Source organism: Solanum dulcamara, chromosome 5, assembly GCF_947179165.1.
Source record: "Solanum dulcamara chromosome 5, daSolDulc1.2, whole genome shotgun sequence".
In the NCBI taxonomy this organism is placed as follows: domain Eukaryota; kingdom Viridiplantae; phylum Streptophyta; class Magnoliopsida; order Solanales; family Solanaceae; genus Solanum; species Solanum dulcamara.
The window spans coordinates 64,286,162-64,358,250 of record NC_077241.1 but is presented as its reverse complement, the minus strand read 5'-3'; the positions used below and the strand labels follow the sequence as shown (position 1 = coordinate 64,358,250).

At 35.7% G+C, this 72,089-nt stretch overlaps 2 protein-coding genes across 4 annotated transcripts; one reads left to right on the top strand and one right to left on the bottom strand.

Moving 5' to 3' along the window:
- The first annotated feature begins 31,845 nt into the window (after positions 1 to 31,845).
- On the top strand, positions 31,846 to 43,888 carry LOC129889338 (protein arginine N-methyltransferase PRMT10). The gene is made up of 8 exons (XM_055964597.1): positions 31,846 to 32,125; positions 35,865 to 36,057; positions 36,182 to 36,287; positions 38,122 to 38,311; positions 39,040 to 39,225; positions 39,307 to 39,390; positions 42,983 to 43,183; positions 43,397 to 43,888. The coding sequence occupies exons 1-7, from the start codon at positions 31,955 to 31,957 to the stop codon at positions 43,157 to 43,159; spliced, it is 1,107 nt and encodes a 368-aa protein (XP_055820572.1). The 5' UTR covers positions 31,846 to 31,954; the 3' UTR covers positions 43,160 to 43,183; positions 43,397 to 43,888.
- A 2,479-nt stretch (positions 43,889 to 46,367) lies between these two features.
- LOC129889335 (flowering time control protein FY) lies at positions 46,368 to 66,811 on the bottom strand. 3 transcript variants are annotated; one of them, XM_055964595.1, is made up of 20 exons: positions 66,627 to 66,811; positions 66,432 to 66,512; positions 65,461 to 65,808; positions 64,506 to 64,597; positions 62,290 to 62,358; positions 61,400 to 61,504; positions 60,310 to 60,405; positions 60,145 to 60,227; positions 59,975 to 60,046; positions 59,681 to 59,778; positions 59,266 to 59,325; positions 59,088 to 59,148; positions 58,876 to 58,963; positions 57,814 to 57,877; positions 57,273 to 57,351; positions 56,049 to 56,138; positions 53,073 to 53,158; positions 52,342 to 52,850; positions 49,718 to 49,954; positions 46,368 to 46,670 (listed from the first exon to the last, which is right to left on the bottom strand). In XM_055964595.1, the coding sequence occupies exons 3-20, from the start codon at positions 65,759 to 65,761 to the stop codon at positions 46,554 to 46,556; spliced, it is 2,307 nt and encodes a 768-aa protein (XP_055820570.1). In that variant the 5' UTR covers positions 65,762 to 65,808; positions 66,432 to 66,512; positions 66,627 to 66,811; the 3' UTR covers positions 46,368 to 46,553. The 3 variants fall into 3 exon arrangements, with proteins under 3 accessions (XP_055820570.1, XP_055820569.1, XP_055820571.1); XM_055964594.1 differs by having other exon boundaries at positions 66,432 to 66,811; XM_055964596.1 differs by having other exon boundaries at positions 46,368 to 46,667; positions 66,432 to 66,808.
- Positions 66,812 to 72,089: the final 5,278 nt, after the last annotated feature.

The following is a 72,089-nucleotide window of genomic DNA, read 5'->3' as shown; positions in this document are numbered from 1 at the left end:
AATTTGTGTGAGCAAGAATTTTCAAAAAAAAAGCTTAACGATCTTTCCACCGGGATGACTCCCTTATTTATCCCCAGTTTCAACAAGAGGGGGAAAGGCTTACGAGACGAGAACGTTTATCAATATTTAGGAGAAATTAAGAGGCAATTAAAACCCATTCAAAACCCCACTCATGTCAAAACGTTTTTATTCCTTTTGATTATAAAAAATGTTTTTAAATTAAAATTTTAATTATTAAAATCAATGATTTTGTTTCTTCTAGAAGATCAGTAAAAAAACATTTCTTCCGCGTCATCTTTTTTTTCTTTTCCAAACTGGTTAATTAGTCAGACATAATAAGGACTTTAGACTTATTAACTGAGACTTTCAATTACATGTATTAATTTGCAAATGAATAAATTAACCATATCGTAATAAACTAAAAACTATTCCACTAAAAATTTGTAATTGCATTCCTTGAGTTAAAGTCAAAATCCGCCATTGCATCTTATTTAAATTTCATGTAAGAATTACCGACACAAATTAATAAAATTAATTTTTCTGAAAATTTAATTTATTGACTAACTTAATCATTTATTATTATACTTAACTTATTTCACACGTTGAATATAAATCCACCTGCAAGGTTTTTAAGTGAAAACTTATAAGTAAATCATAAAGGGATGTCTTCTATCTCAAGTCTGAGACATGGTTCTATCAAATAATTATTATTTTACTAATGTGATTTGTTATTACCCAATCTATTATGAATATATTGACTCATAATAGACTCTCACCTTCTAATAGATTAAAATAATAAATAAAACTACATAGATCATAATAATTATATGAAAATTAAAAGTATAAGTACATGTAATGGACTAGAGAAGTTGTTAATTCAAAACATAAACAAACATCTCTATTTGGTCCGTTCTATACATACACAATGTACTAGCATAAGAAGTTGGAATATTACCACTTTCATAATTAAGATCAAATTATTTAATTTTTGTACTACAATCATTAAGATGTTTGTCTAACTTCATTTTTGGTTATGAACATTTAACCTATAACTTATAAGAAGCGACAATTTTAATTTTTTATGTATAAGTTAAATAACTCCATCCACAAAAATAATTTTCTAAGTATATAAGTAGTAGACATGCATATTGACACAATGATCTATTCAAATAAATATTTATTATATTAAATAAATGAAATTAATAGTCTTTAAAAGAAATTAAGATGTAATACTACTAACCACATAGTTAATAGTATATTACAATAGTGGACACCAAGGGAATGTGTGGTAGAATGGAAAAATCCAATGAAAGGTGAAGACAAAAAAAGTTGGCGGGCTATGCAAAGTTAGGTGAAAATAAAAGCGAAAAGTGTACATATAGAAAAAAATATGGAGGTAGTTTGGATTGGCTTATAAGCTGTTTTCAGTTTTTTTTTGAGTGTTTGGCTGACCAACTTAAAGTCATTTTGTGCTTAAAATAAGCGCCAATAAATAGTTGAATTTATTTGGATGAACTTATTTTAAACAGTTTATAAGTTGAAAACAGTTTATAAGTCAAAAAAAAAGTTGGCTTACACCTACTTTTTTTTAAAACTTATAAGCAGTTTTCAACTTATAAGCTGATTAAAAATAAATTAATCCAAACAGGCTAATAATATGGCAGGGAAAGCGGGAAACTTAGCAGTCATAACAATCCCTGAGAAAATGATTTTTGTTAAACAACAAATGGATTAGTGGATGTCCATTTCATGGATCCACTAAAGCAAATTGGCAAGTTGATTAGCAAATTGACAAGTTGATTAACTTGTATTCCTTCCTTATATAAATGGCCATTCTTGGGATATATGAAAAGAACGGATAGACAGAAAATACACACTACAATTTTTCTTCTTTTCTCTTGGCTCACTATCTCTTCCTAATTTTGCCTCACTTTCTCTTTCCAATTAATTTTGTAAACCAAGTATATTATATTTTATAACACGTTATCAGCACGAAGTCCTAATTTTCTCCAGAAAATTAATCTCTATATCAGGTATATCTACTAAAGAAATTTTATTTTAGTTGTCTTTTCTATTTCTAAAATTAATTTCTATCCTAGTTTTATCATGTCAAATTTATCAAAACTTGAATTTATGGCACTTGACATTTCTGGAAAAAATTATTTATCATGGATTCTTGATGCTGAAATTCACCTTGACGCTAAGGGTCTAGGTGATACCATTAAACAAGATAATAATGCATCAAGCCAAGATAAAGCAAAAGCCATGATTTTTCTCCGTCATCATATTCATGAAGGATTAAAACTGAATATTTAACTATAAAAGACCCTCTTGAATTATGGACTAATTTGAAAGATCGGTATCACCACCTGAAACTTACGGTTTTACCAAAAGCCCGATATGACTGGATTCACCTTCGATTTCAAGACTTTAAAACCGTGACAGAGTATAATTCTGCGATCCACAAGGTAAGTTCCATGTTAAAATTATGTGGAGACTCTATCACTGATAATGATTTACTTGAGAAAACTTTTTCCACTTTTCACGCTTCAAATGTGTTGTTACAACAACAATATCGTGAAAAAGGATTTAAGAAGTATTCTGAATTAATTACATGCTTACTTGTGGCTGAGCAAAATAATACTTTGTTGATGAAAAATCATGAAGCCCGTCCCACTGGATCTGCTCCATTCCCTGAAGCGAATGTTGTAGCAACGCATAATCAGTCTGAATCAAGACAAAATAATTATCGCGGCCACGGCCGTAGCCGTGGTCGTGGACGTGGGAGAGGACGTGGTAGAGGACGAATCAATTATCGTCATCATGTTGGAAATAAACATGAGAACAATAAAGGTCCTCAAAATAATTCTTCCAGAGGTAAATCCAATTTTTGTCACCGGTGTGGTATGAAGGGTCATTGGGCACGTGAATGTCGTACGCCCGAACATTTTGTGAAACTTTATCAAGCCTCTCTCAAAAAGAGAGATAATAATGTGGAGGCAAACTTGAGTTTTCGAAATAATGATGATGAAGCAACCCACTCAAATAAACATAAAAATATTGAGGCAAATATGGCTTATAAAGATGATGATTTCGCAGATCTTCCAAATATTACTCATTTGGATGCTGAAGACTTTATGAGTATTGATTAAGGAATTTATCATCTGGCGAGGAATATATCTTATAATTAGTAACTTTTACAAAGAGACATATAGTTTGTACTAATGTGTAAAAGCTGAAAGCTCTATATTATGTAGTATGATCTGTTATTTATTTTTGTTACTTATTTGTCATTTTTATGTAGTATTATCACACAATATTATTTGATGTTTTTTTAGCTGTATATTTATACCATTCAAAAACCTAGATTAACACTTCTCACTATGACACTTGTTACCAAAATAAATTGTCAATTAAGTTTATTTATTAAAAGTTTTAGTGTATTGAGTTATATAAAGAAATATGAACCGAATTTCAAGCGTGTTAACATAGTAATTTATTTACGATCTGCAGCCAGTATCTGATGAGCTTTATTAACACATATAATAATACATGATCGAAGATGCTAAAATATGTCAAATTAGCCATTAAGTTATAAAATTAGTGTATACTGTGTATATATGATTTTCACATCATTTGATACTGGCACATAGCCATCTGCATAGATATGTGTTATCGCATGTGTTATAATTAAGGTCATATTAGTACTAATTTTTTTTAGCTAATACTTTATATATACAATATTGTCAAAAATACATGTGAGTAAAGAATATTTTTCACACACATTCATGATATTATAGTTACTGTGTTTCTTAAAGCAGTTCAATATCTTAAAGTTTTTATGTTGTTAGTTTTTCACACTCTTATAATGTATCTCTTTTCATTTATGAAGAATATGGAAATTTCTCAGTCATCAGTTGGATCCAAAATCAATTATGATGATATGTGTCTTATTGATAGTGCCACACCACACACTATTTTAAGAGATAAGAAATATTTCTCTAATTTGATTATGAAAGAAGCTAATATTAATACAATATCTGATAGCACAAAATTAATTGAAGGATCCGGAAAAGCTAAAGTTGTACTTGTTGGGGGAACAAATTTAACAATTAATGAAGCATTATATTGTAGTAAGTTTCAAAGAAATTTATTAAGTTTCAAAGATATTCGTCAAAATGGTTATCATATTGAGACTACAAATGATGAAAAGAATGAATATCTTTATATTACTACAATGATGTCGGGCAAAAGGTTTATTCTTGAAAAGTTACCCGCTCTTTCATCCGGCTTATACTTCACAAGTATTAGCATGGTTGAAACACATGCCATAGTAAACCAGAAGTTTACTAACTCAAATGATTTTATTATATGGCATGACCGGTTGGGCCATCCCGGTTCTAATATGATGCGCAAAATAATTGAGAGTTCACATGGACACTCTTTGAAGAACCAAAAGATTCTTCAGTTTAAAGAATTCACTTGTGCTGCATGTTCTCAAGGCAAATTGATTACTAGACCATCAGTAATCAAAGTGGGCATTGAATCCCCAACATTTCTGGAACGAATACAGGGTGATATATGTGGACCCATTCACCCATCATGTGGACCATTCAAATATTATATGGTTTTAATAGATGCATCTACAAGATGGTCACATGTGTGCTTATTATCAACTCGTAATATGGCATTTGCGAGATTACTTGCTCAAATAATTAAGTTAAGAGCACAATTTCCAGATTATGCAATAAAGGCAATTCGTCTTGATAATGCTGGTGAGTTCACATCTCAGGCATTTAATGATTATTGTTTGTCCACTGGGATAACAGTTGAGCATCCGGTTGCTCATGTTCATACTCAAAATGGTCTAGCGCAATCATTAATTAAACGTCTCCAATTAATTGCTAGACCAATGCTTATGAGAACAAAACTTCCCATTTCATTATGGGGTCATGCTATTTTGCATGCAGCAAGTCTTGTGCGGATCAGACCCACAAGTTATCACAAAGTCTCCCCATTACAATTGGCTTTTGGTCAGGAGCCAAACATTTCCAATCTTAGAATATTTGGATGTGCGGTATATGTTCCAATTTCTCCACCACAACGCACAAAGATGGGACCCCAAAGAAGATTGGGGATATATGTTGGGTATGAATCTTCTTCTATCATAAAATATTTGGAACCTATGACTGGAGATTTATTTACTGCAAGATTTGCTGATTGTCATTTTGATGAATCAGTATACCCAACATTAGGGGGAGAAAATAAGCAGCTCAAAAGGGAAATAGATTGGAATGCATTACCATTATCTCATTTAGATCCTCGTACAAATAAATGTGAACTGGAAGTTCAAAAGATAATTCATTTGCAAAATATTGCAAATCAACTGCCAGATGCATTCACTGACCTATCAAGAGTTACTAAATCTCATATCCCAGCTGCTAATGCTCCAATTCGAGTTGATGTCCCAATAGGATAATTAAATAATGCAAATGAGTCTAAACCACATTTAAAACGTGGTAGACCAATCGGTTCCAAAGATAAAAATCCTCGAAAAAGAAAAGGAGCAAATAATCAAGATGGTCATGATATGAAAGAACCTGCTCAAGATGAGCGAGGAGACATAACAATTGATGAAACCTTGGAAGAGGTTAAGGCGCCTGAAAATGATAAAGAAATTTCAATAAATTATGTCTTATCAGGAAATATATGGAACCGAAATAATGTAATTATCGACAATAGTTTTGCTTATAATGTTGCTATGGAAATAATGCAACAAAATGAGGATCTTGAACCAAAATCTGTCGATGAATGTAGACAAAGGAATGATTGGCCAAAATGGAAAGATGCAATTCAAGTTGAATTAGCTTCGCTTGAAAAACGCGAAGTTTTCGGACCGATAGTCCGAACACCTGAAGGTATAAAACCAGTGGGGTATAAATGGGTCTTTGTGCGAAAAAGAAATGAGAAAAATAAAGTTGTAAGATATAAAGCACGACTTGTGGCACAAGGATTTTCGCAAAGACCCGACATTGATTATATGGAAACATATTCTCCTGTGGTGGATGCAATCACTTTCAGGTATCTTATAAATTTGGCAGTGTATGAAAAACTTGGCATGCATCTGATGGATGTCGTTACAGCCTATTTATATGGTTCTCTAGATAACGATATCTTTATGAAAATTCCTGAAGGATTTAAAATGCCTGAAATATATAAAGATTCCCGGGAAACTTGTTCAATAAAACTTCAAAAATCTTTATATGGACTGAAACAATCAGGGCGAATGTGGTACAATCGTCTTAGCGAATACTTGCTAAAAGAGGGATATAAAAATGATCCAATTTGCCCTTGTGTCTTTATGAAAAGGTCTGGATCTGAATTTGTTATAATAGCAGTGTATGTTGATGATTTGAATATTATCGGAACTCCTGAAGAACTTTCAAAGGCAGTAAAATGTCTTAAAAAGGAGTTCGAAATGAAAGACCTCGGAAAGACAAAATTTTGTCTTGGTCTACAAAGTGAATATTTTGCAAATGGGATATTTGTCCATCAATCAACATATACAGAAAATATTTTAAGGAGATTTTACATGGATAAAGCACACCCACTGAGTACCCCAATGGTTGTGAGATCTCTAGATATTAATAAAGATCCATTTCGACCTCATGAAAATGATGAAGAGCTTGTTGGTGCTGAAATACCATACCTTAGTGCAATTGGTGCATTAATGTATCTTGCCAACAATTCTAGACCAGATATAGCCTTCGCAGTAAACTTGTTAGCAAGATTTAGTTCTTCCCCAACGCGAAGACACTGGAATGGAATTAAGCATATATTCAGATACCTTCGAGGGACCATTGATATGGGATTGTTTTACTCGAATGAATCCCCATCACAATTGATTGGTTACGCAGATGCGGGATATTTGTCTGATCCCCATAAGGGTCGATCACAGACAGGCTATTTATTTACATGTGGTGGTACAGCTATATCATGGCGTTCAACAAAGCAAACTATGGTTGCCACTTCTTCAAATCATGCAGAGATAATAGCCATTCATGAAGCAAGTCGAGAATGTGTTTGGTTAAGATCAATAACTCAACACATTCAAGAAACATGTGGCCTTTCTTTGACAAAAGACGCTCCAACAATATTGTATGAAGACAATGCTGCATGTATAACTCAATTGAAGGGAGGATACATCAAAGGAGACAGAACAAAACATATTTCACCAAAATTCTTTTTCACTCATGATCTTCAAAAGAAGGGTGAAATAGATGTCCAACAAATTCGTTCAAGTGACAATTTAGCAGATATGTTTACCAAGGCATTGCCAACTTCAACCTTTGAGAAAATGAGATACAAAATTGGAATGCGTCGTCTTCGAGATGTTAAGTGATATTTTCATCAGGGGGAGCAAAATACGCGCTGTACTCTTTTTCCTTAGCCAAGGTTTTATTCCACCAGATTTTCCTGGTAAGATTTTTAATGAGGCAGCACTCAAGGTATATTATCAGATGTGTGTACTCTTTTTCCTTCACTAGGCTTTTTCCCACTGGGTTTTTCTTAGTAAGGTTTTAACGAGGCACAACATCTATGTATATTAATTCTTAATGAGGTACATTTCACATGGACATCCAAGGGGGAGTGTTAAACAACAAATGGATTAGTGGATGTCCATTTCATGGATCCACTAAAGCAAATTGGCAAGTTGATTAGCAAATTGACAAGTTGATTAACTTGTATTCTTTCCTTATATAAATGGCCATTCTTGGCCATTCTTTGGATATATGAAAAGAACGGATAGACAGAAAATACACACTACAATTTTTCTTCTTTTCTCTTGGCTCACTATCTCTTCCTAATTTTGCCTCACTTCTCTTTCCAATTAATTTTGTAAACCAAGTATATTATATTTTATAACAATTTTTAAATTATTATTATCTTTTAGCAATTTCCTTCCTATATAATGGATCAATACTCTAGTATTTGGACCATTAGCACACTATCACAAAGACGGCAATAATTTAAGTTCAATGAAGTGCATTCATTTTTTGGGGTATTACTAATAGGTGAAAACAATATGAAGCTGAACACAATTTTTATGAATTGTATCTCATAAATATCATCGACTCATCCAAAAATAATTGAGCAAGAAATTTAAAATCTCATCATACATGATAATACATAATATCATAAATATTTTATCAGTATGCATTTGTGTAAAATTGTAGATATTTGAAAGAAATTTCATGTGAAAATAATAAAATTAGATCAAAAGTAACTGAGCAAAACATTTATTAAGTAGAGAGTTCATATTAACACTAACATCATCATAATTGTGCCATGAGAATTATCACGACGAATGATCAACACTCAATTGTTAAGACAGTCTTCACCACGAGAATCAACAGTATGAGAGACTAGCACCTTAGTCGTTTGGTGTGAGGTATAAGGTATAATAATTAAAGATATAAAATGCAAGACTGTTTTATTCTGCGTTTGGTTGGAGGTTTAGGCAGTCCTGAGATTATTTATTTCACCATTTATACTTTAGTGATGGAATGAGTTATCTCATATACATGGTGGAATAACTTATCCCAAAATAATTTATTCTCAACCAAACAAGTGTATTTCCTTCTTTGAGGTTGATACTAGCAGTAATCATTTTTTGATTTAGTTACTATTCTATAAGTAGAAAATGAGAGTTATTAAGTTTCAATTGCAATAATTTATACTCATGTCGGCTTATAGAAGAAATAAATTTTTAAAAAAAGGGAAAAGAAAATTGAAGAACATTGATTTCGAGAAAATTGAATTGAAGAACCTTGGTTAGAAAAAGTAATAATAGAGGTTCATTATATAAGAGAAAAGACACAAATAACACTTGAAGTTATCCCAAATTTTAAAAAGATATTTTAATTATGTGGACGTTTTATTACTCCTTAAATAATTTTGAAATGATATTATTACATCATTTTTTGACCAGTTACAAATTTTAAAAAGCAAATGTCATCACACATTAATCATTATGTGACACGTGTTAATTTAATTTTAAATATAATTTTTTTATTGTAAGTTTTTCTTCTTTTTTTTTCTCTCTTACTTTTTGTTATTTCTTTTTGTTTTTACTTTAATTTTGAATTTACCTTAAGTTACTCTTCACCTTCCACCCCAATCCTCCACCCAACCCCAGGTTCAAGTTGACCCAAGAAAGCAAATTCAAAAATTTGAAGGTATCATCAATTAATTTATCTCCTTTTCATATAACTTCAAAATTAAAAACGATAATTTTGAATGAATCTCCAAAAATTAAAAGAAGCTTGATCGAAATTCAAATAAAAAAAAGCTAAATGATACCTCCTAAACATCTTGAAATCTAATGTGTTTATCAAATTGTTTAAAATGTAAAAAAATATTTAGATAATGTTTTAAAAGAGAGTTAAACTAATAGTAGTAAAAGAAGGAGGGCGGAGTTGTGGTAAAAATGGTGACATTGAAAGTGAGGAGTTTCAATGAAGAAGACACTGATTTTTTGAAGAAGAAAGAACAAAGATAAAAAATAATAATAAAAAAAGAAAGTTAAAATAAAAAAAATAATATAACAAAATACTTGTAGAAGTAAAATTATATTCATTATTTTAGGTTACTCGCGCTTTTTAAGAGAGTGCATACACTCTTTATGTCAGGTGGACAAAAAAGATGTAATAATATCAGTTCAAAATTATTTAAGGGGTAATAGAACACTCACATAGTTAAAAACTTAAGATATGTTTTTGAAAATTTGAGACAACTTTAGACATCACTTTATATCTTTTCTCACTATATAATTTCGAGTTTGAATATATGAGTGATCAAAACAAAATATATAAGTTTTTTTTTTTTAATTTGTTAATGAGTTGGATTCAGAATCATTAACACACTATCACATAAACAATGTTTTAAGCTTAATAAGGTGCACTAATTTTAGGATCATTGTTTATAGGTGGACGGAAGAGATTCTTGAAACAAATACGATAGATTTAGGGTTAAAAAAAATAAGAATAACAAATTCAGAAATTGAACCGTCATATTCAATGTTTTTTTAATTTCATTAGTGGTAGGAAAAAAGAAAACTGAAAAGCGAATTACAAAATAGTTAATTAGATATATTTCAAAACCCTAGAAACACAATATCAAATTCTATAAACTTTGTGTTCTCTGGAGCAATTACAATCCAGATTACTCAGTACTACACTTTGCTCAGCTATTTCATCCATTCTTCAAGAAAGGTGCGTTTTTTTTAAAGCTTTTTATCATGAAATTTTTGGGCTTTTGCAACCCCAATTCTTCGATTTTTGGGAAATTATAGAATGATCTATATTATATAGGGTTTTGAATTAACGATAATTGAATAGATTATTTCTACGTTAACTGAATTTTTAAAAAATATTTTGGGCATTTGTTGGATATTTTTTCACTATTTGCTAAAAAGGTTTTTCCAGGGTGATTTCCCCAAGCTTCTACATATATATATTTTTTTTAATTATGGAAATATATATTTGAACTGTTGGGAGTTCCGTTGAATTTTTTTATTGCTTGCTAATCATAGTCCTAATCCAATTAAATATTCTTTTTTATTTTTATTTTTTAAGGTTTGAATTTTCATGACTCCAGTTCACTATTTTTATGAGTTTTTGTCTGAATCTTATCAATTTTATTGTTCTATGGAATTTCATTGTATTTTTTTAATTTTCTAATCACAACTTTAAATCAATTAAGAATTTACACCCCCACCCCCTTTAATTTATAATATTTACTGAATTTATTGGGATTATTATCCGTATATGCTAATTAACCCCCATTAACTCGAAAAACAACAATAAGAATCTCTAAATCTCGTAAATCCAAAATGAATTGCTTTTTAAGCTAATGATTTTACAGCTGCGCGATTTTGTTCAGTACTGCAATTAATTTGTACGAGCCTTGGCCTTTTGTATAATGAAGGAGGGTTGTATATAATTTTTTTAAGGATTAGGTTTTGAGACAATTGGGGTTGAGCTTGATTCCTAAGTTTTTCGTATATTGCATGAACAGTTAAATCGGAAGTTCTCCACTGGACTCAAATATGTTCCTGTAGTCTATTTCAACTTACTTTTCAGTTTTTATGTTGTATTTTGTAGAATCTATTACAAAATCTTGCTTAGCATTTTATTTTTGGGCTTGTCACAGGTTGTGACTGTTGAAAAGAAATTTTGCTCAAATGAGGTTCAAAAAGGGGATAAGGTGGAAGTAATGAACTCATCTGAGGTGCCAATTTCATGGCGTAGTGCAGGGATAGTATCTGATAATGGCCACCCTTGCACCGTCAGATATGGTTCTGGTTTAGGAATGAGAAGTGAAAATTTCGAAGAAGGGATATCAAGGAAGATGATAAGGCCTTGCCATGCTGTAGTGCACTGCATGGAGACTTGGGCACCTGGGGACATTGTGGAGGTATATAATGACTACTCTTGAAAAATTGCCATTGTGCTCAGTGTTTTACAGCTTGATCGTTATTTTGTGAGACTTCTTGGTTGCTCTCTGGAACTTGGCATTCATAAATCAGGCATGAGAGATTGACAAAATTGGAAAGATGGAAAATGATTTTTTATCAGAAAGGTTCCAATTCTCTTTCATTTATTATCATGGTTTGTCTTTAGAGAGACCATGTCATAAAAATTTGTAATAACTTGGAGTTGCTCCCATCATTTATCTAGTCCTTTCCATGCATTTGATTTTAATTAGAAAAAGCTCATTTATGGCTTATTTTGTGTAATGACCCATTAGGTCGCTTTGAGTATTAGAGCTTTTTATTTCATAAAAGATTTATTTCGTAAATTTTTAAAAAGTATTTTGGACTATTTGATAACTACAGTTATTTAGTTGAGGGGTAAATTTAGATAACTAATCTAACTAATGGGCTAAAGTGATAATTTATTTAATACCCTATACCACTTGTTCAATATATATAGAAATAAATTAGTAGGATTTAGATTTTATTTATTTCTTTATTAATTCATAATTAGTTGCCCTAATTATTTAAAAGAAAACAAATAAGGGTAGAAACTTACCTGGCGTCGATGAAGAGCAGCGAATGCTTCAAATAAACTACTGTGCAATTGTAAGTATGAATAGATGTATTGTGATTATTATCATCATCATCATCAAGGCTGACGGTAGTCCGCGCGTCATCCAGATCTAGTTTAAAATAATATCCTTAAACTTAAGGAAAGGCGATAATCCGCGCAACTAACAAGGATAAAATCGAAATATGAAAGATTTTTATTTAGCTTTATGACTGTATGAAGCCTTTCACCTGAGCAAATGGCCTGTCAAATATTCCAATACATACTATTATTAACCCAACAACTAGCAGTTCTAACAGTGAAAAACACTGCCTCTTGTTCTTCTCTTTCTTATCGGGGACTTACACCACCACTGTTTGCTAGGCTAAGTTAATAGAGTAGTGCTAAAATCGACTGTACCGCCATCTCAGAACCAAGTCAAGAAACTATGATAAAAACCTCATATATTTCAATTGAGTCTGGTCTTTCATGACGAATATGCAATAGAACTTAGATACCCAGCATAGATATGAGATTTCTAGTCGGACATAATCACAGCTATGGAGAAAATATAAATTTTTAAAAAGTAAAGACTGAAAATAAAAAGTATCGTAAGAAAATGAAGGTGTGCCAAACTTGAACTTTTATTCAATCCCCAACAGGCCAGAGAGTAGTGGTCCTAATAGCTGGAGGGAGCAATGGTAGAGGACGTCCACAGGTTAGGCAAGGAGGCAATTTGAGAGGCCGTAGGGATGATAGTGCAGGTAGAGAAGCAGCCCAGCCAGGCAGAGAGGTAGCTCGTCAGGATGATTGGGCTCAGTTTTATGCATTTTCAGGTAAGACTGAGGCAGAGGCGTCTGACGCAGTTATCACAGGTACTATTCTTGTCTGTGATCGGATGACTATTGTTTTGTTTGATCCGGGTTCTACCCCTGTTGGAGAGTCAGTAATAGTCACCCATGTGTATCTGCTTGTTCTGTTGTGTTTATGAGATACTAGACTTGGGTTGACCTAGTGATTTTAGACATGACAGATTTTGATATGATCTTAGGTATGACTTGGTTTTTTCCTTACTTTATTGTACTTAATTGCAATGTAAAAACTGTGGCTCTGGAGATCCGGGGAGGAAAAAGTTAGAGTGGGAAGGGGTGTATAAGCCTAAGCCAACTAAGTTCATATTATTTTTCCAGGCTAGAAAAATGGTGGGGCAAGATTGTTTGGCTTACTTGGCCCATATCCGGAATGTGGAGGTAGAGTCTCCTACTATTGAGTCTATTCCAGTAGTGTGTGAATCTATAAAAGTTTTCCCTTCAAACTTGCTTGGTATGCCTCTTGACTAAGATATAGATTTCTACATTGACGTAGAGCCGGTTATCCGTCCAATTTTTATTCCTCCCTACTGTATGGCTCCGACAGAGTTGAGAGAGCTTAAGGCTCAGATTCAGAAGTTTTTTGATAAAGGGTTCATTTATTCTTGTGCTTCCCCTCGGGGTGCTTCGGTGTTGTTTGTCAAGAAAAAAGATGGTAGTATGAGAATGTGCATTGACTATCGACAACTGAATAAGGTCACCATCAGAAATAAATACCCTTTGCCTCATATTGATGACCTATTTGACCAGTTACAATGTGGTACAATCTTCTCAAAGATTGATCTTTGGTTTGAGTATCATCAGTTGAAAATTAAGCCTAAAAATATACCCAAAATAGTTTTTAGGACTAGGTATAGACACTATGAATTTCTAGTAATGTCCTTTGGATTGACTATTGACCAATGCACCTGTAGCCTTCATGAGTTTGATGAATGGGGTGTTCAAACTGTTCATGAATTCGTTCGTGATAGTGTTTATAGATGATATATTGGTGTATTCAAAGAGTGAACAGGAACATGCAGATCACCTTCGAATTGTGTTAGGTGTTTTGGGTAGGGGAGGGCATTCGGTATTCGGTTCGGTATTTTTAAAGTTCGGGTTCGGTAATTCGGTAATCGGTAATTCAAAGTATATACTAAATACCGAATTTTCAAACTTCGGTTCGGTAATTCGGTAATCGGTAAATCAAACTTCGGTTCGGTACGGTATTCGGTAATACCATATTTTTTTAATAGTTAATATACAATAAAAATTTATCCGCATTTAATATTTACATTAACCTAAAGAATACATATCTTAACTTACATTTTTATTACTACACCATAATTAAGTAATATATGCATTTTAACTTGCCGAATATCAAAATCGAAATTGCTCGTAAGCCACATTCTACGGAGGAGAAATGATACATCGTAAACAAAGAGAAAATAATTTATGAATCGATACAGAATAAAAAAAATATTACCATGTAATAAAAATAATGAAAAAGAGTGAAAACAAAAATCTCTAATATATCATACATAATTTTTATACATATGTTTTTCTTTGAATTATCCAAAAACTCTACATCACTGCACTAATTATTAATTAGTTCCTGCAAAGATATGAAAGAGTTGGAATCTTTCGTTTTCAATGTAACTACCAAACAATTTATGTAGATAACTAACGTGGGAATCATGCAAAGTAAAATTAGAATTCTTAATCAATTGCATAAATTTGAAATTAGAATTTATAATTTTTACATGTACATGAATTAAATTTTAGCAGTTATCCATAATGTACGTATAAGTGTGCATATAATATATGGTAAACGTGGAAAAGTTGAAATGAAAATGGTAAGAGAAATAAAAAAAATGAGATAGTTTCCTCTTACTATACTCTTATTTTTTTGGTAGATTTTTTTTCCAGTTTTTTTGTAAAAAAATAAAAATAAAAATAAAATAAAAAGTTCGGTATTCGGGATTTCCCGAATACCAAAACCAAAATACCAAATACCGAAATCGAAATACCGAAATATCAATTTCGGTATCGAATACTGAACCGAAATACCGAATTACCAAATACCGAAATACCGAAATAGCCGGTTCGATTCGGTAATTCGGTTTTCGGTATTTTATGCCCAACCCTAGTTTTGGGAAGACAAAACATTATTTATACGGTGTCAAGTGTAGGTGTTTACTGATCACCGCAACTTACAGCACATGTTCACCTAGAAGGACTTGAATTTGAGACAGCAAAGATGGATAGCGTTGCTTAAAGTCTATGTTGTCATTATCCAACACCATCTAGTAAGGCTAATGTGGTAGCAGACGTATTGAGACGAAAATCGGTGAGCATGGACAGTTTAGCTTATTTGGGTGCTTTTAAACGGCACCTGGCACGAGAGATTCAGGCCTTGGAGGCCAGGTTCATGAGAGTAGGCATCTCAGAGAAAGGTGGGTTAATGGCCAGTGTTGATGTAAGACCCAATTTTATAGAAGAGATTAAGACCAAGCAGTTTGAGGATGTGAACTTAAATGAAATTAGAGGAAAAGTGTTGATGGAAACGCCTCAAGACTCAACACTTGATGCAGGTGGGGTACTTCACTTCAGGGGAAGGATTTGTGTTTCCCGGGTAGATGGAATAATTCAGAAGATTCTGTCTGAATCTCATGGTTCATGATGCTCTATTCACCCAGGAATGACTAATATATATCAAGACTTGAAACGATTGTATTGGTGACCTGGTATAAAGAAAGACATAACCGACTATGTAGTCAAGTGTCAAAACTGCCAACAGGTGAAATATGAAAGACCTGCAGGTTTGCTTCAAAGAATGCCCATTCCTGAATGGAAGTGGGAGAGAATAGCCATGAATTTCGTAGTGGGACTTCCCAAGACCTTGGGAAAGTATGAATCCATTTGGATGGTGGTTGATAGGTTAACAAAGTCAGCACACTTTATTCCGATTACAGTGGACTACAATGCACAACAGCTAGCCAGGATTTATGTGAAGGAGATAGTAAGGCTGCACGGGGTGCCCCTTTCTATCATTTCAAACCATGGTACATAATTTACTTCGAAATTTTGGGGTAAGTTGCATGAAGAGTTGGGTACTCAGCTCACTTTCAGCACAATTTTCCATTCACAAACAGACGGGTAGTTAGAAAGGACGATCCAAGTGCTGGAAGAAATTGTAACACCCCTCAAAATTTTTCCCTAAGATTCGGACCTTTCTTGAATACGTGTAAGGTCGAACTCGGGTATTGTGAAGCAATTTCATGAGTAAGATGAGTCTTTGAGAAATTGAGCAGCGTTAGAGGTGATGTGGGGTCATGAAGGACCCCTAGGACCAAGCTAAGTCCAAAAGATCCATCGTGGCTAAGCTTTAGGACGAGTTCGTAAAAGGGATCGACTTCTAACGACCTTATCTTTTGAAAGACGACGATCTGGGTGGCCCACGACCTATCAAATTAAATGTCGTCGAGTCTTCTTTTCAACACCACTAAGAAGGTAATTTTCGGAGTTCGAAGTCGAAAGATATGACGATTCTAAGATAAACTAGTACAATAGAGTTTCAGGCCTGGGTTGCAATTGCTGGAAAACTGGGCTTGGCGCCGATGCCTCAGTAGTATGGTCTCTGGCGCGGCGCGCCACAAAAAGGTGTGCAGGGTTTTTCAAGCCAAATTTCCAGGACCCAGGAACAATGGCCTTGGCATTGTAAGGGCGCGATGTGCCACTATCGCGCCAGAAACATGCCTCAGTAGTTTGGTCTCTGGCGTGGCGCGCCACTACGAGGTGTGCAGGTTTTTAGGCAAAATCATCCTAGCGCTACAATGGCGCGATGCGCCACTATCGCGCCAGGAGCATTTTTGGCCTATTTTCAGAACTTTTGAGGAGGGGCAATTTGGGAACTTACCCAAATTATATATGTATTACCCTTGGTCTTTTGGGAACACATTTTACAGCCTCACTCTCTCTCTCTAAAAGCCCTAAGAGCTTCTCTCTCTCTCTCTCTTCTTCTTCTTCTTCTTATTCTCCATTTCCAACAAGAAGAGTTCCAAGAGCTTCAAGATTCGAGTTCTCCATTGAAGACCCAACACCAAGGTCTTCTTCAAGTCTGTACTAAGGTATGTAAGGCTATCCAAAACATGGGTTGAGTCCACCCATGTGCTCTACTCTTGTGTTGAGGTTAGATGTCCATAAAAATGGAGTTTCTTGGTATGGTTTATGTTTGAATGAGTTTTGTCCCCTATTTATTGGATGCTATATATGTTGATGTTGTTGAGCTAAGAAGTTCCTAAAACCTTCATGTTAGTATGAGTTGATGGAGATGACTTGTTATTATGTTTTGTTGATCTCTTTAGCCATGTAATTATGTTGCTTAAGTCAATTTCCTTAAATGTGTTATTCTACTTGTGTTGTTGAGCTAAAGTCATAGAGTTGTGATGAGTCTTGAGGAGATATCATAAATGCTTACCTAAATAAGGCTTGATTGAGTAAATTGGAGGATAGAATTGACGAGTGGATGAGGTCCTAAATGGAACTTGCCATTATCACTTAATTGAGTTGAAATGAGAATAGAGTTGATGAGTTGGCAATGTCCCACATGAAACTAGCCGTGAGGGCTTGTTTGAGATGATTGGAGGGAGTCTTATGAGCATAGAGTCATGGGAGGAGTATCGAGCACCGAGGCGGGCGAGAGTATAGTCCGTACTCGAACCCCAGGAACTACACCGCCAACGTAGGTAGGGATGGAACCGTTAAAGTCGGATGCTTCCCATGGGATGGAACCGTTAAAGTCGGATATTTCTCTTTTATTTGTCTTGAAATGATATGACTTGACTAATCGATGGTATTCATGATTAGGGAGGCGTTCATGCCCTGGCAAGGTATGGACGGACGTGGCAATAATGTCTGATTGTTGTACTATCACTGGCTCATAGGTGATGGTTGTCGGATAAGAGAAACTCCCATTTAGGTCTTGATAGTGCTCCGAGTCAGTTGAGTTGAGTGGCTTATGAGTTAGTCCCGTCTAAACTATTCTTGTTAGACTTAGGACACTTGAGTGAGTTGTCATGCATGTATGAGTTGAGACCCTGAGTTGATGTTGGTGTTTCCTTGATGTTTGTTTCATCCGGCCATTTTACATACTCGTGCATTTCATGTACTGACGCCATTTGGCCTGTATCGTTTCATGATGTAGAGACAGGTACTAGAGATCATCAACCGACGCTCCATTGAAGATCCACATACACTCCAAGATAGTTGGTGAGTCTTCCTAGTTTTCAGAGAATGTTGAGCTTTCTTGTATACTGTGTTGTTGTTCCCTTTATTTTGATTATTGGTAGCCATGGACTTGTCATTGGCACCTCTTAGACTTTGATAGAGGCTTCATAGACTGGTGTGGGGAGGTTGAACTGTTATTTTGAGGAGTCCTATTATATTTATTTTGTTGAGTTAAACATGTTTGGCCTTCGGCCCCCATATTGTAAATAGCATGTTATAATTGAGCCTTCCTTTGAGCGTATAGGACCGAATGACGGAATGATTGAGTTAGGTGGTTCGCTTGGAGGTCAGAAATGGCTTTCAAGTGTCGGTCACGTATAGGGTACCCTCCTGGGGCGTGACAGATATGGTATCAGAGCCCAGAGTTCAAGTGTCCTAGGGAGTCTATGAAGCCATGTCTAATAGAGTCTTATTTATGGGTGTGTTGTGCACCACACTTATAAGCAGGAGGCTATAGGACATTAGGAATTGTTTCCCCTCTTTCATACTCTGAATTCGTGCGATGGAGTTAAACTCTATGAAACTTCCCTTCTAATTCGTGCGTTTATACGTTACAGATAATGCCTCCAAAACGTACTGCTAGCCAGAGGAATGCCGATAATGCAGAGATGCCCCAGTCTGAAGTACGCCCGGCAAGGGCTAGAGGCCGACCTGTGAGGTATGCGAAGGCGCCCCAAGTGCCTACTACTCTGCCTGCACCCACGTCAGAAGCAGAATTTAGAGGGGCGATTGCAATGCTCACTCAACTAATGGCTGCCCGAAATGGTAACCAAAGTTCGCTGACTCTTAGCTCTAGTTCCCAAGAGCCGTCTGCTACCTCCAGAATTCGAGACTTTCTGAGAATGAATCCGTCGGCATTTACGGGTTCGAAGGTTGATGAGGACCCCCAAAATTTTATTGATGAGATGTAGAAAATTTTGAAAGCTATGCATGCTACGGAAATTGAGGGGGTTGAGTTGGTGTCTTATCAACTCAAGGATGTGGCAAACATTTGGTATAACCAATGGGAGCAAGGTAGAGGTAAGGATACTGAACCTGCTATGTGGGATGAATTTGAGGGAGCCTTTCTTGACCACTTTTTTCCCCTAGAGTTGAGGGAAGCGAAAGTGGAGGAATTTTTGAATCTTAGACAGAAGGGTATGACTGTTAAGGAGTATGGCCTGAAGTTCATCCAATTGTCCAGGTATGCTCCAGAAATGATTCCAGATATGAGGTCAAAGATGAGGAAATTTGTCTCCGGATTAGGGAGGCATCTGAAGAAGGAGTGCAAAGCAGCATTGTTGATCTCGGACATAGATATTTTGAGACTAATGGTGTATGCTCAATACGTGGAGGATGAGAAGAAAAAAGACCGAGAGGAGCATCTGAGCAAGAAGGCAAAAATCAGCGGGCTATGAGAATGAACAGAGGCAAAACAAGGGCAACAGGTCCTTCTTCCAGAAGAGGCCTCCCAATTATGCCTCATCTACCGCAAGTGCACCTATGCCGCAGAACAGGTATGACCGGCAAGGACAGAGTCACCAGAATTTCAGACCCCAGGGTTTTCAATCCCAGGCTAGTATAAGTTAAGGTTCGAGGGGAAAGCCACCATGCGGCAAGTGTGGTAGGCTCCACTTGGGAGAATGCAGAGTGGGAAGAGTTGGTTGTTATAAATGCGGCCAAATGGACCATTTTCAGAGGGAGTGCCCAACAGGGGAAAATAGAGTCCAGCATTCTGCCACCGCACCACCAGCTAGGGGTAATCATAGGGGCACTACTTCAGGTACGAGTAGAGGTATAAACCGCCTGTATGCCATGGGTAGTCGCCAAGATCAAGAGAACTCTCCAAACGTCGTAACGGGTATGATTCGAGTCTCTTCTCTTGATTGTTATGTGTTGATGGATCCGGGCGCCACCCTATCTTTTGTGACTCCTTATGTATCTAGCAAATTCAATAAAATTCCTGAGTGTCTTCTTGAGCCTTTTAGTGTAACCACTCTTGTGGGTGATTCTGTCTTAGCTGAGAGAGTCTATAGAGATTGCACTGTGTCAATTCATCACAGAAATACCTTGGCTGACTTGGTTGAGTTGGACATGGTTGATTTCGATGTGATCCTTGGCATGGACTGGCTTTATGTCTGTTATGCCTCTTTGATTGTAGGACTCGGGTGGTTAAGTTCAAAATCCCGAATGAAGCTGTCATAGAGTGGAGGGGTAGTCCCGTTATGCCTAAGGGTAAGTTTATTTCTTACCTTATGGCCAAGAAGCTAATCTCAAAAGGGTGTATCTATCACCTTGTCCGAGTGAAAGATGGCAATATTGAGTCTCCATCTCTCGAGTCGGTCCCGATTGTCAATGAATTTCCCGACGTCTTTCCCGAGGATCTGCCTGGAGTCCCTCCTGATAGGGAGATCGACTTCGGGATGATGTTCTTCCTAACACCCAGCCTTTCTCAATCCCTCCATATAGAATGGCTTCAGCCGAGTTGAAGGAGTTGAAAGAACAGTTGAAGGACTTGTTAGATAAGGGATTCATTAGGCCGAGTGTCTCACCATGGGGTGCTCTGGTCCTATTCGTGCGAAAGAAGGATGGGTCCCTTAGAATGTGTATTGACTACAGGCAGCTGAATAAGGTCACCGTAAAGAACAAATACCCTCTCGCCAGAATAGATGATTTATTTGATCAACTTCAGGGTGCCACGTGTTTCTCAAAGATAGACTTGAGATCCGGTTACCACCAGTTGAAGGTGAGAGAATGTGATATTCCGAAGACTGCTTTTCGGACTCGTTATGGCCACTTCGAATTTTTGGTCATGTCCTTCAGGTTGACTAATGCCCCCGCAGCTTTCATGGATCTCATGAACCGAGTGTTTAAACCATATCTTGATATGTTTGTGATTGTATTCATAGATGATATTCTGGTCTACTCCAAGAATGAAAAGGAGCACGCCTATCATCTTAGAGTCGTTTTACCAACTTTGAGGGACCAGGTATTGTATGCAAAGTTTTCCAAATGTGAATTTTGGCTTGCATCAGTGGCCTTCCTAGGCCATATTGTATCTGGAGATGGTGTTCAGGTTGACGCTCAGAAGATTAAAGCGGTGAAGAATTGGCCCAGACTCACATCTCCGACAGAGATAAGAAGCTTCTTGGGTTTGGCCGGCTATTATCGAAGGTTTGTAGAGGGATTCTCATCCATATCATCACCATTGACTAAGCTGACCCAAAAGAAGGCTAAGTTCCAATGGTCCGATGCTTGCGAGGGGAGTTTCCAGAAATTGAAGACCAAGCTAACCACTGCTCTTGTCCTGACCTTGCCCGATGGAACAGAGGGCTTTGTGGTCTACTGTGATGTATCCAGAATTGGTTTGGGTTGCGTGTTGATACAGAGGGGAAAGGTGATAGCCTATGCTTCAAGGCAACTTAAGGTTCATGAGAGGAACTACCCAACTCATGACCTCGAGCTGGCAACTGTAGTATTTGCGCTTAAAATCTGGCGCCACTACTTGTATGGAGTGCATGTTGACGTATTCACCGATCACAAGAGCTTACAATATGTCTTCAGCCAGAAGGAACTCAACCTGAGGCAAAGGAGATGGCTCGAGCTACTCAAGGACTATGACATAAGCATCCTCTACCATCCAGGTAAAGCTAATATTGTTACTGATGCTCTTAGTAGGTTGTCTATAGGTAGTACTACCCATGTGGAGGAGGGAAGAAGGGAATTGGCGAAATGGGTACATCGATTAGCTTGATTGGGAGTTCGACTCGAAGAGAACAATGAAGGTGGAGTAAACGTTCGAGATGGGGCTACGTCCTCACTTGTAGCAGAGGTAAAGGAGAAACAAGATCAGGATCCCATCCTCCTCCGGTTGAAGGAAGTTGTTCACAAACAAGGGGTGATGGTTTTCACCAAAGGGGGAGATGGTGTGTTGAGGTACCAAAGTAGATTGTGTGTACCTGATGTCGATGATGTTCGAGAGAGGATTATGGCCAAAGTGCATAGTTCCAGATACTCTATTCATCCAGGCTCCACAAAAATGTACTATGACTTGAGGGAAATCTATTGGTGGAGTGGGATGAAGAGAGATATTGCGGAATTCGTTTCCAAGTGCCCGAATTGCCAACAGGTGAAAGTCGAGCATCAAAGTCCATATGGTTTAGCTCAAAATATAGAAATTCCGAAATGGAAATGGGAGATGATCAACATGGACTTTATCACAGGCCTGCCGAAGTCCCGAAAGCAACACGATTTGATTTGGGTAATTGTGGATAGAATGACGAAATCAGCTCACTTCTTGATGGTTAAGACTACTGACACCGCAGAAGATTATTCAAAGTTGTACATTCAGGAGATCGTCAGGTTGCATGGGGTCCCTTTGTCTATCATCTCAGACAGAGGAGCTCAATTCACTTCCCAATTTTGGAAATCCTTTCAGAAGGGACTGGGTTCGAAGGTGAACTTGAGTACGACTTTCCATCCCCAGACAGATGGCCAAGCAGAGCGCACCATTCAGACGTTGGAAGATATGTTAAGGGCATGTGTGCTTAACTTCGTGGGAAATTGGGACGATCACTTACCTCTCATAGAGTTTGCATATAATAATAGTTATCATGCAAGCATTCAAATGGCTCCTTATGAAGCTTTGTATGGGAGAAGGTGTAGATCGCCAATTGGATGGTTCGAAGTCGGTGAAGTTGAGTTAATTAGGCCTGATTTTGTTCACCAAGCCATGAAGAAGGTGAGGGTTATTCAAGATAGGCTAAAGACAGCCTAAAGTCGCCAAAAATCTTACGCCGACGTAAGGAGGAGAGACTTAGAGTTTGAGGTGGGTGATTGGGTGTACTTGAAAGTGTCACCCATAAAAGGTGTCGTGAGGTTTGGAAGGAAAGAGAAGCTCAGTCCTCGATATATTAGTCCTTACCAGATTTCAAGGCGGATTGGGAGTGTTGCCTACGAGTTGGAGTTACCTTTAAAGCTAGCCTCTATTCATCTGGTATTCCACATTTCGATGTTGAAGAAGTGCTTAGGCGATCCCTCGTTGGTAGTCCCCATTGATAGTATCGGAGTTAAGGATAACTTATCCTATGAAGAGGTTCCAGTCCAAATTCTTGATCGCCAAATTCGCAAACTGAGGAACAAAGAGATCGCCTCAGTCAAAGTCCTGTGGAGGAACCAAATTGTTAAGAAAACAACATGGAAAGCGGAGGAAGCCATGAAAACTAAATATCCACATCTATTCGTGCCTACCGAGGAAAATGTTGAAGGTAATGTCCATTTCCTTGACTTGAATTCATTTGTACATTTTGAGTCTTGATTGATAATTGTTTAAGAATTTGATTGATTGAATGACTGAATTCTTTATTGTGATTTGCGCCCTGAGTCCATTCTTGGTTACTCTTCATTCGAGGATGAATGATCCCAAGGGGGAGATAATGTAACACCCCTCAAAATTTTTCCCTAAGATTCGGACATTTCTTGTACACGTGTAAGGTCGAACTCGGCTATTGTGAAGCAATTTCATGAGTAAGATGAGTCTTTGAGAAATTGAGCAGCGTTAGAGGTGATGTGGGGTCATGAAGGACCCCTAGGACCAAGCTAAGTCCAAAAGATACGTCGTGGCTAAGCTTTAGGACGAGTTCGTAAAAAAGATCGACTTCTAACGACCCTATCTTTTGAAAGATGACGATCTGGGTGGCTTACAACCTATCAAATTAAAGGTCGTCGAGTCTTCTTTCCAACGCCACCAAGAAGGTAATTTTCGGAGTTCGGAGATGAAAGATATGACGATCCTAAGATGAACTAGTACAACAGAGTTTCAGGCCTGGGTTGCAATTGCTGGAAAACTGGACTTGGCGCCGCAATGGCGCGATGCACCACTATCGCGCCAGAAACATGCCTCAGTAGTTTGGGCTCTGGCGTGGCGCGCCACAAAAAGGTGTGCAGGGTTTTTCAAGCCAAATTTCCAGGACCCAGGAACAATGGCCTTGGCGTTGTAAGGGCGCGACGCGCCACTATCGCGCCAGAAATATGCCTTAGTAGTTTGGTCTCTGGTGCGGTGTGCCACTACGAGGTGTGCAGGTTTTTGGCGAAATCAGCCTGGCGCTGCAATGGCGCGACGTGCCACTATCGCGCCAGGAGCATTTTTGGCCTATTTTCAGAACTTTTGAGGAGGGGCAATTTGGGAACTTACCCAAATTATATATGTATTACCCTTGGTCTTTTGGAAACACATTTTACAGCCTCACTCTCTCTCTCCAAAAGCCCTATGAGCTTCTCTCTCTCTTCTTCTTCTTCTTCTTCTTCTCCATTTCCAACAAGAAGAGTTCCAAGAGCTTCAAGATTCGAGTTCTCCATTGAAGACCCAACACCCAGGTCTTCTTCAAGTCCTTACTAAGGTATGTAAGGCTATCCAAAACATGGGTTGAGTCCACCCATGTGCCCTACTCTTGCGTTGAGGTTAGATGTCCATAAAAATGGAGTTTCTTGGTATGGTTTGTGTTTGAATAAGTTTTGTCCCCTATTTATTGGATGCTATATATGTTGATGTTGTTGAGCTAAGAAGTTCCTAAAACCTTCATGTTAGTATGAGTTGATGGAGATGACTTGTTATTATGTTTTGTTGATCTCTTTAGCCATGTAATTATGTTGCTTAAGTCAATTTTCTTAAATGTGTTATTCTACTTGTGTTGTTGAGCTAAAGTCATAGAGTTGTGATGAGTCTTGAGGAGATATCATAAATGCTTACCTAAATAAGGCTTGATTGAGTAAATTGGAGGATAGAATTGACGAGTGGACGAGGTCCTAAATAGAACTTGCCATTATCACTTAATTGAGTTGAAATAAGAATAGAGTTGATGAGTTGGCAATGTCCCACATGAAACTAGCCGTGAGGGCTTGTTTGAGATGATTGGAGGGAGTCTTATGAGCATAGAGTCATGGGAGGAGTATCGAGCACCGAGGCGGGCGAGAGTATAGTCCGTACTCGAACCCCAGGAACTACACCGCCAACGTAGGTAGGGATGGAACCGTTAAAGTCGGATGCTTCCCATGGGATGGAACCGTTAAAGTCGGATATTTCTCTTTTATTTGTCTTGAAATGATATGACTTGACTAATCGATGGTATTCATGATTAGGGAGGCGTTCATGCCCTGGCAAGGTATGGACGGACGTGGCAATAATGTCTGATTGTTGTACTATCACTGGCTCATAGGTGATGGTTGCCGGATAAGAGAAACTCTCATTTAGGTCTTGATAGTGCTCCGAGTCAGTTGAGTTGAGTGGCTTATGAGTTAGTCACATCTAAACTATTTTTGTTAGACTTAGGACACTTGAGTGAGTTGTCATGTATGTATGAGTTGAGACCCTGAGTTGATGTTGATGTTTCCTTGATGTTTGTTTCATCCGGCCATTTTACATACTCGTGCATTCCATGTACTGACGCCATTTGGCCTGCATCGTTTCATGATGCAGAGACAGATAGTAGAGATCATCAACTAGCGCTCCGTTGAAGATCCACATACACTCCCAGATAGTTGGTGAGTCCTCCTAGTTTCCGGAGAATGTTGAGCTTTCTTGTATAGTGTGTTGTCGTTCCCTTTATTTTGATTATTGGTAGTCATGGACTTGTCATTGGCATCTCTTAGACTTTGATAGAGGCTTCATAGACTGGTGTGGGGAGGTTGAACTATTATTTTGAGGAGTCCTATTATATTTATTTTGTTGAGTTAAACATGTTTGGCCTTCGGCCCCCATATTGTAAATAGCATGTTATAATTGAGCCTTCCTTTGAGCGTATAGGACCGAATGACGGAATGATTGAGTTAGGTGGTTTGCTTGGAGGTCAGAAATGGCTTTCAAGTGCCGGTCACGTCTAGGGTACCCTCCCGGGGCATGACAGATATGTTGAGGGCATGTGTGATAGACTTCGAGAGACATTGGGATAAGTTTTTGCCCTTGTGTGAGTTCTTCTACAATAATAACTATCACTCCAGTATTGATATGACCCTATTAGAAGCCCTTTATAGGAGGGGATGCAAGTCTTCTATAGGGTGGTTCGAGGCTAGAGAAGTGGAGCCATTGAGGGTTGACTTAGCGAGGGATGCTCAAGATAAGGTAAGAAGCATCCAAGCTAAGCTTTTAGTGACTCAAAGTCGTCAAAGAGATTATGCTGACCGAAAAGTAAGGGATATGACATTCGAGGTTGGTGAACAAGTACTTCTAAGAGTGTCAACCATTAAATGGGTGATGAGATTTGGCAAAGAGGGCAAACTCAGTCCTCGTTATATTCACCCTTTCTAAATTCTTGACTGTGTAGGGCCAGTGGCGTATAGATTGGCCTTACCACCTAGCTTGTCTTGGATACACCCGGTGTTCCATGTGTTCATGCTGAAAAAGAACCATGGAGAATGGGACTATATCATTAAATGGACTCAATTTTATTAGACAAGGAACTTCAATATGAGAAGGAGCAGTTGCAATTCTTGATCGTGATGTCCGGAAGTTGAGGACTAAGGAGATTGATATGGTTAAAGTGCAATGGAAATATTGTTCGGTAGAAGAAGCTACTTGGGAGACTGAGAAAGACATGCGAGACAAGTATCCTCAACTGTTCGATGAAACTGGTACTACTCTATCTTTACTTTAGCCCTGTTTTCCCTAGTTAGTCACTTTCGGACCAGAAAAATTTGGGTAGTAACTTCAAAAATACTTAGCCTAGGCCAGACTTGGATGAATTTTGAGTCAAATGAAGTCTAGAGTGATCATGTGAATGATGGGAGGTCAAACCTCTAATTTGATTGGATAGGCTGATAGCCAGGACGATACGGAGCATTTATGGCTTCGCAAAATCGCATTCGGGCGAGTAAAACTCCTGGAATTGAAGTTGGCATTAAGGGTATATTTTAATGCATCTTTAGAAAGGGGTGTGTTGTGAAATGGAGGCTTGTAACACAAACTCTGAGCTCACTATTTTCGCATATCCCGCCATAACAGGACGGGTCTCGCCAGAGTGGGACAGTCGCGACTTAAATCGTGACAAAGTCCAAAAACTGTCCTTTTCTGCAAAATCAGTTTCTTGGACTTTGAGAGGCGACCCAGGGCGAATTCTATCAAGTTTCCACGGGTTTCCACGCTTAAGGTAAGTACTTTACTCTCTAAATTCATACTTCGATTTCTAGAACCTAGAAAGTATTGTGGGTAATCATTGGGAGGAGGGGGGGTTAACTGAAAACCTATGGTGGAAAATAGCCCTAGGGTGAGAATTGTGTTATATTTCATGATAGTTAGGCCATTGTGTTGATCCTTTATATGTATTTATTGTTTTCTAGATCAAGAACGAGAAAAACGAACTCTGAAAAGGAAGGCTCTTGCATTGTAAGATTGTTGAAGCATGAATTTGAGATATGTGATGGTCTAGTTTCTTGTATGTGTCTCATATACTTGTTAAATTGTTTCATGATATGCATGTGTGTATATGAATAGGAAAACATGCTAGATTATGTGTGAAATGATCATTTGTTGGCCTGTTTTTATGATGAACCTGTTCTTGGTGATATAAATATTGTAAATACTGAATGTATTTGTGATTGTGGTATCTTTGCATCGGGTGTTACGTTCCGACACAAAGTTGATTGTTTGTAGGTCCCTTGAGAGGTCCCTTGTGTGAAGTAATAGCATGTGGAAGACATTGAGTTGTGATATTGATGAATATGGTTAAACTTGAGATTAGTTGACTTATTATGTATATGTATATGTCTATTGTGTTGAATATACTTGTCTATGAACCGCTTACTGGCTAACCGCGTGATCCTACCAGTAAACCGTTGTTTTTGTGTACTGATACTACTCTTGCTCTACCTTTTGTTGAGTATAGGGCATATTTAGCCGGCTGCGGAGAGACCTCGTCTAGAGGAGTGTCTGTTTTTTTTAGCCTTCAGGCCGTCGTGGACTCTATCGTTATTTCTAGTCATTTTCTTTTTGAGGATTTAGATATTTAGACGATGGTTTATTTGTTACTGGTTTCTATTTGGAGTTGTACTCCTGTTCTAGACTTGTTAGTTTTAGAGTTTTGGTACAATGATTTTCAGTTTTAGGGTATGCTTACTTCCGCATAATTTGGGTTGATAACTAGATGGTTTCTGAGTTTATGGGAATTTAGCATTTGTCTTTCATTTAAATTTGCTTCCGCATCTTTAAGCTTGATACACATTGTGATTATTGTTGTTAGGCTGTTAGAATGGTTCTACCACCAGAGAGTTAGAGTGGGTGCCAGTCGCGGCGGATCGGGGTCGTGACACCTCAATCTTGGCCTCACTTGAACATAATCTCACCATTTGCTAGAGAAAAGAGTGAAAGAGTTATATATCAATTTGGATCACTAAATATCAATTTGAATCAAGTAATGACACAAAGGAAAGAAAGAAGTGAATTTTTTTAGCGTCCTGTAGCCTCTCAAAGATTGTAGTATAGATGTTTCTGTACCGTTCTACAAGATTCTACTAGACATGTCTAGTACAATTTGATCGATGAACCTAAAGCTCTTTACCAATTTTGAAAATGAAAGAAGAATGAAAACGAACCGAAATTATTGCTAAGAAAATATGGATGTTATACTTAGAAAGTAACGGTGGAAGGGATGAGAAGGTAAACCAATTAAATGGTCTATTTCATTGAAAAGGAAAATAAGAGTGAGAAAAAAAGACGTTTAAGTAAAGAAACGATCCCACTATAATTGTGATTGAAAATCCAAATAGTAAACACAATAAATTATGAGTCCTACAAAATCAGCACACTAACCCCCAAAATAACAACTACAAACATGTATATTGTTATGTTTGTAATTAAAAACTTAATATTGTAAATAAAAAAGAGCAGATTTATATTCTGTAATTTAAGGTCTTAATCATAATATTCTTGTGATTTTTCCTTGATTATTTTACTTTTACATTGAGTATATTATGGAAATATGACATAATATTTGGCCAAATCATGAAATAACATGTGACAAAAAGACTAGATCGAGTGTAACTCAATTGAAATGACATCAAGCATTGACTTTGGAGCATGGCAGATGAAGACGATCTCATTCGATGAAGATCGAGAAATAGCTTGTTTGATTTTGTGTGCTAGATCGTGATCGATTGAGAAGAGATCGAGACTCCGGCTGCTATGGACGAGTCTGAGATTATCATTAATTATTATATATCTGCAAGTAATGTACAATTAACAGGTCGAGTATAACTCAATTGAAATGACATCAAGCATTGACTTTGGAGCATGACAGATGAAGACGATCTCGTTCGAAGAAGATCGAGACATAGCTTGTTTGATTTCGTGGCTAGATCGTGATCAACTGAGAAGAGATCGAAACTCCAGCTGCTATGGACGAGTCTGAGATTACCACTAACTATTATATATATGCGAGTAATCTACAATTAACAGATTTTATAATGACAAAATCTATGGATCTTGTTCCAACACGATTTAGCTATAAATAATAATAGACCTTTTGTGAAAGGGCCAACTAAGTTTAGAAGAACAAACAAACATTATATTTATACTTTGCAATCTTACGCTTTATTGTTACGAAATATAACAGTGCAAAAAGCTTTCTTGACAACGTTTCCAGTCATTAATACCTGCATTGAATTTATCGGGGTTCTGAAGTTAATTTATAAAAAAATTGTTGAGAAGACTGATTAGGAGCTTTAAAAGTGGTTAAAATTAAATTTTAAAATATAGCCTCTGCTTACTTCAATTGCAACCATATTCTTGTAAATGTAGTCCATTCAACTCAAATTAAAACCAATTGCTTTCGTTTAAAACAAAACTTTTAAATTGAACCAATGATTAAAATTAAGGTGAATTATCAATTAGTCTTTTAAGCTTCTTAACTTTAACAAAATAAAATATGTATTTGCAAAATAGTTTAATTATAATAATTAAGCTTTGAATAACTTCAAACTGTTAATTTAAAACATATGCAATTAAACATAGATTTTTAAGATAACATAAATTTTAAATTAAAGAACACATTGTGTAATTTTAAAAATCAATATAAATATCTATTAAGGTATCTTGACAAAATAAAATTTAAAAAACTAATATATGAAACTATTTTTAACTTCACAAATGAGTATTTTACTTCATTTAAGATTTTAGAAGTTTGACCAATTAATTACACAAATAAAGCACCTAAGGGTGTGGCCTAGTGGTCAATGAAGTGGTTAAGAATTCTGAGATCTCAAATTCAAAATTTAGCGGAGATAAAAAGTCACTAGGTGATTCTTCCCATCCGTCCTAGCTTTTATGGACATAGTTATCTCAGAATATTAGTCAAGGTGCACGAAAGCTGACTCAGATACCACAATCATAAAAGAGAAGAAGGAAAATGACATAAATTCCCTCTTGAACTTGTTCCCAAAAGTCAGTTACACGCTTAAACTATCATGACGATCTATTACACACTTTTACTACTTAAAAGTGAATTTAATACCACCTTGACATGTGTAACATCACTCTCACAGTATGTGGTGTATTATACTCGCTACCACATTAGTGTTACGTCATCGCCACTTCAGAAATTATAATTTTTTATATTTTTTTTCTTTATTAATTAACTTTTCTTTTGCTAACTCTATTTTACACAAATTGTTCCTTAATTAATTATTGAATCAACAACAAAAGCACCTTTCTTGGAAGTTAAACTTGAATTCTCTAGTAGCTTTTGATGAACTACATTCAGGCATAACAAAAAAATTGAAACTCTAATCCTTTATTTATGTTGAGAAATTTGAAAAGAATTGAGAGAATATTAAAGCAAAAATTAAGGGAGAAGCTTACATAAAATTAAAGCACCAAGAAGAAGAAGAAGAACAAGAAAACAAAATTGTACTTGAAAGTGGCAAAAGCCCAATTATTTCCATTACAAGAGAAGGTAAAAAACTGTCAAAATTGAAAATTTTGAATAGTAGAGCTAATTTTTGGAATGAAAATTTAAAATTTAGACGTACCTACTACGATTGTGGAGAAGAGCGAGAAAGATTGTCATTTCACCAAAAAAGGGAGCAGTAGAATAGGGAGAAATTGCTGGGTTTCAAATCTTTTAAATATAGCAAAAACAAAAAAAAGAAGTTTTATTTTTATTTTTTGATTTGAATTAATCTTACAAAAAATTAACCTAATTGTGAATAAAAAAATGATTGTGCTTTGAAGTTGTGATGAAAAATAAAAAAACGAAGAAGAAGAGGATAATGAGTGAGGTGTGAAGAAGAAGAGGAGAATGGGGCATGAAGAAGAAGAAGAGATGTGGGGATGGGAGGGTGTAAGGAGATTTTTTTTTTTTAGTTTTTTGTGTCACGTCAGTTTTAAGGGTAAATAAATTTACTTTTATAAGTAGTAAAAGTGTGAAATAGATTATAATGATATTTTAAACGTGTAACTAACTTTTTGAAAAAAATTAAAAGGAATCTTTTCCCAAAAAAATATTACACAAATAAAAACCAATACTTAGGTGTCAAAACAAATTGTGTGTCATCCTATGCAAGATTTTATTCGAATGTACACCGCACTAAATCAACGGTCAAAAGTAGTCTATGGCCCAACATACCCACAGACGAACCGCACTACATTCGTCCATTTAAAGTTGAGGGGCTAGTCGGAGTCAAAATTCTTTGCTGCCCTAAAATTCGAAGCAAAAATTTCTCTCTCCCGCTTTCAACAGCAAAGTCTGGTAGCCGGCCGCTGACATGGGTAGCTCTTCTAATGGCGTCGCCAATGTAGACAAGGGCGTCGATTATGCTAATTATTTCTGTACTTACGCTTTTCTCTACCACCAAAAAGAGATGCTCTCTGATCGTGTTCGTATGGACGCTTACTATAATGCTATTTTCCAAAACAAACATCATTTTGTTGGAAAGGTAAACACTGAACTATGTATTTTTATTTCAAGTTGTTCTGTCAATGTGCATGTTTGATTTTCTAACAACATTTTTTGCAGTTGATATTTATGCTAAGCTGTGAAAACTTGATATGTGTTGGGCCAAACTATTTAAAAGTGCTGCTAAGTGTATTTTTTTCAAAATCTTCTGGATGTGAAAGCTTTATACTCAAAGCACATTTGATTTCTTTCTTCCCAAATTGTCCGCCATTTGTAATGTGGAACAATCCTCCACCTCTCCTTCTAGATTGAATAAATCCCTTCTCTGTTCCAACATGCTAGGACATCCACAATGTTTCTTGGCATACTCCACATTATACCCCTTAGATTGATGAATATCCTCCATAGTTGTACAGTCAACTTACACTTCAAAAAGAGATTACTGATTGTCTTTGCCTCTCCTCCACATAGGTAGCAGTTAGAACATAGCTGATAACTTCTCTTAATAAGATTATCCTGTGTAAGAACTGCTTCCCTAGCCAACAACCAGGTGAAACATGCTACTTGATACGGAATTTTTACTTTTCATACCAATTTCCATGGCCAACATTCAATTTGATTGTTTGATAGATTGAACTCCTTATATACAAAGTTGATAGAGATCATTCCTTGTTTGTTCTCACCCCACACTATGCTGTCCATAAAGGTAGAGAGACCCTTGAATTGTTCTAAATTTTTGAATATCTTTTTCAAACTATCAATTTTCCCAATCATTCAATGGTCTTCTAGAAGTAAAATCCCAACCTTGACTACTCTATAATTTTCCTATTATTGCCTCTGGTCAAAGTGTGGATCTGGGAATAACTTTTTTAAGGTTCCTTGACCTAGCCAATTATCCTTACAAAAAGATATCTCCAGTCACTACTCTGATTGTTAGCTTATTCACTAGCTTTGGCCATAGGTTCCTAATTGACTTCCATAGTCTGGTCCCATAAAAACCATATGGTTTTGGTTGTCCAGCTACTTCTCTGCTATACTTTTCCTGGATCACTTCTTTCTATAGTGACTGTTCATGGACAACTGCAAATCTTCATAACCACGTCATCATTAAGCTCTGGTTTTGAATCTTCAAGTTCTTGATACCAATCCCCCTGGCATTCTTAGGCCGACTACTTTAGTAGATCAAGACCTAAAAGAGTTTATTCCTGCCCCTTACCCTTTCTTACTGGCAATGAGAGAAGTCCACCTTACCAGGTGGAACTTTTTCTTGTCACAGTTTCCTTCGCATATGAAATTTCTTCTGAGGGCACCTATCTTCTTGAGCACATGGACAGGTTTTGGGAATATTCACAACGTGTATGTAGGCATAGCATCAACTAAGTTTCTTGGACTCTCCAAAATTGTTACCGCACCTGTGTCAGATCCTCCAAATATGCACTACTTTTGGAGTATCCGGCACACACCCGTCGACATTTTTGAAGAGTCCGAGCAACATAGGCATCAAGTACAGAATTAATTAGGATTAATCTGCCACCCATTTATAGGTATTGACTCTTCCAATTGGCTAGCTTCATTTCGCATTTCTCTTGGATACTATTCCATATTCCTTTTGACTTGCTTTTAGCACCCAAAATGCATCCCCAGGTACACGGTAGATAGTTCTTCCTTGAAGAATCTCAGCCAAAACTTGGATCTGGTTTACTTCATTTACTGGATATATAAAGCTTAGTTTATGTGTGAACCAGATGTTGCTTTAAATAGGATAAAAATTACCCTCAACAATCTCAGTTATTCTCTGTTAGCCTCACAGAACACCATGATATCATCTGCATATTGAAGGGGGGATATCTCCAGATTACGATAGAGTCTGGAACTCACCTTGAAATCCCTTAACCAATTTCTTTCTTGAGGATTCGTTAGCATATCATTGCGGCCTTCCATAGTTATAATAAAAAGAAAAATAGATAGAGCATCACCTTGTCTCAGGCCCTTTTGGAAGGGGAAGAAACCAGCTGGTGAGCCATTGATCAAAATTGAGAACTTGACTGTGCTGAGGCAGTACTTGATCCAACTGACTCAGCTATCACTGAATCCCATCTTCATCAGAGTTACCAGTAGAAATGGTCATAGACCTTCTCCATATCCAGTTTACAAAGTACTCCAGGTTCTTTGCTTCACATTCTTGATTCTGCGCATTCATGTGCAATCAAAATAGCATCCATTATTTGTCTACCTCTAATGAAGGCTATCTGTTTGTTGTTCACCAGTTTGTGTGCCACTTTATTTAGTTTCTCTCTCAATAGTTTGGAGATGATCTTGTATATACTGCCTATCAAGAAGATAGGCCTGAAATCTTTCAGCTCCTTTGCTCTCATTTATTTTGGAATCAAAGCCACAAAAGTAGCATTGAATTTTTTTCAAAACCCCCTTGATCATAGAAGTTCTGTACAACAGCTACGAGGACCATAGAATATCCATTAGGTCCAGAAACTTTGTCCCCAGCATATGCCTTCACAACAACAACAACAAAAACCCCAGTGTAATCCTAGTGTGTACGTAGATCTTACCAGTTACCCCTATCTTGAGAAGGTAGATAGATTGTTTTCGATAGACCCTCGGCTCAAAACATGAAAAAGAATTCAGTAGCAACAAGAAGGAATAACAATAAGAAAATACAAAATCGAGGCTAAAGGATCAACCAGTAGAAATAGAAATCTAAGAATATGAAAATACAAGACTAGTACTAATACTCCGGGAATGGGAAAGCAAAGCACTCAACTACCTATTAACCTTCTATCAATCCTCGATCTCGACACCCTCCTATCAAGGATCATATCCTCGATGAGCTAAAGCGGCACATGCCTACACTCTATCCAAAATTTCCTAAGCTTCAAAGGGACATTGCAACATCATGGTATCCTCTATCCTCTGGTGTAATTCTCTAGGACAACTTCCTATATTACCTTGAGGTCTCCAACCCTCTGTTTCAGTATATAACTTTTTGTAAAAGGTAATAATTTCCCTTTTGATCTCAGTAGGGTTGACCGCACTATTCTCTCTAACTATAAGTTTATCAATGTTGTTATACCTACTGTGAGAGTTTGCAGTTCTATGGAAGAACTTGGTATCTCTGTCTCCCCGTTTCAACCAAAGAGCCCTTGGATCTTTGTCTCCAGGCCATCTCCTCATGCCTTGGTGTCTCCTCAAACTCCACAGCTAGGGAAGATATTGCATACAGTTCTTCTTCATTCTAACCTCTTTGATCATGTATCTCCTCTGAATCCATTGGATAAGGATGCTTCCTTCCTGCATAAAATATGAAGATAAAATGAGAAAATTCCCAATAAAAATAGGTTAATTTGTGAAAACATTCAGCTATATTCTGTTCTAGGGATGCTTGACCAAACCTTTTTGTATAAATTAACAAAAGAATTTGTTCCTTCCACGCACTTACTAATACTTGTTGGAAAAGCATTTTGAGATGATTTTAATATGCATATAAACTTCAGAAAGTAGCTGATTGCTTTTTCTTTTTATATGTATGCCCATCTCAAGTCATGGATGAGGTACTAACTTGATTGAGTAGTCAGAGGAAATAGCTTTACTTCTCAATTCGCTATTGAGATTCGACAAACCATTGCTCATTATAAGCTTAACATACAATTTCTTTTGTTTGACTTTTGATTGAATGGTCGCACTGAACTACATTTGTGCTATTAATATTTTCACTAAGATCTTCAGTTGTAGATTGGGATTAATTTCGCTGGAAACTGGTTTAGGCTGTTTTGGATGTAGGGACAGGGAGCGGCATATTGGCATTATGGTCAGCACAAGCAGGTGCAAGGAAAGTTTATGCAGTAGAAGCCACCAAAATGGCAGAACATGCTCGTGAACTTGTTAAAACAAATGGATTTGAGCATGTTGTTGAAGTGATTGAGGGGTCAATGGAAGATATTACTCTGCCTGAGAAGGGTTAGTCTTTAAATTTCTTATTATTCCCTTGAAAACAAAGCCAGTATTTTATAGTAGCAACCATTGACGTCGTCTCTACAATACTGCTGTCTTGAATTCTAATTGAATAAATCATACTGTGCAGTTGATGTGATCATTTCAGAGTGGATGGGATACTTCCTTTTACGTGAATCAATGTTTGACTCAGTTATCTGTGCTCGGGATCGCTGGTTGAACCCAGATGGAGTTATGTAAGAGTCACTGCCTGTAAACATTACCAATATTTTTTACAGTTTCTTTTCTCAATTTAATTGCTTTTCCTAGGCTATTGCTTGTCTAATAACCTCACATTTCTCACTAGTCATAAATGTACTGAAACTTTGGTTTGGTATATTTTGAGGAGTGTGTATGCACTTCTAATCTGGTTGGCTCATATCACCAGCCATCTACAGGGAATCATTTTCTCAAAGATATGGTGTGTTTAAGTTACATGTAGCACCTGCTCCATCCTGCTCTGTAGATAAACTATATACCTAGATTTTGTTCGAACTTTCAGATTTGCATACATACCTAAGTTTGGTGATATCAATAGTTTACTGCGATTAAATTAGTGAATCATTTTTGCCAAACCCCGATTCTGGAGTTCTGCATTATTCTAGAATAGCTATTTTTGTTGACTGTTTACAGGGATATCTTACATCCTACTTTTGTATAATAATGTATCAAAATACATAATTTTATTTCTGTAATAGTATACTCTGATTTGATTTGATCTAAAGGTCATATTAATGTGGGAATGTTCAAGTATCCACCAATATTAACGCAAGTTTGGAATGACAGGGTGGGTTCTGATATGCCAATCCCACCCTAAACCTACCTGCTGATCATAATTTTGAATAATGAACAGTTGACATGAAATAAAGTTCTGTTTAACTATATGGATGTTAAATGTGGTTGAGATGCTGCTGCTGAGTAACCTTTAATTACTAGTGAGTGCCTCTTTTTCATTTTTGAATTTGCTATTCCCTTTGCCTACGTTATTATGCACATTCTAATTTGAATATATTAGTTTTTTTCCCCATAGATTTACTACAGATAATATCTCTTTATACTTCTTTCATATTTCAGTTCATCTAACCATTACCACTTCAAAAGGAAAAAAATCATCTAACAATTAATTAAAAGGTATACTAAAGTCTGATCTTTTTTCGCCATGAAAATTAACTTCACACAAAAAAAACTTCAACCCTCAACTTAATTTTATCTACCCCTAAGGAGTCGTTTTGAAAAGAATGAGAGATTTAGTGTTCAAGGATCAAATGATTTAAGTTTAATTTTTAACTTGGACAACATTTTTTATTTTTCAAAAATAAAACATACATATTTAGAAACAATATAAAAGTACTCTAAGTAATTACTTTTTATTATTAGAGTATTAATATTAATAATAAAATTGTAGTCAATGAAAATGGTTCGACTCCCCAAACAGTGATGATGTCATATAAAATAAAACAGAGCATAGATAAATTAAACTGTCTCGTCTTTCAGATACAGTGGAATTGAACCTCATAAACTGCAATAGAGTAAATTATAGTGAAGAAAGCTGGTGCACTCTAAAGGAAGATGAACCATCGATTACTATAACCATTTGGTGATGCATGAGGTATGATCATGTTCGAGCATTGGGAATAAGCTAGAAACTTAATTGAGACATTGCATATAAGCTTGACTGGAATGAGTGAAGGAGGACCTCGACCCCCACCCCCACCCCCACCCCACACACACCAAGCAACCTTCAGTGTTGGAGAAAAAACGTGATTTCCATAGAAGATCTCCCACCCCTTACTTTCCAGAAGCAAGAATGGGGTAATCCTTAATCTTAAAAAAAGAAAGAGAAAAAAAAATGCTCATGCAGATGACTTCATGAATGGAAATTTTTTCTTTTTGGATTTTAAATTTTTTAATCATATACTTCTCAAAACAATATTAACCATATCGATTTGAGATATCTGCTACTACTGTTTTAGTAGTTACAAATTGTTTGAGCATGTTTGTCATTTGGTTCAAGAAGCTTTGGTTTTCCAGGTACCCAAGCCATGCTCGAATGTGGGTCGCACCAATCCGCTCTGGATTAGTGGATCAAAAGAAAATTGATTATGATAGAGCGATGGATGATTGGTCCCATTTTGTCAATGAGACAAAAACGTTTTATGGTGTGGATATGGGCAGTCTGACTAAGCCTTTTACAGATGAGCAGAGAAAATACTATCTACAGGTTTATGTTATTTCCTTTTCGTTTATGCTAACTGTTTGGTTCATTATTATCGTTTTTTAATTATGGTTTATATCATCTTTCTAGTGCACTGTTTTACATCTGCATTAATACTAAACTTTTAGCAAGTTCTCCTCTTCCATTGACAAAAAATTCAAATTCATCAATAAACAAACTGCCGTTGAGCTGGCCTACTTGTTTATTGTGTTAATCAAATTATTCAAATTACGATTGTAGATAATGCATTTCTTTTCTGTGTTCTTGAAGTCTGTTCGACTGTTTTTTAAGTGAATCTGTGCAGTAATGACTAGAAACCGTAAAAATATTTGATTGATCGGTACATTAGCTTTTTGTCAAAATATCATTTTTTTCACACTGAATATGTCTATATAACCATAGCTTCTTATGGTTGAAAATATAAAATATACCTTTTGTTACATTGTGTGTGATAGTGTATTTGATGAGTATAATCAAAAATGGAAATTCAGTTAGGGACCTTGAACAGAATGAGGCGAATGGTGGTGACTTAAGAGACATTTTCTTTTGGTGTGAATGCCAAACAAAAAAGGGCGGTCACTCCTCTGTCAAAATGGATTTAGTTCTCTTCTTGATTGTTATTTCATGTATTATTAGAAGTTATTGCACTTCCCAGTCTTACTATTTTCATTGATAGATTTCTCATTTACTTGGCTCCTTGAACATCTCAAAGACCATACTAATGTTTTATGTAGACATCATTGTGGAACAACCTTCATCCAAATCAAGTAATTGGAAAACCTGCTGTCATAAAGGAGATTGATTGTTTAACATCAACTGTGAATGATCTACTCAGTCTTCAGGCAAACAGCTCATCAATCATTACTGCAGATAATACACGATTCTGTGGATTTGGTGGATGGTTTGATGTCCACTTTCGAGTAAGTTGTCCTTACTGTGTCTTTTCTGCATTGTAGTGAGTGCAAATTAATATTATTTTGAACTCACTTTGATTTTGTCAGGGACGCAAGGAGAATCCAGCTAATCATGAGATTGAGTTGACAACAGCTCCAAGTGAAGACCTTGGAACACACTGGGGGCAGCAGGTTAGTTGACTAAAGCCTGTCCAAGTGGAGACTTTTTAACAGTCAGAGGCAAACTAAAAACTAAACTGAAATTTGCTAGAAAATTTGTGTATTTCAAAGTGATACCTGACTTTGTTGGCTAAGCTCTTCAAGGTTTTCATCATGCATCAATGTGATAAACTGAATTTCAAGTATTTTGTTTATTTTTTCCCTGACAGTGAAAAAGGGGCAAAGCTGAAGATATAACCAATTCCTAGAAAAATTCCATAGAACTAGATTTAATAAGAGATCCACAAAAGTAAGAGCAAATCAGAAAATAAAAGAAAATGCCCTGAAAACATGGAAATGACAATCTCAACAATATTTAGAACTTCTAGACAATTCAAACTGAAGCAATTAAATCATGTAAAAGAGCATCTAGGGAGTACAAGACAGACATAGAGATGATTAAAAACAAGCAATTAAATCATGTAATAGAGGAGCATGAATCTACCTTCACTTCTTTTTCAGTCAGAGATCTTAGTAGTATTCGCCCATTTTACCTGCAAGTCAAAAGATATTTTTATTTAGAAGCATAAAAGTTGCCGTCATTGATAAAGAATACAACATTGGCAACTTCTACACATGATTTGTACAAGCTAAAGTCCTAAACTACATTGTATAACATACTTTCTAATTAAATTATCTACCAAACAGACTAAGAAATATGAAAGAAGCTGACTCATTGAACCTAGTACTAAGCTAAAGGAAAAAGAAAAACGAGAAGGGATCAACAAATATTTCTCCTTTGCTTGAGATATTCTAAGATAGCATGACCTTACAATATCTTGAGAAATACAAAGCTTTCCTTTGCTTAAAATAATAGTGTTATGTTTCTTTCAGTTGGAATTATATGCATGTTTCTCTCTATTTGAGGACATTGTGGAAACTCTCTTATGGAGGATCATATGAAGATCTCCCATAATCAACAGCTGCTTTACGCCTTCTCGACGAAATATCTTCTTTGTCTCAGATTCATCCCCTTTATCCCAAGCTCATACCTGATGAATTCATTGCACTTACTCAATCCCAGCTATAACGTGCGACTTTCTTGCATCTGAAACTGAATTACATGAAGGCGTGAAGCTTCATTATCCATTTCAAGATACCCATGAGGACAATTCTCCTTTTCACCAATTAATCTCCAATTCAAATCACAGTTCTGATCTTTTCCCAAAATAGTACATTCAAAGGGAAGTTTCCTTTCATAGAGAAGTTGTACATTATATACTTTCTCAGGTGGGAAATCAATCAAGAGTTTATGAGAACATAAATTTTCATTTGTCACAGTAATTAAAAAGTCCATCACAAGGACATGCCAACCTCAAACCAAATTCCTTAAGAAACTTTGATGCTAAAAAGATACAGTAGCTGCACAAAGAAAGAAATATGCTATAGCAAGATGGACAAAAGCTGCTACAATTCCACTCAAACGCCACATATATCTACCCGCACTAGTAATAATTCCAACTCAACTAGTAACCACCTTTTTCTTGATAAACTTACACAAAATTTCAACTTTCTCCAATTAGAGATCACCGATTGACTCCTTCAAGAAAACCCAAGAGCAAACCAACTAGAATAAAGTACCCATCAAATTTTAAGCCTTGTATCAATGGAAACTATTATTTCTTGATTTGGGCACCCTAATAATGAATGTTTTGAAATGGGGTTGAGATGGAACTTTCTCTTGGATTGATCATAGGACTTTTCTCCTAATTCAAGTTAATGAAGAAATGTGGCACAAATAAATTGGTGAGTTTACCATTACTTTCTTATTTAAATTGAAGGTTCAAATACTTTTGGTAATCCCTTCTTCCTTCATTTCTGTGACCCAAAAGGAAATTTATAAAATGAAAGATATGCAGACTCATTATTTAAAGAAATAAAAGCATCTAAATGGGAGGAAAACGTATTAGGTAATAAAGCCAATACAACTATCACAAGTTTCTGTAATGAAGCAAATTCTTTTTTCCTTTCGTATGTGCACATACGAAAGTGCACACCTTACATGAAAAAAGCACCATAGATAGAAAAATTGTAAAACAAGAACTTCAAACCTCTTATGCTAAGTCCACAACAAATCATCCATACACAGTTATATATCGTTTAAACCAAGTTTAACCTAAGATCACACCAGAAACACAAAATCAAGAGTCTCTGAGAAATCCATGTACTCTATCTACGGAAGGAAATCCAAATATTAGAATTTTATCGATTAGACTTAAATGCGAATAAAAATAGAGTATCACCGTGTTTCGATAAATTGATACAAACCTGAATAAGCCCTATCTTTAAGAAGAAATCGATAAAACACAAATATCTAACCTTCTTATTGTTGAAAGAACAAGTGAAGTAATATCTTTTAAAAGATCAAGTGAAGTAAATTAGGAACCTAGCTTCTGCATTGACCTATTTTTTAAGAAATTCAGTGAAGAAAGTTCTCCTCTCTGGGCTTTGAGAAAGCTAGCTTTAACAATCGAAATTTCTTTTGGTCGTTATAAGTACACTTATAACAACCAAATTTTGTCCGTTCACTGAAAAGTTGTCGTTAAAAGTCAATTCTTGTAGTAGTATTGGAGCGGGGCGGGTGGAATCGAGCCTCACTTTTAGGGTATTGTGCGATAAGAATGTGACTCCGATCCTTAAAGATAAGTTCTATAGAGTGGTGGTTTAACCAATATTGTTGTATGGAATAGAGTATTGACCAATCAAGAACGTCCACATTCAGAAGATGAAGGTAGCGGGATGAGGATGCTCAGAGGATGTATGAGAATACTAGGAGAGATGGTTACGAACGAAATCATACGAGGTAAGGTGAGAGTGACTTCAGTGGTGGACAAAATGAAGGAATCAAGGTTGAGATGGTTCGGACACATAAAGAGGTGCATATCTGCGCCAATAGAGAGGTGTGAGAGGTCCGCTATAGTAGGAGTTAGGAGAGGTAAAGATAAATCGTAAAAAAATTGGGAGAGATGATTAGACTTGATACAACTTCAACGGAGGACAATGACCCTAGATAGGAAGATTTTGAGGTTGAGGATTAGGATAGAAGGTGAGTACGTAGCGGAGTGTTGTCACACTTTTTTTTGGGGTGGAGGGTGTAGGGTCTAGCCCCCCCTAGTTGTTTAGTTTCTTATTCTTCAATGTGTATTATTCTTTTGTTGCTTCATTTGCTTTGTATCTTGCAATTTCGTTGTCCTAATTTTCTTGCAATCCTGCTTCGAAAAAATTTCTTTTGAGCTGATGGTCTATTAGAAACAATCTCTCTACCCCCAAATGTAGGAGAAAGGTCTACATAAGACCTACCCTTCCCAGACCCCTCAAGTCACTTGAGGGATTACACTGGGTATGTTGTTGTAAGTTACACACATTAATTACGCCTCCACCTCAATTAATTTGATTTGCTATATCTCTGTATCCACTCCGTTCTGTAAGTTATTCTATACTAAATGATTGTATTAACTTTGGCCAAGTTCTCGGAGCTTATCTAAAGCTATAATTTACTTTCTTGCTTCCAAAATACTCTCTAATTGTTTTCAAGGTTTTACTTATCCTGTTCTTGTATTTGCAGGTGTTCTTGTTTTATCCATCCACACGTGTTAGCCAAGGAGATAATATGACAATTAATTTCTCAATGAATCGCTCTAAAGAAAACCATCGTTTGTTGGAAGTTGAGGTCGACTGTGATCTTAGACAATCTTCTGGAAAATCACTTCCCTCATTCAGCAAAAAGTTTTATATAGAATGAGGAACACAGCCTGGTTTTTCAAAGGTACATTATATATCTTACCCTTTTGAACATTCGTGTTAAACCTCCTATGGCGATAAAATTTAATGATATTATTGAACTGGTTCCATCTGCCTGATTTGGTAATTGCGCTCTCTTTACTGTAGTTTGGGCCAACTTATTTAAGCTTGAGGATTCCTCCTATTGTGCTTATATGTGACATTTGTCTTTTATTTCCTTTTGTGTTTATATGTGCAGTGTCATGTCTAAAGGCCAATGGGAGGAATGCTACTGGTGAACACGCCCCCCTCGGAGAGAATTTCAGCCTTTTCTGCAGCTGACTTATGCTGTTGTGTCTTGGCCCCTAGACTCTTGTGCCCTCTTCTCAACAAATTTGCCTCTTAAATTATTTTGCATTTTTTTTCTTTTCATTTTTGGTTTGGGCCTGGAAACGAGGGGCTCTAGAGGCTTTGGAATGTTTTGTTAGCATGCAAGATCATTCACCTACTATTTGTGCGGGTAATGAAGGGCTGGTAGTGTCAGCATGGTGTCCACCTTAAACGCAAGTTTGTATCTAAAGACAAAATTGGTGCTACTTGTTCTTGTCAGTGTGCAAGTACTTTCTAGTCTTGTCACTTGTATGTTAGTGCTATCTATTCTGGTAAAACTTCCATTTGGAATGGAGTATCAATTTTATGAAGTCAAGAGACCAAAGATGAGATAAATGCCCATTTCATTTGCTTTACTTTACCATGTGAGCTCTAGTAGATTGGTTTAGGCGCTGGAATCATATGGATGCCTTAGTTCCTTACATTCACCACTGCAAAAAGGTCCTCTGGTGGCAATCAAAAATGTCTTTAGCAACAATTATAATAGCTGCTAAATTCATTCTAAAAATGGTTTAGTTTGCTGTTTTAACATCCATTTTTATTCCTAGTAAATTTAAGTAAACAATATCAAAAAATTATTTCTATAGAACATGAAAGATACAAAAGCAAGTACTAGTTATGCACATTAACGACGTACCAATATACTATCAATAATTATAAAAATACAATATATTTCATTAAATCTAAACAAACAAACAAAAGTATTAATTCGTGATACTAATGTATCAATGAACTAATAGGTAATATGATATATTTATACTAAATAGCTATTGTCATTGTAACTAATCTATCGAATATCCGTAATAACAAATTTCTAAATGCATAGCCCTCAAACAATTCCCGCAATCTTTCATAATATGAAAATCTTTCACATGCTATTTGATAGGGGTGTGTATCGGTCGGTTTGGTATTATCGATTTTTGGTTTTTAAATACGCTAAATCGATAACCAAATCAATAAAATATTTGTTATCGATTTTTGGTCTTTAACAGTTCGATTTTCGGTTTTTAGAATAAGAAAATGCTTTCAAAAAATATATACGACTTCTCCGATAATTTTCGAAAATCTTGAACATTATTGAAAAAGGAAAAAGAGTTTCTTAAAAAAAAATATTCAAATGCTCATCAGATTTAACCCCAATTAGGATAAAATAACTCCTAATTGTTTACCAGGGAACTCGAATTTTTTGAGAAAGTGAGTATGGAGAAGAGGAGAAATCAGAAGAAGAGAAATCAAATTCACAATTCACAACCCTAATCATCGCCTAACCCTTGCTGTTGTTGTTGCAACTTGCAAACCGTAGCCATTGCCGTTCTTAGTTCTTTAGGTTTTGAGTTTTGATGTTGTAAACCTAAAGCGGCAAAGCCTAAAAGGGTAAATACTATGTGAACTGTAAAGTGTGAATTGTGCATAAACCACTGATAGATGATATGGTGATTATATGTTTATATTAATATTTTTTGTTTGATATTTGTATATGAGTAAAAATTAAAATAATAAACTATTATAGTCTTAATGGGTTCTTAGTTTATCCAATACCCCAATATTAAAAAGCAATACCGAACTGATAACCCAATAATTTTTTTTATAAAACCATTAATTAATTGTTAACCCAATAACCCAATAACAATAAACCGATAACACTTTTTTTAATTTATTGATAGGTTCGATTTTTACACACCCCTAATATTTGACCACGATACTATGACTTTAAATAATAAAATGAGTGAATGTTAAATATGAAATTTATGTAGAAAAGAATGTACATTTACCACTAATATAATGTAAAATCCATTAAAACTCAAAATTTTACCAACTGTTCAAACTTTTAAAAAGAGGTATCTTGAATATCTGATAACAATCTCTTTGTCAATATCCAAGATTTTATGAAATATTTGAAATATCTCAACAAGTAAATATGTATTTTTTTGTTATAGGCATAGTTAGGATTAGAGTAGTCTCTAAGAACTCTGGGGTCATTTTATTGAATTCCACAAAATTGCAATGTCTAGACAGAGACAAAATAATACCAAGAAATTGAGATAGGTAATGGAACAAAAGCACTACATAATTTTGCTTTCTCTCTTATATAGGAGAAAAGTTAATCTAATATTTTGGCTAATGCACTAATTCCAGCACCACTTTTTCTTACAGTAAATTGTTCATACCATAATAAAAAAGAATTTTTGGCAGGGCTGGCTAAGAAATATCTACGAATTCTTCAATACCCAACAGTCTTTTGCTACATGATAAAATCCAGATTAAAAGGTCCAAATTTCTAATAAAAATATGAATCGCAACGTATTTATGAAGAAGAGCTACTGAAGAAAATAAGAAATTTAATATCGCCTCTAACCAGATATCATTTGCACTTTAGCGGTAAGAAGCTCAAAAACAGTGGTAAAAATTCCACAAAACACTACTAGAAATAGTATTTTTTTTTTCCATTACAAATTAATGGAAATTTATATTATAAAATACAATTTATAGTAGAAAATTCCAATGAAAAATAGTGATTTTATTAGAGAGGGAAAAAGGATAAAGTGAAGTACATTAAAAATGAGAAGACAACATTCTTGTACAAACTCTTAACCGAGAAGAAAAACGGGGACATGGAGCACTCTGAGCTGACTCCATATCCTGCAAGTACCTTTTAAATATAAGTAATAAAATTGAAATCAATATCACCTGGAGAAATAACAATGGTAATTCCTTCTTCTGATGGACTAACTGTACATTAGCTAATCCAACCCGAAAATCAGGTAATATTTTGATCAGCATATTTCTTCAAGGCAACAATTGGAACCAGGCATCATTATGAATTCTTAAAAAATTAAAAGTGCTATCAAAACATTAATACCGAATGCATAAATATGCAGTAAATTTTCTCAAAATACATTGAAGATAATACAGAGATGCTATCTGATTGTCTTTCCAAAGAAATCAATTAGTCAATTAAACTGGTGCAGAGAAGAGATTTTTAACAGACAACTTGAACAAAGCTTGTAAATATAAACAATGGCCTATTAATGTCCTTGATTATGTGGTGGAGGCCCTGGCGGCAGTGGCGGAGGCATTCCAGATTGATGACCAAAGTTTGACTGCATGTGCATTCCAGGTGTGTTTGGATTTCCAGATTGCTGCTGAAGCAAAGAGAAAAAAAAACAAGGAATCAACTCAAAGCTCAAACAGCAAAAATTTTCAAGTTAAAAGAAATCAGAACAAAGGTATTTCATATTCATTAATCAGGAATAAGACTTTTGGCGACTTTGGGCCGTTTTCAACCTTTCCCTAACGACTCTCACCTTCTCCAAAGCGTCAAGCACCAAATCGGGACCCAAAAAGATCATCTCACCCACTTCAAACCAACCAAACGGAGACCTACATCGCCTCCCATACAAAGACTCAAACGGCGCCATCTCAATACTCGAGTGGTAGCTATTATTGTAGGCAAACTCAATAAGCGGTAGGTGGTCATCCCAACTTCCCTTGAATTCAACTTGGTCATCATTCGAGGACGAATGATCCCAAGGAGGAGATATGTTAACACCCCGAACTATTCTTACTTAGATCAATCCAGAAGAACCCTGAGACAGTGAGGACATTACACTGTCCAGTGGGCCACGAGTGGCACCTACGGACCGTAGAAGGATCTACAAGTCGTGGTGGGACTCGTAGGTCCCTTCCACACTTGATAAAATTTTCTTCTATTGCTCAGTGGGGAGGCTAGAAAGGCGCCCTTAGATCTAGAGGGCATTTTGAGGATCGAGGGTCGTATCTGTGTTCCTAGAATTGGAGATTTGGTTAAGCTGATTCTTGAGGAGGCCCATTGTTCCAGATATTCCATTCATCACGGCACGACAACGATGTATCATGACCTACGGTAGCATTACTGGTGGTGTGGGATGAAGCGGGACATTTCATCTTTTGTGGCTAGGTGGTTTGACCCATTTTGGAGTGGAAGTGGGAGCGGATAGCTATGGAATTTGTAGTGGGTTTACCACGTATCTCTCACGGTTTTGATTCTATTTGGGTCATCATAGATCAATTGACCAAGTCTGCTCACTTCTTACCGGTAAAGACTGCCTACAGTTCAGAGAGGTTGGCTCAAATTTACATTCGAGAGGTGGTCTGATTGCAATGGATGCTAACGAGGCCCAAGTTCCTCCGATTCCTGAGGTTCCACTTGAGGAGGGAGTTACACTTGCGGAGTTCCGAAATGTCATCACTTTGTTGACCCAAGTTGTGGCCAACCAAGCTAATCAAGGCGTTGCTCCTCCTCCGCCTCAAGTGCCTACCCCGGCTACTAGGATTTGGGAGTTCAAGAGGATGAATCCACCCGAATTTGTTTAAACATACGAGAGTGAGAAAGTAAATTATCTCAATAATTTAGTACTAAGAAGATCTAAAAACATATAAAAAGGAGATAATTTATTTAGGTTGGGAGCTTGTAAAGGTACACTTTCATCTTCCTTTGGGTCCAACATTTCACATGCACAGTAGGTAAAATTCCTTGACAATCATTTCTGTAACAAAATCGGAGAACAGGAAAGACAAATTAATAAAAGAATAGCTGGTTTGAAGAACAATATGTGTAGACCAGGTTTCAGTATGGGCAATCACATGAATTGAGCTTTGGCAGGAAGAGAAAAAGCTTTAAGAGGTGTTCATTAACTGCCTGTCTCCCATGTAAATCAATCTAAGGGTAAGAAAGCTTTTCCGCTTTACAAGGTAATTTGAGAAGGCGATATATTTTTATTCTGATAATTGAAAAATCTGCAAGGGCTGGTTGGCACACAATTTGAAATTTGAAGACAATGTACCCATCCCTCTACCCTTCTCCACTTAAATATCAGGCTTCTGCGGGAAGGTTTCAACTCGTGCATCTAATCAGCCTCTACCTGTCACGCATTGCACTCTCAACTAGACCAAAGCACTGTGAGCAGTTTGAAGACATTATACCACACTAAAATGACCTCCCCCCTCCCAATCTTAGTTCACATTACAAATATCTGGTCTGAAGGTCCCATACCAAACAACTCCTCCAAAAGAGTTGAACCCCACCCCCCGCCTAAAAAATAACACTGGCTACCCCCAAAACCTCCCAACAGCAAAGGTCCACCCCCTGGGAAAAGAAGAAACTAATCAAAACATCTAAATATCGCAGAAAAGTAGGGCCTTCGGCATTAATGCATACAAAATAACCTCAAAAAAGAACTTTTTTTGATGAGATAATGAATAGTGCCGAGGTACTGAAATATACAAAATGTTGTAAGCAGCACAACTAAATTAGAAGCTCATAGCCTCATACTATCCAAAAAGTCAAAAAGATAGAGCTAATTCATCTACCCAACTATTGTCACACCAAATATAAAAATGACCTTGAAAAGAATATTCAAAATTAGTCAAATATGTGCATATAAACTCCCAAGCTTCGCCTCCTCGTGCATGACTAGCCCAGTGATGGCCTAAATTTGAATAACTCCTAGCACCTTCCTAAAGAAAACATATTTAACCTTCCCAGCAATCAGTAACAACTACTAGAAGAGCAAGATAATTATGAAGACATGTCATCTTCTGGGAATTCAATCAGACCCCATTCTTATTACTCTGTTACTAGACCCTAACATAAGCTCACAGTTATGGATACCTAACTTCTCCTTTCGGCAAAGAACGTTTCATATCACCCATGCAGCTCCTACCGCTTTTGATATGCTGGACCTGAAAATTGTTGATTTACTCTGACTAGGATTACTTGTCTTCACACTCTATGACCACATTTAATCCTTTTGTAGAACTGGATTTAACTCATTTTCACACCTTCTGCAGGTCTCTGGCACAAGTTGAAGTCGCAGTGTAGAATTCTTGTTCCAAGAATAGCTTAAGAAAATACTGACAATTACTAGGAACATTAAGTCTTTTTATTGGATAAGTTGCTCGGAACAATAAGTTTTAGACTGTAACTATCTCTTTTCAATCCAGCTAAAACTACCCAACTTAATGCAACAATAAATAGGAAACCTATGTAATAAATAGTAGCTAAAATTTTACTAAAAGTATAGATACATATAACTGAAAATAAGAATCCAAATAAAAAGAGGATCCTAATAGAACAAAAAATGAATAAGCTGCCAAAAGATTATCACCCTTGCACTCTCAGGTCTCTTAAAGTAATTTACATGCCATTCACCTGATAAGGATTAAGTCCAGGCATGAGTGGCATCTGTCCAGCTTGTTGCCTGTTAAAGCCTCGTCCTGGTGGAAACATCTGATTACCTCCTGGGTTTTGAGGGCCTTGCATGTTTGGCAATCCATTTGGCATTCCACCTGGAGTAACATTGCCCTGTGGTCCAGATCCAGAAGGCATGCCAACAAAATGACCTTGAGGCATTGGAGGACCCATCTGATTCATGTTACCTTGTATCCCCTGAAAAGAAGAAGACAGTCAATCTGTGATGACGAAATAACCTCTTGATCCTCTCAATATATTTCCTTCAAAGCAAATGCACTTTGTATTAATCAATTAAATGCAAAAGTAGTTGTCATTGCTACCAATTCCGCTCTATTCAAGAAAAGGCGAAGATCCTAATGAAATTAGATCCATGCATGCTGCATCACTTGCATATTGTTGAACAATGTGAACCATCTCGTATAAAAGCTTAAGTTGTCAAACAGAGACTTGACAAATCATTAATGTATTTTATGCCACTAAACATTGCCCTCTCACGTGAAACCCTGCCTTTTCCCCTCGAGCAAAGCACATGAAAATATTTTGTCGGTGGGTGACGACAAGACTTGAACTCGGGATCCTCCTGCCTTCTCTAACACCATATTGAATTATGTGACCGTCACATCTAAAAGTTTAAGCTCTCAAACATGTGACATTATTACTAATTTATTTTATATCCGTAATAGGTGCAAGGAGAGAAGGGGAGCCTTGGAGTAACTGGTAAAGTTGTTGCCATATGACCAGGAAATCACGGGTTCAAGCCTTGAAAACAGTTTCTGGCAAAAATGCAAGGTAAGGCTGCGTACAATAGACCCTTGTGGTCGGGCTCTTCCCTGGACCCTGCGCATAGCGCAGTGTTTTGAGAAGTGAGAAGCGGAAAAAAGCGACAGGGGCTCGCTTCACAGAAGCGAGAAGCGTGAAGCGAAGCGCATGCTTTTTTCAGAAAAAGCGCTATTTAGTATAAAAATATAAAATATAAAATATACATAGATAATAAAATATGCCCCATTGGCATATTCACTTCAACTTCATCATCCATTTCATCATCATCAACAAGATTAACCATGGATGCTTCAAGATTCATTTGAGTTTTAAATTCATTTTTTTCCGCAAAATACTCTTTTATTTCTTCCTTCACACTATTCGGGACCTTTGGACACACTTTAACATCTTATAACCACCAATAAGATGCTTCTTGTGACGAAATATTCCGCCATTATATGTCATATCACAAAAAACACATTTGATTTTTGTGTTACTTCCCATGGCAATTCCATATGCCCAAGCTGGATTCCTTTTTTGTGCCATTAAGAAAATACAACTTACTACAAAGAAAAAATAGAATAATAATTCAGTTACACAAGTCAAATTGTCAAAACAATAACAGAGCAGCTGCAGCAAAATTAAAAGAGCAACTGCAGCAAAATTAAAAAAAAAAATAATAAAACAGCCAGACTATGTGGAAAAAAAAACAGAGCATATGCTTTATCTTCAAAAAAAAAATGGCCAAACTGCTGAATAAAACTTGAAAAAAACAATTCTCCGTAGACGGCAGTTGCGCAGAAATAGAAAAAGAAGAAGAGAAGAAGAGAAGAACATCGCAGCAGTTGCGCAGACGGCAGAACTGCTGAATGGAAATAAAAATAGAAACAGAAGAAGAGAAGTAGAGAAGAAGAGAAGAAGACGAGAAGAGAAACTAACCTGGTTGAACTGTCGAAGTTGAAGAAGAAGTCGCAGCAGCTTGGAACAATTAATTATAAGTTTTACAGATTTTTTTTTAAAAAAAAACCCTAGTGCCGCTTTTTCAAAAAAAGCGAGCTTTTTTCTCGCTTCTAGATGAAGCGTGCTTCTCGCTTCTCCCATGAAGCGCACGCTTTTTTGAAATCGCTTCGCTTCACGGTGTTGAAGCGCTAGTGCCTCGCCTCGCTTCGCTTCATGCTTAAAGCGAGCGCTCCGGCGCTTTTTCACAACACTGGTAAATTAAGTAGCATTTCGTATATTTTCTCTTGCTTCAGTGTATCTTTATAATTAAATGGTTATCCAGAATAGCCGTCTTGAAACACAGCCAAGTAATCTAGAGGCTCTCAGGTGCAAGGAGAAAATGTAAACATTTGGCTACAACTCTCATCTTGATACAAATGCATGGCTAACTCAGAAATTATTGTGGCCTTGACCTAGAATATCAGTAAACTTAAAAGCAAAAAGGTAATCTCTGTTTTATAACACTAATGTCTTAAAACAAAGTTTAATAAACACTGCACAAATAGAATTTGGAACATCTACAGAAAAGATGAAGCTCTTTCACTTAAAGGAGGGGGGGGGGGGGGGGGGGGGTTCAAATGAAGAATCAGAATTCAGAATCCATCAAAAGAAGCAAACATAAATGCAGAGCTACAAATCAGTACGCATAGGTTAAATGAAAAATACATTTACGCCACTAATTTATTTCCATTTGTTTAGCAAGAGCAATATACTTAGAGATGTACCAAGAAGGTGACGATCAAGATAAATCACGACACATCTACAAGAAAAGAAGAAAGATACACGCAAATAGACAGAGAAAGCCGCAGAAATATGATACTTACCATCGGACCAGGGATAGGCATTCCTTGGATGGGTCCAGATCCTGGCATTGAAGACTGAAGGCCAGGCATGTTTACTGGTTGTAGTTGGTGTGGTGGCCGAGGTAAATGAGGATGTGGCATTAGAGGCATATGTGGAGGCTGTAGCTGTGGCAAATTCGATGGTTGCAAAGGTAGAGAAGTCATTTGTTGAGGTAGTGACTGCTGCTGCTGAGCTTGCTGCATGTTTTGTTGATATGATTGCTGTTGATTACTTGCAAGAAGAGATGGATGTGGACCAGGAGGAAGAGGAGGAGCTCCTAAAGGCATTGAAACTGGCATTGAAGTCTTCTGTTCTCCTTGAGATGATGCATCAAGTGATGGCATAGACAGTGGCATTGCAGCTCCAACTCCAGGTATTGTACCCTCAGTTCGTAATATACCAGAGGCAAATGCTCCAGGAGTTGATGGGGGCTCAGGACCTGGAAAATTACCAGGCATGCGACCAAGAACATTGTTTTGATCACCCAAACCTGAAATCAATAACAATACCTTAGGTGCCAATGGACAAACAAAACCGATAATCTTTTCAAGAAATTTTTATAAAAGCAAGCTGATTTTCCCTGGTTTACAAAGCCCAGTGCCCCCTAATCTAAACATATGTACAATAAACTGGTATACAATCTGAAATACAATAAACCAATAGCATAAAAAATACAAAGATAACAGCTGTGTGGACAGGAATTAGTAAACACCTTGCTGTCCTAGATTGAATTTATCACGAGCAGAGTCCCCAGGCCTATTTCTGCACCAGAACTTTGTTGTCTGATCATTGCTGCCACTGCATGAGCAAAAAGACTGATTAGTTACCTGCTTAGGTTACTCCAGTTATAAATTTTATGTTGGTGGAAATTTTATTCCTATTTGAAGAATAGTACCTAGTGGAGAAGGCTCAAGGATCTCCACAGTTCTAAAGAGAATAAGAAACAAAATAACACAGCAAGAAAAGCTAGAACCAGCCACTGAATTACCCTCACACACACACGCTCGCGTGGGGGGGGATGTAAAAAATTTAAATCCAGCCTGTGGAGGCTGTGCAGGATTTAAAATAAACATAAACACAAGAAAGGTTTAAACAAAATGACGAAATCTATACAGAGATAGATGGAGGATTGTCCCAGCTTGTATCTGGTGCACAATCTGTAAAGAGAGGAACTCTAAATGTTCCGAGGACAGTAGAAATTCAATACAGAAGATCGAATTGAATTGCATTAGACTTTTTTTGTTTCTAATGTAAAGCAGATTTACATAGAAGATATCGTTTCAATCATAGAATCCTTGGATTTTGCTAGGACCGCTGAGCGGTATTCTTCCTTTTGTTCCTTTAAAATTATGGTTTCAGTACCACCAATGTACTGGTTTTAATATACACAACTGTTATTATCTCAAAAAATAAAAATAATAGAGAACTCATGTAGGAGAATTCCTTTACCTCTATGATAATAATGAAATATATCTGCAACAAATGCTGCATGAATAGTTCATGATGCACTTTCATATCGAAGTTCAGTATCAATTCCATACCAGAAACATGGTGTCCAATACAAACCATAAGTTCATCTTTTACCAGGAAACAGATAATGTTCACTTATTCACAATTCATGTTGCACTTAAGACAACAATTCCCTTCTCTAATGAGAATAGGCCTTGCCCATTCCATTACGGTATTCTCTTCTTGATCACCGGATATTGATAGAAAAACAGTGGGTGACAATATCAATGGAATTGATAGAAAACATTCTCACCAAAAAAAAGCAAGTTTTTATCACTATCTGGGACAGAGGCAGAGACAGGATCACGTGGAGGGGGTGGCAGCGCAATGATTCCTTTGGAATGAATGGCCATTTATCATATGAGTTACTTTTATTCAAAAAGGTTTACTTTGGATATAAAATAAACTTTACTCTGAAATAACATTATATAAACCACTATACATATCTAACTACCTTTTTTAACATCTACCGACAACTATTTTCAGCATAAGTATAAGTGCCTCATATGTTACACGACATAATAAAGCTATCGCTGTTGTACATATGCTTGATAAGTTCTGTAGAAGGGAAATAGAGTCAACATACACGAAAAAAGAAGTTACTAAGTGAGGGCCATAGTTGAGCACACAACAAAGCTACAGACACAACCATATACCTTAAGATATAAATCTGCATCAGACTTATCTTATGGAAACATGAATCTATTGGATAAAGAAAGTTGAGAGCCTGCACAAAAGAAACCTTCACATTCCAGAAAGAACTAGTACAGCAGAAGCTATCATCCCCACGACCACTGACTGGTATACTTCTTAGAGCGGATAAAAGGCAAACCGAGAAGGGACAATCTAAATACGATAGAGATTATGTGGAAAGAATAAACATATAAGATTACAAGTAACTTTTGGATGGACAATTGACATGAGGTAGGCAATCTGGAAGTGGCCTTTCCAGATATCTTCAATTTAGTACTTCATCAGCGAAGGACTATAGCAGAAATGAGGACACCTCGAGGATGGAGTATCATTTTCAGAAGACAAATCAATAATTTAGGGAATTGCAAAGGGTGGCTGAATTCTTTAGTACACTACAGACAGGTGAAGATGTATTATGGTGGCAAGGAAACAACAGGGGTTTATTTAAAATAAATGCAGCTTACAAAATGATATCACTCCAACCAACAGATAACCAATTGGCCATGGAAACACATCTGGAAGACTAAAGTCCGTCACAAAGTAGCCTGTTTTGTATGGCTACCAGCTAAAGAAGCAGCCCTTACACCTGGATAAAATGATGAGGAGGGATTTCATCGTGTTCAAGATGTTTTTTTGTGTAAAGAAACAGCAGAGACAGTTAACCATCTCTTCATACATTGTAAGTTAACAGCACATTTGTAGAGAATTGTCATAAACCTCAAAGGCATATCCTGGATCATGCCTGAAAAGGTTACAGAAGCTCTAAAAAGTTGGGAGGAAACAGGCTTATAGGCAAAAGACAGGAGTAGATGGAGAATTGTCCATGCCTGCATTTGGTGGATAATTTGGAAATTCTATATGTTTTGAGAATATAGAGAATGGTGTGCAAAAGATAAGGTTGAACTTTCATCTGGCTGTAATCAGAATTACTCAAATGATACTGTTTCTATCATTGAGGTTTGAAATTCATTATAGATAGAGGACAGAACAATTTTACAGCTCTAATGTAAATATGGTTTTAGAACTACCTAAGTACTGTTTTGTTTCTTTTGATATATATATATATATATATATACAGTTACCAGTTTCAAACAGAATATGAAGAACTTGTTCTATGATAAAATTGGAAAAGGAGGAATACTTCCGGAATGCTTTGTGGTCTTACTGGAGCATAGAATTGCAGGGTGAATACTAAACATGTTTTGAAATTAGCTTCAGCTTATATTATCATGGTAAAGCAGCGGATTCAGCACCATATTGATCCAAGCAACACTAAGACGAACAACCTCAAAACAATATCCAGTAACAACAAGATGGATCGACCAGAATATTAAATATGGAACAAGGCACAGAAGAAAAGTAGACCAGTTAAGAGAAGAATTCTAACAATTGACACTTCAGAAAATTGTTTTCTGCAACTGGAGACCAGTACTTGTAATAAATGGCACATAACTACAGAGCAGCAGTTTAAGAAATGGAGTATAACCTGCAAAGAAGGTAGCCAATGGGGTGCCATGAAAGATCCCAAACACCAGTTTCATGTGCATTTGTAATTTCTACTTGAGGAGCTTCATGCCTGTGGGTAGAGCAAAAAGACAAAAGAGAGAAAATAAAATTAGAAGCTACCCAATTCACTGATAATAGGGGATTTGATTTGATTAAAAGTTTCAATTTTGGGTTTATTTCCCACATTTCACAGAAACTGTAGGATTGCACTGCTCAATACTGGTTAGAAAAAACTTTTTGATTTGAAGCGAAAAGGAAAAAAATGTTTTTATTCAATAAAACTCGGGCAAATAATGCATATGACAAAAAAAATCAAGTCTTTATCTTACAGGAAAAGCCGAAAAGCAAATAAAAAGGGATTTGAGAGGAGGGAGATAATTTTTTTCTGGAGCTATCCTAAACTCATCGATCGATTTGACACCTTCCGGGGAGAAAAGGAAAACCAGTCAATAACCATAGTACCACTACCAGCTTCAGATACAACAACCATGCATCTTCACTGTTTTGGTTTTATTAAGTTGAGAATGCTTGATGAAGTATAGATACATGCTAAGAGGAGCATTAGAAGTGAAAACAAGGCTCCCTCTCTCATCTCCAAGATCTTGTTGCCAAGAATAGTTGAAGTATTTCGCAAAGACTCGGATAAGTAAAATTAGAAAATTTGATTTAAGTTTCAAGTTAGGTTAAGTACATATTTCTCTTTTTCAGTAAAGGGTAAGTACATTTTATTTTGAACTTTTATCGACTCAGATCCTAGACTTTATCCCATAAGTTTCTTGATAAGTCTAAGCTACTAGCTATGACATTCATCCTGAATTATCCTTTGTCATTCTTCCCAACTTGAATGCAGCTAAATAAGAGGCAGGAGTACCACACTTCAATTTTATTAAATGGTGGCAAAAGAATATAAAAAAGGACATTTTCAGGAAAAAAAAGAGGAATATAAAGAAAAGGGTAATATTTTGATAGAGCAATTAGCAACACTTCTTCAATCAATAGCTAGGTATCCTGTCTATTTCATCAAACAAAATTTATTTGTTATTCCTATGGCTCGCAGTTGACAAAAATAAGATCAAGATTAATGTCCTAAACAAGGTCATATAATGACATTTTGAAAGCACAGGAGATGCCCCCCCCCCCCCCAAAAAAAAAAGTACCACGAATGATCTATAGTTGATAGTGAAAGAAGTTTCAAGGAGCTTACCCCACAAGCCAATGAAATATCGAACCATCAAAGCTTCCGCTGACGAAATATTCTTCATGAAACGGATGCCAGGCCAGTGCTGTCACAATTACATGAATGTAAAGAGGCAATTAGCCAGTATCACAAACACATGAAAGTTGACCATGGAAGCATGGTGGATGAACAAGACGATAAGTGGAACAAAAAGAGTGTTTCTTAACTGAATGAACAAATAAAGAAGCATTAAAATTATTGTTGCACGACACAGATAGTAGAAAAGGCTAAACGTGATTAACTCTGAATTTTATCATGAATAACAATTCAGCCACTAGATCCATTTGTATTATTCACTTTCTCATCAACATGATCTGAATTATTTGTTTCTAATAATATTTTGGTGAAATTTACTGAATAATACTACCATACCAACTGCAAATTTTCATCAAGCCCATTTTTTTCCATCAAATCTTCCAAGCCCATAATCTGGCTATTACATGACATGCTAGTGTTGTGTGCATTGTATAAGATATATATACACATACAGAAGGAAGGCAATTATTACATGTCACATCCTTCTGATGCCCCCGGAATGACTCAAGCTCCTTCATAGCCCGTATGTCATAAAGCTGAAATGAAACAGCACATTAAGAGGACAGAATACAAGCAATTGCACACAGATATTTGACTTGACACAATAATCATCTACACTATTAGCAGGTATTCCTTCATTAGCATATCGATAAAAATTCAAATATAAGCTTTGTTCTTCATTTCTAACCAATAAAAACAAATTACTACAACCAGAACCAGAGAAGTGGAAAGAAACAATGCACTTGCAGTAAATAAACAGTTGCACCTTAAAACCGAGCTAAAATTGCTATCTTGTTGCCACCAACCCAGTAATAAGAAATTTAGCAAGGCTTCTCAAACCTCACAGTTAAAAATTTAACAAACCTGACTGAACCCCTAACAACTAGAACATGTTCCTAAAGCTTCAAAAATCTCAAAAGTACAACTAAACAGAAAAGAAAATAATCATTTCAACTGAATTAAGCAACTTCAAGTTGATCCTTCTCTGTTTTTCGATTCACCCATTTTTAAATACTTTTGACATCATCTTTGAACATCATTAATGAAAGCATTTGACTTGTAAAGAGTCAAAAGAAAAGATAGCATCAATCCAGTTTTTGACGATTCTATGAAAAAAATGACATCTTTCCTCAGATAACAACAATCACATATCATACAGTCAAATTAACAGATAATTATAATATTATTATCATTATTATAATTATCTGGTAGGAATAAGGTATGTGTACACTTTACCCTCCCCAGACCCACGTTGTGGGATTTCACTGGGTTGTTGTTGTTGTTGTTGTATCATTATTATTTTATTGTACTTCAAACTTGATGCATCTTTTAATGTTTGGAACATATTCCACCTCCAACCATGTCAAACAAACAATTGTAACACTTTTGTCAATTATTTCAAATTAATGAACTTGTGAAACAAAGATCGGATAATATGTTCATTAACAACCAATTTACACCACACGTTCATTACATGCAAAATCGGAAAAAAGATTTGAAGGCTCTAGAAGAAGTATGACATGGAACAGCCTACCTTGATAATTTGATCCTTGGAAGCAGTAAGGACCCAGTTACCGTTTTGATTCCACTTTACACAGAGAACGGTGTTCTTATGCCCATGACTGCACACAGCAAACAGCATCCATGTTATAGCTAAAAAAATTACAACTTATCAATGGTAAAAAAATTCTAAGTTCATAGAAGTAATAATAACATTGCAGATTTAGAGAGCAGTTTTTGACTGACAATGATGAAAGCTCCTTCCCTGACTTGGCATCCCAAAGTTTAACAAGATTATCTTTTCCACCTGTAGGCAGGACAAAAGCAAGGCGTCAAAGAGTGAATCTAACTACTCGGAACATTTCAACCATAAAAAATCCTAACCCGAACATTTCTAAGAAGAAGAGAAGAAAAAAACATATACCTGAGACTAATAGAGACTTTGTAGGGTGCCAATCCACACTCTTCACATCCCAACCATGGCCTGCCTGAGTTCAAGTGACATAAGGAACTATTCTAAGATCACCTCATGCGCAAATTAACCGGTACATTAAGAAGTGTTGATAGCAAAATTGAAGAGCTATTGCCAGTGAAATTTTTGAACAAATTTTCCATTTCATAGTAAACTGCTTCTGGAAACACGTCATAACAATTATCAAAGCAGCAAGAAGTAATGGAAGGCAGAGTGTCGTCCGACAGGTAAGAGCATCAAAAAAGTGTGCTCTTACAGCGATGCAAAAAAATCACCTTAACATAGGATCAAAGTTATGCAGTCAAATCATCACTAGTTTCACTTGAATCAACAAGCTTCTTATAGTAAACAGCTTGAGGAACATTACCAGATAACGAGCGCTCTTCTTGGCACCTTGCAAAGTCCCATACTTTAACGGTAGTGTCATCAGAGCATGAGCAGAATTTTAAATCTGTACTACAGAAGCTGTTCAAATTCAAGCATAAGACTCAGTAACCAACTAACATTTTTATCCTGAGAATGGAAACCAACTGACATTTGAATCGTGCATACCCTAAAAATATATTTAATGATGTAAATGTGGTGATAGCGAAAACCAAAAAGTAAATAAAACCCAAGAAATACATAAACAAAACCAAGTCACATCAATTAGAATAATTACCTCAATTCCCGTATTGATTCTTTATGTGCATTCTTATTGGCTTTGACATTATTCATATTGGTTTGCCAATACCTGTCACATGATATAGATGCAAATTCACAAAAGAGAAAGAAAAACACAATATAGATATTGAGAGTTTGAACTGCAGATTGTTCCTAAATTTTATTTACTTTATTGTCCCCCCATCATCACCAGTGACCATCCAGTTATCATTGTGGCTCCAAACCATTGACCTGACTGCTTGATCATGAGCCTGCACATGAAATACATTACACTGTCCATCTAATTTGCTTGTCAAGTACTAAGATCTGAAATGCACAACCCCAGATTCATACCTGAAGTATCATTTCAAAGTTAAACGATTGTCCATTCCATAGTGTGAATTCACCACTTTGAGATCCAGTAATAAGGCGCCGTCCACTAGGAGTCCACTTCAAGTGATTCAAGAGAACGGGTTTGAATAAGAGAACAGAAATATAAAGGTAAGATACACAAAGGATGTGACACAACCAAGAGAGAGACCCAGAAAACTTTTAGCTCTACGTCTTGGGGCATAACGCAAACTGAATCCCCTTTACTTCTTTTATCAATTATTAGAGTGACAACGACACAAAAGAGACCCAAGAGGCTATAAGATTTCAAACTACAATATCTGACAAGATAACTCCTTCCATGTCATATTTTATTAGTCTACTTCCAAAAGAGTAGCTTGTCAGAAAAAACTGAACACAAAGAGCTTTACCAGGAAAAAACTAGTTCTTCTCAGAGAAAAACAAAATCATCAGAAGAGAGTTTGATAGCAAATTAAATCATGTTTCAAGGATCCAGATTCGTACACTCAATCAAGGCCTTGCAACTGTGTGAATAATTTAGACACTCAGATGTGTTGCATTTAATGCTCTGAAGAACATGCCATGATTGATAATTTTACTAATAAATATTACTTCCTCCATTCCATTTTATCTTTGTGATCAGTAGAAAGAACTAATCCCTTCATTTCCTTTTTATGTGATGATGTTTGATTGAACACTTAGTTTAATAAGTTAATTTGACTTATATATTATATTAGCGATGGAGGAACAGTTTATTACAGTAGACTAGTAGAGCTGGAAAAGCTAGTTTAACAGAGATATTTACCTCAAAATTTGAACTTTGAATTTTAACAACTTTGAACTCGACAGTTGTGAGAGTTATATAGAAATGGAATAGTGTCAACCATTTTGGGACGTCGTGAAAAGGAGAAAGTGTCACATAAACAGGGATTGGGGGAGTAATAAATAGATGCAAGCTCAAGGGCACATGTACAAAGATGCATGTGTGCTTCTGGACAAAGCAATTCAATCGCGTATGAACACAAAACCAAATATATACACAATTAAAGCACAAACTAAAAGATAGAAAACCAAGAAGAATTCTTCAACTCACCACAACACAATTGATGGAACAACGGTTTTTATTTAGAGATGCATGAACAAATTTAGCAGCAAAACTTGTGGACGGATTATCCAAATAGGCAACTGCTGGCAATATCTGCACCCATGAACAAGCAAAAGATCCTCATCAAATGTTGACTTTAAAGGAATAAGATCAGAAGAATATACAATCTTGCTGTTTTCATTTCTTTTATAACAATATTGTCTGGGGCTCTGGGCCAGCTTACACACTTTGTAGAATCATTAGCATTTAGTTTGCTGGTTTCAGGACTATATATTTTAATAGTATGTTTTTAGTTGTGGGGGAGACTTTTTCAAACATGTTAGTTCGGTACTTCTTTGAAATCTATGTTACAAAATTTACAATTAATTCGTCCATTAGGTGGTTCTAGAATGTTCTTGGAGTCTATAACTAGCTTTACATGCAGGTAAAACTGAACTATTATCACCTTCTAGAACTACAGGTATGTTCAGGTCAAACTTTACCTCAAGAACGAAGTAGAAGTAAGGTCAGGGTACACTTCTACCCACCCAAGGCCCACATTATGAGATTCACTAGGTATGTTGTTGTTTGTAAGCTTTGCTCAGATAAGGATATAACCCCCCAAAGACATGCTAATCTCATGGAACACACTCTATTGTTTGAAAATTTATGTTTGTATCTATTGCTACTTTAATGGCGGTTCACGGTAACTTCGGGGGTTGAATTTTGCACAAACCAACAACTGTAGGAAATATATATATGTATATATATATATATTACCTAGGATAAGCTTATCATAGATCTTACCAGTAATGGAAGATAAAAAAAAAGGATGATCATGAAAATAAAATTGAAGTTTGCAGAATCATAGATAGATTAATAAGTGGAGTAAAACTGACATCAACTGCTGCTGCTGGGCTAGGTTGTAACACTGTCCTATCCCTTGAATCGCGCTGCCACATGCGGATCTGCAGAAAAGCGATGGTTCTTAACTTTGGATCAAAACAACCTTGAAAGTTAAAGAATGTTATGAGTATCATTGCCGAGTTGACAAATCCACAAAAAGGAACAAACGTTGAATTTATTAATGGACAAAACAATCAAGACGACTTTGGATTCTAGGTCTCATATTTCTTCCTTTTTTGAGAGGGAAAAAGGTTTTAGAAGAACTTTTCTTCCTCTTTTTATTTCTGCTCACTTTTTTTTCTATTTTTAAGATAAAAGACCTCGTTGCCTAGAGATATTGCAACCAAAGAGTGCAGTGACTTATGCATATACCGGAACATCAATACAGCTCATACGGGTGCTAGCTACTGCAAACTAAAAGAACATATGGTTCTTGTGGAACTGGAATTAGGAAGAGGTTGGACTCCTCCAAAAAATATGTGGGATTGAACAAAATCACCTTCTGGAAATATAATCAGAGCTCTAACAATATTCCTGGAGTGTATGGTTAGTGCTAGACAAATTAACCACTATACAAGGCTATACTTACTGCTACCTGACAGCTAGTACTTATAAACCAGTGTACAGGCTATATTTACTGCGACTTGAGCTAGTCTTTCTACTAGAAAAGTTAGAAGTGCAGTACAATAAGTATTGCAGCCCTACATATCTTTCTTCAAAATTTACAATTGCCTGAGTTCCATAGAACTAAACAGAGAGGCACTCTGGTACCTTAGAATCACTGTGATACTATCAATGTTATGTGGGATGACTATTGTGTCTTAAAGGCCCAATATATCCACAATATGAGTGTCACATAAATACCGATTTTAAGATGGATGTGCGATCATACAAGATGATCATCATTCAATAGAAAATGAAATATAGGATGAAATAAAAGGAAGTCGTATGCGATTGCTTGACATGTACTATGTAAATCTCAAAGTGCATCATCCCGAAGGTGCAACACCTACGATAATTGAAGGAGTTAAAATAGGATGAAGCAGACGTAAAATCCACAATCTCTTGGAATCAACAAGGATTTAACTAAGAACATAACGATATGAAAGCAAATGATTCAAATAGTCAATAGCAAGTAGATAAGAATAAAGCTTGGTCAAATTAGTTACACGTGCACTAAATGTGTGTTTGCATTTAGTGTTTTTAGTATGGTAGAGACTTGTATGTCAGCATAAGGATAAATGTGAGATTTAAAGCAGTCAATACCAAGATTACAGCTTCGTATGTCCTTACAGTAACATTAAAGGAGATAATAGACAATATTTTTCTAGTCTGTTAAAAAACTTGCAAATCAATGCAGAGGTACATGTGAGATTCAAAGAACCTCTAGTTTTTAAAAGCCCTAATTAGACTTAAAATACAAATTGTTTATTATCGGAATGAAATGTACCAAATAGAAAGGAATGGATATAGAGGATTCTTTTATTTTAATTAAGAATATATTTCTTATAATCGATGCTAACTAAATTGGAAGTGAATATAGTTGATTGACTGATATATGGGGTCAATAGGGGATTGAGCTTGAGATTAGAAGCCAAAAAGTTAACTGTCAATTCTAATGGAGGGCAGAGTTGTGTTAGAGGATCATTTACGAGAGTAATGACCCAACCTTCTCCTGTGTGTACTTAGTAGGGGGGAAGGGGTATCAAGAACTAATGCCCTGGTTCATACCAAAAAAAAAAAGTTGTATTCTTGGACCACGGAACAATGACATCCAAACTATCCATAGGAGGTTTTTATCTTAGATTATACCAAACTCTGTAAAATGATTTCCATAATGCTGGTGAAAATGTTGTGGCATGCAGATAAATATAACAGCTACAAACTATTCCTTAATGTTTATTTTCTACATTGATTGCAAACTATACACACATTTCAAGGTAGGGACTAGGCTAAAATTGAATAAGAGCAATCTTGCTATTGCTTCCTAATGGTGACAGGACAACAGCTCGTGGTTGTAACCCCTTGAAAGAAAGAAAAGAGGAAAATGAACCCACACTTGCCATAATTTTTCTTTGTGATGACATGATAACAGCTCATGGTTCTAACCCCATGCTGATCTACATATAGTAACATATAGAAGAACATTTACCGCACCACATTGCATAACTAGGTCTCTGGGTAAATGCCCACATTCAACAGTTATTACCTGCATATATCTTACAACTGTACTAGTGTAATCAACTGCTCTTCTCTGGCCAATTTTTCTCATTCTCTTTGCAGCAAAACTGTCAGCGTGAGCTGCAAATATAAGGAAAAGAATAAAACTTTGGCAGCCATTGTATTTAGGTCCAGAAAATACTTATCAAAATAAAAATAAGGTGAAGTGAATTATGTGTCATCAAAGCAAATGGAAGTCCCTAAGAACAAGGGTAACGTTCATCCTCTCTTCAACTTTTGGACCTAAACCTACCCAAGCAATAAGAAATGATAGATTCTATGAGAATTTGACAATTTGAGACAATCATAGCCTCATTATCAGTCATCTTGTGGCTAAGATAAGACAGGGAAATCAATTCTCACTGCCGAATCAGATACATGAAATAGAGAAGTCATGAGGAAATTTCCTAACAACTTTCTTATTGCTTCAAACATTCTGTCATTCAACTTGCTTCCTCTAATAAAATGAATGAAAATGATAAACAGCAATAGTAGTTCAACATGAATCACAGTGAGTTGAAAATCTGCTTTCTTCTCCAACTAGATAGAAACTATATGAAATAACGACTAAGAGGTCCTTCCCAAAGAAAACAAAATTGTATGCTCAAATCACTCTTCTCCAGAGTGGTAGTTTCTACTAATATTCTCTCACTTTCTTCCCATTAAAACTAGAGTCAATTTACAACTTTCAGTATCTACCCGTGTTTCTTTTCAGATTAATGAATTACACAACAGCAGTTTGATAACTTAAAACAAAGAAATAAAAGAGAAGAAGAAAAGTTATAGCTAGGTCTTTTAATTTGATAACTTTTTTTTTGATGAAATGTCTCATAATTTGATAACTAGATTCTTGATATTCCCTACCAGCTGTATGCTCTGGTGAGAATTATCAATCAAAGATGAGAAGTAAGAGAGTATATCAAACATTAGCAAACAACACATACCATCATAAGAAGGATGAGGAGTAGGGCCAGGTGGCTGAGCATTAAGAGTAGAGGAGGATGCAGATGGCTGCCGCATCATGGGAGATGGACCTGGCAGAGGTTGTGGACCCCTTGGAAACTCTCCAAAATGTGGAGGATGTTGTTGCTGGTGTTGTTGTTGGTGTTGTTGCTGGTGTTGTTGTTGGTGTTGTTGCTGGTGTTGTTGTTGGTGTTGTTGCTGGTGTTGTTGCTGGAATTGTTGTTGTGGCAGCGGTGGGTGTTGGTGTTGTTGGTGCTGATGAGGATCACCACTCGCCATCATAGTTGCGGATCCAAGATTTCAAATTTATGGATTCAAAATTCAGAGTTCTAGGACAAAGACCTTGAGTTAATAATACAATAACAATCGGACCAAGTATCTGGTATCGATATTCAATACATATTTGAAAAAGTTAACAACCACCTAAACAAAAATATGTAAATATAAACATCACCATTACAATTGGCCTCATCAATTTGCTATATTCCAAAAACAATCAATAATTACATTCATTGGACACACAGGCAAACACAATAACCTTTCAGTTTCTTCAAACACTGACTAGCTCAATATGCAAAATACCTAACAGAAAGCTTGCATTCCATATCCAAATTGAGGGAGCTACAAGAGAGCACAGAGAAAATTCATTTCAACAACACACACACACCTTTCAAGAAATGTGGTACTGTAATAGCATATAAAATAGACCTCTGGATGATGATTAATGGGATAACACGGATTTACATTCTAAATTTCTAACTTTTAATATTAACTTCCCATAAAAAAGGATTGAGAACCACAAAAAGAAAATCCTGGAATCAATCCAATCACATAATAATGACAAGCTGGAATTTAAGAAATAATATGCCAACCTAAATTCTTAGAATATGTATAGTGCGACACAAATATAAGAGGCAAACAGAAAAAAAGAAAACAAAAGTAGATTGTGTACCAAGTTTTAGAGACGTGCAGAAATCAGCAACAATGAACCCGGAACTCCGGTAAGAAGGCCCTTCAGCTAGTGCTACGATGGCTGGCAGCAAGAAGAAAGTAGGGTTTAGGGTTTTTAAACCTAGAGCGAAAGAAAAAAGGAAATGCAGAAAGGTATGTAGGGAAAGAAGGGAAGGGAAAAGACGGAGGAACTAACAACACAAAATCTTCGCCGGAGAGAGCAACGGCGAGGGGAACGCGATGTATTCGCCGGAGAGAGAGAAACGGGGGGTGTAGTAGCAGTGGATAGGTTTGGCAGTTTAGTCTGGGCTCATTTTGGAGCCCATTTTCGTCTAAATGGAGATTTGGATTTTGGACATTGGAAAGTGAAGTGAAAAATCCCCAAGGCCCATTGTCAAAAATTACGGAGGGTAAAAGTAATATAAAATGGTACCATATGAAAAAATATATCCCCTATTAAATTAAGGGAATTGGCAAATATTACTAATAAGAGTATAATTTCAATTACGTAAATTGGCTACAGTTTAATGAAATTCGCTATCATACAAATCTGAGGACTCATATACAAATCTAGAAACGAATATAAAAATCTCTAAAGCAAATTTGGAAGCGAATATACAAATCTCTTTGAAAGTTCAATTTTATAATGCAGCGAGATATATCAAAGAAAAATCCCAAATTATATAATGCAGCGAAATATACAAACAAAAATTGGCATATCAACTGAAACTATAGTTATGGAACGTAACTAAGCAAATTGTAGCTAAAAGCCTAATTATGTTTTAAATCTTTACTATTCATGAAAATTTTCCTATATTAAATTGGTAAAAAATAGCTCACTTATATTCTTTTTTTATGACTAATGTCTTGTTTACGTTAATAGCCTGTTTGGATAGATTTATTTTAAATAACTTATAAGTTGAAAAGAGCTTATAAATTTAAAAAAACAAGTAGGTGCAGCTCAATTTTTTTTTGACTTATAAGCTGCTTAAAACAAGTCTATCTAAACAAACTCAATTATTTATTGGGGCGCTTATTTTTGGGCTAATTTCATATATGTATCAAAAAGTTATTAGTTTATAAAAAATATAGCCATGTTTTCATTTACACAAAAAATAGCCAAAAAAAAAATTATGGGCTGAAATTACAAGCCTCAATTCCGCCCAAGGCCATTAAGCCTTTTTTGCTGAACACTGCAGGTCAATTCGGCTCAAGACCATTAAGCCTTTTTTGCTTTCTTTCTTTTTTCTTTTTCATTTTTCCTTCACAGTGTTGATTTTTTAAAAAAATAAAAATTATTTTGCTATGGTTTTTTAAATAAAAAAATATCCTTTCTTTTTCAAAACTTTTTTCATGAAGTTTTTTTCACCTATCAATATTGCATAAATGGTGTAAAAATATGTATATATACAATATACAAACAATTATGTAGTATATATGTAATGTATCAATTTTTTCTAAATAGTTATGTAATGCATCGATATTGTATAAATAGTTGTGTAGTGTATATGTAATGTATCGATATTGTATAAATAGTTATGTAGTGTATATGTAATGTATCGATATTGTATAAATATTATAAAAACATGTATCAATATTGTATAAATTATATATAAACATTTATATATGATGTATAAATAATTATGTAGTGTATATGTAATATATTGATATTGTATAAATGTGTATAATCATCTATTTATATTATATAAATAATTATGTAATGTATTGATATTTATTTAACTATCATGCATTCTCACCTTAATAAATAAAAGGATAAACAAAAAAATACAATGACATAAATATTTATTTTTTCCACAAAAGAAGTGAAACAATTATAAAAGAAAAAATAAAAAATGAGCAAAAAAAAATTAAATCAACAATTTTTTAAAATAGCACAGCAATTTATTTTTTTTGAGAGCTAATAAATAATTAGATAGCATACCAAGCAATTAATTATTTAAAAAAAAAGTATATTAAATTACTCTAAGTTACCGTTAAAAAATTAAATCGGGCAAGCACACAAGTCCGATATAAAAGTCATTTATTTATCAATAATTAATGTGCAAACGAGGGTTTTGTTACTAGTCCAGAACCTAAATGATAGGAAACAAAAGCCAAATAGGCTGAAATAGTGGTAATTTTAAAAAAACAATACCCAACTTATTTATAGCACAATTATTTTAAGATTCTTGATATATTTGAGTTAAAAAATAAAGAATTTTGGCTCAAATTTTGAAAAACAAATTAGCATACTTGTCGATTCAAAATAGCCCCATAGCTGAGTGGCCATTTTTTTGGTAAGACAAAAAGACATGGCTATTTTTTTGAAAAACAAAAGAGCCGAATGGGCACGGAGTGTAATTTGCCCCTTATTTTAAGCACAAAATATTTTTAAGTTAGCCAGTTAAATACTCAAAAAAACTGAAAATAGCTTATAAGTAACTAATATGTCAATCCAAACGAGCTCAAACTCTAGTGCATCTCTTTTATTCATCCATCAGCATCTCTCTCTTTTTATATTTTCTATCTTAGAATTTTTATTCTTTTTCCCTTCAAAATCTATCCCCCTTAGAAGCCCAATAATTTATTATTCGGGGGATATTCATTTTTCGGTTTTGAATAATTGATTTTATAAATTATTTGTGTTTTTTTTGTTCTAAATTCAATGAATAAGAGTGAATAAGATGCTTATCAAAAATTGATATACATGAAATATGAATTTATATAAATTGATGCAGAACTCTATAACAATATGATATATACGTCTTCAAATTGTATTTGTATGCAATTGATATTATATAAACACAATTGACAGTATGTATGCAATCATGAATGTAAGTATCAATATATTATGAATGAAGGTAGTATATATTTTTGATGTACATATGAATAGTTGCAAGATATACTCTATCTATATTAATAATGTATACTAGCAAAATATGATTTATGTACTGCAGTTAACATATACATAATCTAAATTTACACGTAATATTTTATGTATACATATAGCATATTAATTTTTTTATGTATAAATTATATATTTACAGTTAAAATTATCGTTAATATTCTCATGAATATAAACAAAATATAATTTATATATACATACTACATTTATTGTATACATCAACTAAATTAGCATGTCAGTTTTTATGAATAAAATTTTATGTATACATATAGTATATTAATTCTTTTTTGTATACATATAGTATATTAATTTCTTTATGTATATATTTATGTAATTGTAACTATAATGGTTGTTAATATTCTTATGTATACAAACAAATAGGACTTTTAGCGACGTTTATATAAAGTGTCGATTATAAATGTCCATATTTATTTTGTCACTACATATAAGAGATTATTTTGTTGTAGTATAATAAGTTCATGATGCTTGAAAACAAATGATTGTTGTTGAAAAAGCTTAAAAACAATAGCAAACCACCATTGTTGCAAAATAAGTTTGTTAGAGGGCATTTTACTCTCACCCTTTTAACTCCAATGTGGGATTCAGCCAAAACACTTAAAGCTAAAGATCAGGGATGTATCTACTAAGGCCCACGCCACCCATAAGCTTCGGTCGAAACCCGATATATATAGATTTATATATGTAAAATGTATATATATTAATAAATGGCATCCAAAGAAACAAAGGGTGCTATGGTGCCCTGGCTAAGGTTGAAACTCCCTTCCTACCAGAGCGGGATCGAATTTGGGCAATGACATTTTTTAAAAAATAAATAAATACTTGCAGCCTGAATAGATGGCGAAATCAGGTTCAACAATGCATGATTTTAAAAAATTTATATTTGTTATAAAATAAATTAATTTGACAAAATAAGAAGAAGAAAGTAAAACAAAAAGAGGAGAGCAAAAGAGAGAAAGTCGCGTATGTATTTGTGCATTGCACTTACATTGCAAAAGAAGGCTATATTTATAGCCATAAAAACAAGTGGAAGAAAATTTCAAGTGGGCAACTTGCCCACATTAGGGGCCTACTTGAAAAAGACATCCATATCATAAAACTCCCCCTCGATGTCTATATAAAAAAAATCTAGTGAAATTACATATATTTGGTTATTTTCAATATCATGTTGTGCCTCATTAAAACCTTACTAGAAAAAATCTAGTGGGAAAAAACCTAGTGAAGGAAAAAGAGTACACACATCTGATAATACGTCTTGAGTGCTGCCTCATTAAAAACCTTACCAGGAAAACTTAGTGGGACAAAACCTTGGTTAAGGGAAAAAGAGTACAATGCGTATTCTACTCCCCCTGATGAAAACTTCATTTGATATTTTGGAGACAACACATTCCAATCTTATATCTTAGCTTTTCAAAAGTTGATGTTGGTAATGCCTTTGTGAATAAATCTGTAAGATTTGGGTTTGCGGAGGTCCTCCGCCGCATCCCAATGGATGATCAAACAGCACCTCTCATTCGTTTAGTTCCTAGTAAAACATGCTTATATCACTGGAACGAACTTGTTGTACATCAATATCACCATTCTTTTGGAGATCATGTGTGAAGAATAATTTTGCTGAAATATATTTCGTTCTATCTCCTTTCATAAAGCCACCTTGCAATTGAGTTATACACGCGGTATTGCTTCGAATGTAACTGTGGGTACTTTGACATCATTTTTAGGCCGCATCTTTCTTTAATGAACTGTATCATCAATCTCAACCACACACATTCTCTACTTGCTTCATGAATTACTATTATTTCAACATAATTTGAAGAAGTAACAACAATAGACTGCTTTGTAGATCGCCATGATATAGCAATTTCTTCGTGTGTAAATAGATAGCTTGTCTAAGATTGAGCTTTATGTGGGTCTGATAAATAACTTACATCTGCATAACCAATAAGGTCTGCACAATCTTTGTTATTATAAAATAAACTCATATCAATGGTACCTTTTAGGTATCGCAAAATATGTTTGATATCGTTTCAATGTCTTCGCGTTGGGGATGAACTATACATTGCCAATAAATTAACAGAAAATGTTATATCAGGCCTGATTGCGTTAGCAATGTACATAATTGCACCAATAGCACTGAGATATGATACTTTAGGACCAAGAAGTTCTGCATCCTCTTTTAGAGGTCGAAATGGATTTTTTTCCACTTCAAGTGATTGAATAAGCATTGGAGAACTTAATGGATGTGCTTTGTCCATGTAAAATCATTTTAAGATTTTCTCAGTGTAGGCATATTGGTAGACAAAGACCCCATCTGCTAAATATTCAATTTGCAGACCTAGACAAAGTTTTGTCTTTCCAAGGTCTTTCATCTCAAATTCTTTCTTTAGATATTCAATCGTCTTTTGGACCTCTTTTATCATCAACATAAACAACGAGTATAACAAACTTTGATTCCATTTTCTTAATAAAAACACATTGACAAATGACATCATATATATAACCTTTATTTATCAAGTACTCACTAAGGCGATTATACCACATATGCCCTAATTATTTCAGACCATATAATGATCTTTGCAGTTTCATTGAGTACATCTCCAGAGACTTAGTACATGCTTCAGGAAAATTTTAATTATTCTAGAATTTTTATGTAAATTTCATTATCGAGTGAACCATAAAGGTAAGTTGTAACAACATCCATTAGATGTATTTCAAAAATTTTATGTACAGCTAAAC

Coding starts and splice junctions, on each gene's coding strand:
- LOC129889338 (XM_055964597.1), top strand. CDS start 31,955: ATGGGTAGCTCTTCTAATGGCGTCGCCAATGTAGACAAGGGCGTCGAT. Junction 36,288..38,121: donor TTGAACCCAGATGGAGTTAT/GTAAGAGTCACT, acceptor TTGGTTTTCCAG/GTACCCAAGCCATGCTCGAA. Junction 39,391..42,982: donor GAACACACTGGGGGCAGCAG/GTTAGTTGACTA, acceptor TTGTATTTGCAG/GTGTTCTTGTTTTATCCATC.
- LOC129889335 (XM_055964594.1), bottom strand. CDS start 65,761: ATGATGGCGAGTGGTGATCCTCATCAGCACCAACAACACCAACACCCA. Junction 60,228..60,309: donor ACTTTGAAATGATACTTCAG/GTATGAATCTGG, acceptor TTTCATGTGCAG/GCTCATGATCAAGCAGTCAG. Junction 59,779..59,974: donor GAATCAATACGGGAATTGAG/GTAATTATTCTA, acceptor GAATTTGAACAG/CTTCTGTAGTACAGATTTAA.